A 72,089-nucleotide genomic window follows, 5' to 3' on the forward strand; every position below is an offset into this window, starting at 1 on the left:
CATATTCCATTGTGATTCTTTAGTCTCAAATGAGAGTTTAAACACCATGTTCAATTGTGAACAAAATACATCAAGTCATATGCATCTCAAGAAGAAATTCATGTATATACACCATAATCATATATACAATCAAATATAGCTAAACTACATATTGGATTCATGTATACTTTCATGTTTATGACATGTAACACTATACATTAACCGTAGGGCCTTCGTTTACTTGCGTTCTTCCTCTAATTTGTTGAATTCCTGAAGTCAACACACCTTAAATCACTTATACCAGTTCTTTTTTACACAAATCTAGTTTTCACAACATATATATATACGAGTCATTTTAACTCGTTACACCTTTAACCAACCTATATAATTTGTTATGATGTGTTTATCAACTTTTCAACACTTATGTTTGGCTTTGAATTCCATAACACTTTTATGACCCATTGACCCTTTTGTTATTTCAATCATCAAGGTTTCTACCAACAATGGTTATTATCCCTACCTTAATCGGTGAGAACCCAATTGATTGCATGATTGTCAACTTCTAAGGTTTTTATTATCGATTTATGTCCATGACAACACCAGTTTGCATTCTAAGTTTTATAAGTGACTTTCAAGTGTATTTCACAAAATATCATCAAATTTGTTCGTTAGCACCATTTCTTGTTTTACACATCACTCCATCACTTTGAATGGTTTACGACAAACTAGAAAATAACAGAATTCCAAAATTACATCATTGTTATTCATTTTCCCCCAATTCACATTACTAGTCATGAGTTTGACTGTCATTATCAATTATGATCATTTTAACACTTTATATTTACCGCAATAAATAGTTTTAACACATTAGTAGAGATTTTCATAATTTATTTCCAACTTATAGCATTACTTAACTATATTTCTCAAACCTCAAATATACGCACATAGCCCATTCTCATCAATCGAGTTTCCATGGATTCTAACTTGAATAAACAATCGGGCAATCATTTCTAACCTAAGAATAAAGTTCTAGATTTCATGATAACATAATCATGAATCCATAACTAAATACAAAAGCATGAGTTTAGGTCTATGGATTGCCTACCTAAGGTTCTTCTTCACTGAATACAAAAGCATGAGTTTAGGTCTATAGATTGCTTAACTAAGGTTCTTCTTCACTTATGGGTGACTACTTGACCTACAAATCTTAATTTATATCTTCAGTTGCATAAAAAGATATGATCTTTCTTCGTAAAGATTTCCACTTCTATCCATTTCCCTATAAAACACACACAAAACACTTTTATTTCTAACTCACAAAACACGGTTTCACCATAAATGGTTAGATATCCATTCAAGTTAGCTTATTGGCACTTATAGCCCTTGAACTTTCAATAAAAAAGCTTACTCACGTTATTTGAAGGAATTCATCAACACCACATATACTTATCAATGAATAAAGTTACATGGCTTCAGTTTTTTGATATGCAAAACCTAAACAAAATTATCATGTAGCACATGCAACTTTACATGGTAGAGTCAACTTAAGTAGATGTAATATACCTTTCTACCAAGAACCAAATCTTAAAGGCCTAGGAAATAAAAAAACTTGGAGGATGGTGGAGCACTAATTACTTAACTCTTGCAATCCAAACAAGATTGTGGTTGGAGATGTTACTCTTGTAAACCTACACATGAAGGTCGTGCACGGTCTCTGTTATATTCATCGTTCACACTCTTATAGACCTTAAACTAACGATTCAGGGGAAGACATCTTCACTCATGTTCAACGATTCTCGCTCATTTGGTTTTCCAACTAGTTATCGTGAATCTTCTTAGCTAATGGACAACCAATCGAAAATTTTGTTTTAGTTTGACAATTTTTAACTAGCCACACTCGGTAGGTTTGCCTACATCTCACTCTCCCCAAACTCTACCAATAGCCTTGCTATTTTGTTAGATTTTCTAGGTACGATTGTTGGTGTATTAAAAAAAACGTTTGGATCTCATTTGCTAACTTGTCTTTTGGGATTTCTTTTATATAGTATCATCAACTTTTTTAACAAATCTTTGAAATATAGTATACTTGTATGATTAACATGGGAAATTAAATTTGTGAGATCAGATAGAGGGAGTGGATATTAGGGGTGTTCAAAACCGGATATCCGAATTCCAGATATACCAAATTTTCAGATACCGGATTTCACTATCCGAGTCCGTATCCGAAATTTCGGATATCCGATCGGATAATGAATCAAATATCCGAATATCCATTTTTATTTAATTTTTATTATTTTTTTAAATTCGGAACCGGATATTTTTCAGGAAGTTTCGGATATCCAAATATAAGTTTTCGGATATTTCTGGATACTTCGGATATTTTCGGTAAATTTTCGGATATTTTGGTTTTCCGAAATATCCAAAAAATTTTAAAATCACTATCCGAATCCGAAAATTCGGATATCCGAATTTTGAATATTTGAATTTTCAGATATTTTAGATTCGGATATCGGATATTTCAGATCGGATTTTTGAATACAAATAGTTTTGAACACCTCTGGTGGATATTATGGTAGATAAACTGATGTGGGTCAGGCTCCTAATCCATTTGATGAGTTTTGTAAGGGGCAGGGGATCGTGAACAAGTAGACAATGCCCAGTACTCGACAGCAGAATCGTGTTGCTAAGCGTAGAAACATGACCCTAATGGACATTGACGTGAGTGAGAGTGTATATAAATAATGATAGTTTTAGCCGGTTTTTACACTCTTTCAAGTTTTAATTTCAGAAAACATGATAATACGATCACTCTTTACTTCACGTTGTGTCAAGTGCACCCAGAGTGTATATAACAGTGATAGTTTTAGCTGGTTTCTACACCGGTTCAAGTTTTAATTTTAGTAAACACGATAAGATACGATTACTCTTTACTTCACGTTGTGGCAAGTGCAACCATCTTAGACGTAATATAGTGTTGTTAAGATATCGAGGTCGTCCAAGGATATAAGAGTGGTTTTTGTAGTTTTTATAAAAGAAAACATAAAAATAAATAAATAAAAGAAAGTTATTTTGAAATCAGTTTTAAGAAAAAGGATGTTTGGGCTTTTACTCCCCCTTGATGCTTTGTTAACTAAGGTTAACCATGGATTAAAAGAGCTCATTTTAAATGACCACCATACATCTTTGGAGGGTTATTTCGAATACTTTGCAAGACTACCCACTAAACCCGTTCTTTTAAGACCTAATAAGTAGTTGTGTTAAGTCAATACATAAAGTCATAGGGGTTCGTGGTTAGTTGCTTCCCCACATCTCAAACATATTGGATAGAACAGCATGGAAACTCTCTTCAAGGTCGAAATCAAATGACAATGACGACACAAAATCAACAGGGAACCATACGCCATTGTGGTTTAGTATTAAGTAAAAAGTAATCATAAGGGGTTTATACTACCAATCACTATGTACGTCTTGCCTCTTGGCACTTTGATCTTATCTCCACGCTTTGGAAAGACTTTACCAAACTTGAGGTCCTGAACCAAAACCTCTAACCCTCTATTAAAGCAATTAACATGTTATTACTACATAAACATAGAAAACATAAATGTTTTGACTTAACAAAAACACAAGGTTATTAGTTTATTTTTAAAGATTTGGAAACCTCACTTTCAATGTGGTAATTAGTACTTAAAGTCATTAATACACACACACTTGTTAATCCATAGCTTGTTTAGTTAACTCCCCATCAAGGGATTGGTTTCCCGTAAACACCCACAAGAACCTTAACCACTCGTGGCTTGAAGGATAGATTTTAACAAACTTGGAAAGATTGTATTCTGCGATATTTACAAGGGGCAAGAGACTATAAACTGACTTATAGAAGAAGTGATAATTTGGGAGTGGTTGGTTATTCTGATTCTAACTTTGTTACAATATCCATTATGATGATAGAATATACTGTTGTTTATAACGTAACATGTCATGGAATGTTGCTAAAGAATCTTGTTGTTAGACTCAAAGTTGTTAATTCTATTTCTAGACTATCGAAGCTTTATTGTGATAACTCAGCTGCCGTTCATTTATGGAACGCTAGCAGTTCAACTAGAGCTGGATTATATCTTGATACAAAGTACTTATTCGTACATGAGCGAGTTGAGGAAAATAATGTTACGGTTCATCTGTATATTTAAAGGGACACCGTTCACCCTTCATAATTTTTAATATATTTTAAAAGTGGTTGTGAATGGAGGAGCGAGATTAAAGGGACACCGTTCACCCTTATTAATTTTTAATATATTTTAAATGTGGTTGTGAATTGAGGAGAGAGAAAATGTAACGATAAAGGTATAAAACAATATTAACTAATTGAAAGAAGAGATTAAATATAGTTGCTTTTAATATAATTATAGGGTAAACATGATGGAAGGGATGCGAATGCTCTTAGATGTATAAACAGAGATCATAGAGAGGATTAAAGACTAATCATAACATCATCAACACACATAATTCACCCTCTCTTTTTAGAATTCATGGGTTCTTCAACTCACCTAAAACCATTATAACCATACATCCTAAACGAGAACTCGATCAATCAATAACATGTCTACTAACGTCTCTGCACTTTTCAGATTATCATGCATGCATGCATGTTCTATATTCTTGTTTTTATTATATTGTTAAAGAATTGATCAACAATCTTCACTCATTTTCAATAATTCTCGCTCATTTAGATTTCCAACCAGTCATCGTTAATCTTTCCGAGTCATTTACAATCAATCAAAACTTTTGTTTTAGTTTGAAAATTTTTAATTACTCGTATCCTGTAAGGTTTGATTACACATCTCTAAAACCTTCCGTAACTTTGGATCTTGCTCGCTAACGTTGTCTTTTGGGATTTTTTTATATAATATCATCAACTTTTTTAACAAATCTTTTAACTATAGTGTACTTGTATTATTAACACATGGGAAAATAATTCAAACTTGTACGGAATCAAGAGTTGTAGATATTTTCAAGTAAGAAAAAAGGAAAATAAAAAATGAAGATTTAAGCCGAGTGAGTTAGCCAAGCGGAGCCGACATGAGCCGAGCAAAATGAGTTATAGTAACGGAACGGATGGAGGAGTGTAACGCAAAAAAGGACAAAAGGTAAAAAATGATGGTGTTTGGTTAACAGCAAGTAATGTCCGTTAGTTAACCTCTTCTGTGAGAAAGAGAGAATCTTTTTTTTATATATATAAATAATTTTTGTTTTTAATTTTAATTTTTCCTAAATATGAGATGCACGTGGGTCCCAATGCAAGTGAGAAGACATCATCACTCTCACACCTCTCATCATCATTATCTTTTTCCTCTATTTCGCCGCTTCTATGTTGTTAACATTTTCATATTTGGATCACATTAAGAACACTCGTAGTTAGGGCTGGAAACCTGACATAACGGGTCAACCTGATAAGACACGAAAACATTACTAATGTATCATATGATCTGTGTATGATACGAACATGATCTGTTTAAAACACGAACACGACCCAATTGTAGAAGCTGTGAACTGAATTGGGAATGGTGGGCTTTGTGAGAGAGATTTAAAAATTAGGGTTTGAATTGTGGAAAAGTAATCGCGTGTGTTTGTGTATAATTCATCTTAGGTCCCACGACTGATGACCCTATGTCCACACCAACATACAATATTTTTTAATTTTTAATTATTAACATGCACTTAACGGGTCTTAACAGGTTAACGAGTTTTAACCTGTTTAGACACGAAACCTGTTAAGGTCTTATCGCGTCGACCTGTTTTAGACACAAAACCTGTTAAGGTCAAACACGAAACATGATAACTTCGTGTAGGTTCATGTCGTGTTATCGTGTCCATGTCAGTATTGCCAGCCCTACTCGTAGTGGGGTTTTTGGCGCTTTTCCAAAAAAAAAAAACACCTAAACACACCTCGGAACCTCCCCCGGGGGGATTCTTTTTAAAAAAAAAAAATGGTGGGGTGTCCTTTTTTAAACGCCTTCACTTGTTTCTTTGGCCAATAACATTTTTTTGATGGTTTTTTATTTTTATTTAATTCTATTATAATATCTAATCATTGCAAGATTTCAAGCCCAACTACATTCCTTTTAACATAATGCCCCACAATGCCCACATGCTGACTGGACCGTCACATAATGCAAAATACACAAAGGTCTTCCCTCTTCCACTACACATGGTCTAACCCTAGCAATATACTCAACAAGTTAAAAAACCGAAGAAAGTCAGACCGGTCCTAAATTGATATGATTCAGTTTGATGGGTAGACTAACGATTAGGGTTGTAAACGAGCCGAGCTAGACCCAGCTCGAGCTCGGCTCGAACTCGATTCAAGCTGGCTCGGCTCGAGATCGAATTTGAAATTGAGATGAGATTTGAGGCTCGAGCTCGACTCGATTAGAATTCGAGCTAGCTCGGCTAGGCTCGATCTAGCTCGAACTAACAAAAAAACACAAAATTTATTACTTAAAAAGCCCTTAAAATGAATTTATTCATAGACTAAGGGCTATAATTGCCATTTAATTTAACCATACGGCTAAATATGCAAGTATAAATAGTTAATTCACTTTGTACATTGTCTTTACCTTCTTTTATAGGGGAAATACTCATTTAGTTTTTGTTTTCTAAGCGACGTAGGACAAAAAAAACGAAGGATGTAAACCTTACCGAGCCAGACCAAGCTCGAGCTCGGCTCGTTTACAAACCGAGCCGAGCCGAGCTGGCTCATTAACAACCGAGCCAATTTCGAGCCGAGCTTTATTCGAGTTTTTTTCGTGCGAGTTTCGAACGAGTTGCGAGACACGAGTTTTTTGAATACCCCTACTAACGATTTGGAATGACTGCTTGTGTAAACTGAACTGGTCATTTAGTATTTATTAATTATTTTAAATTGAGTTCATGAGTCATGTTATTATTATGTTTAGGAAAATCATAACTTGACGACTTAAAATAAATAAATTTAGAAAGTGGTTCAAAGTATCAAAACCGACTGGCCCACGCAAGCCGATCGGTTAGGTTTTCTATTTTTTTTTACCGTAGTTAATCTTTTGGTCCATGTTTTTTGTCAAAATCGATTGAACCAAATACTAAACACCTATATAGTTGTCAAACAATTTCACATTTGAATATCGTTAATCCTATAAAAAGGTAAAAACCCTTAAGAAATTGTTTTAGTTGGTAATTTAAGAAACAGACTCAGCCAATATGTTGTTTGACTTCCGGATCTATCAATTCAAGTTCAACTGACCGATTTGGTTCGTTTGGAAAACCATAACTTTGGGTTCTAACTAAGTCATTGCTACCGTCATTCTAGCGGTTGTCTCCATCATTGTCGCCTTCATCTCTATCACCACCACCATTGTCGTAGCTACCACCACATATCACCTACTCACCTCAATCATGCACATGGTTCCCTTTATCACCACACCGCTACCACTAGTGCTTTGTCCTGTCGTAGCCACTTGCCAGAATAAAAATATATAGCGGACACTTTCAATTTGAGCGCGTTTTGATAATAATCTAGTTTGACCTGAACACGTTTTGACCTATTACTTACTTGACCCACTCCTTTTTCCAAACTTACATTCAAGTTTATGGTCATTGAACCGTACACCACCTTTTTTAACTTTAATTCCTATATTTTTTTTTTAAGATAAATATACAACAATCTACATTCTGAAAATAAAAAATAAAAAAATAATAAAAAAAACCAACCTTTTGACCGTAAAACTCACACCTTAACCACCTAGATGTTCCCTTGAGGACACCCGTACGCCACCTACATATATCATATATGTATTTGACATTTTGACATACCCTTTTTTATATGAATCTTCTAAATTGTTAGCGGTGAAATAGATAAAACAATAGGAGCTTCCCTGAAAAAATAGATGTTATCAAACTAAATTCTAAAGCTTATTCCCTTCGTGGTTTATGGTTTGAGCGGTGTTGAAGTCGAATTTGATGCAATTTAAGTCGTTAAAAGATAAATTAAATATTTTTGTTGAACGGTCAAAGAATCCTTCAAATGAGCTATTGACGAAATTCACTACATCGGGATATACTCGCCTCTGAACTAGGGAAAACTCTGACCTAGGGCTGAAGCCCGTAAACACTCGCTCGAAGCAGGGCCGGCTCAAGGGGGAGTAAAATAAAGCAAGAGCTTTAGGCCTCCATTTTCCTAGGGCCTCAAATTCTAACAAAATATATTATATGTTGGTAATTTTGGCTTTGAGATTGTTAACATTGAAGTTTATGATCTATAATTATGCGTATACAAAGATGATATATGAATAATAGGATCCATAGCAATTTTTTTCGTTTACAAAAAGGGCCCCAATTTTACTATCCGCTTTGGGCCTAAAAAAATTTAGAAAATTTTGAGCCGGCCCTGGCTCGAAGGCACGATAGTGCGGTGATGTAAAACTCGTTCAGTTTAAGAATCGAACTAGTGATCGCCGTCTACCCGCCTAGTCTCCCATCATCACCCAGTGCCGTCGAAATTAATGAGGGGAAGCAGGAATCGAACCTAATTTTCTTGAAAACCCAGGTCTCTCCCTTACCACTCAACCACCAACTCATTGGCAAATAAATTAAATACTAAATTTACGTTCAAAATACAAGTATAAACTATTTAAAAAGTTATAAAAACTTTGTAATCCAAAAAGTTGGAATAAACTATTTAAAAAGTTATAAAAACTTTGTAATCCAAAAAGTTGGAATAAACTATTTAAAAAGTTATAAAAAGTTCGTAATCTAAAAAGTATGCATGGCTAGGAACATAAAAAGAAGCTAGTTCAATCAATCATCTAAACGACATGCTGGGTAATTTGTAAGGCTCGTAATGACGTTATCTTCGTTGGAAAACGAATAGCCACGGATAGAATATTTGAAGAACTACAATCGTTAGCTTTCACATGGATAAAGCATAGAGCAAAAGGGCTTGATCACGAATTAGGAGACCTGGGTGAATTTTAATTTTTAACCTGTAATGTTATATGTATGATTTTTTGATTTTGGGTGAATATCAAAGGTGATGGCAATATGTTGCTAAAACCTCACTGGTAACATCCGCGGTGTATAGATGAATGAACGAACTTTTGCCGATAAAAAAAAATCTAAAAAGTTGGTAATAAAATGCGTGGGGGGGGGGGGGTTGAGTGGTCAAAGTCAAAATCGCACATATGGTGTTTTCCTTAAATTGGGTGAAACTGGACTCTCACACCACATACAAGGGTCTATGTGGTTTCACGTTTATTCTTAGTGGTGTCATTTGACCAGCATGTCCTTGAATAGACTAATGTGATCTCATTCACTTCACTTGTAGAGTCAAATAAATACCTACTAAAATCACATCATAATACTCATAAATAGTATTTTTCCTATTTACTAAATATCTACTAAAATCACATCATATTACTCATAAATAGTATTTTTCCTATTTACTATGTTTTATTATTTAAATGTATAAATTCATTTAATAAACTATTCAAGAATTTAGGCTTGTATCATATGATGATGCTTCTATCATATGATGATATAAAAACGGTATTATAAACATTTGTAGTATTAACATTACTCTTTTCTTTATACTATAAAATTCTCTTGTGTGGTGCGAATGAAATTCGGTATATGCGCAAACCAGTCGGGTAACGGTAATGACAGTTATCGAAAAAAAACTAAATTGATTCGTATTGAAACAAAAAACAACAATAAATGAATACGGCACTAGTAACAATGTTGTTCGGTCAGAGTCAGTTTGGTACGTTCACGATACGATATTGGTACATCACTAGTAGTGGCATGGTATTGGTACGTTACCGGTACTTGGTATATAGTTTATGATACAAAAATATTTTTTTAATACAACTCTATGTTCAATAAAATTTATATGGAAATATAGACAATTTTTTTTATTTAATTGCATATTTATTTTTATTTTAAAAATTAACGAATACAAGTTATTACATAAAAAACAAATTAAATGATAAATGAATTATTATAAAAAACATAAATAATTAAAACCTAAGTGAAATGTCACAAGATTTTACAGGGCGAACACCATTCACCTCATTGTTTTTAATAGTAAAACAAACACTAATAACATTACTCTAGCTACTTAGGCTAGACGATGTGGGCTAACGCCCTCATAGCACCGACGTCAAGAGGGGGGGGGGATGTCCTCTGCCAAGCCCATAACGGGCGTAAAAAGGGAAGAAAAGGAGGACCCATCATCTCCGGTTTCTTGCTGCCATTACCCACAATCTTCATCACCCTCGTTGACCGGAAAAAGGGTCGGTCGGAGGTCATGGCCAGCTTCCATCTCCGGCGGTTGCTTGTTGCCACTCCTTGTGTTTTTTTTGGGGAATGGCCGCTACTTGTTGTGTGTTGTAGATAGGGTTTGCGTGGGGTTTTAGTGTACACAAAAAAGAAAAGTGATTGCGCTTATGTACCGATAGTAGTTTCTAAAAGATTTGGCCCACCAGAAATATTAAATTTGACATATTTGGGCTGATGCAAAAGGAGCACAAAACGAGTTTTGGCTATACCGGAACCGGGCAAGGCTCAATCAGGTATAATCAGACCCGAGTATTAGGAAGAACCGGGTAGGAACCGGAACCAGAACCAAATATAGGAATTTATATTAAAACCCAGTGGAACCGGTTCGGGTATGACCGGGTATGGGTGACCCAGAACCAGGTACAAATCGGGTATGGCTTGAAATTTAAAATTTTACAGTTAGAAATCAGTTCTTAACGGTAATATAGCCGTTTGGAACAGTTATTTACCTTTCTAACCATCTAACTTAGTGTAAACAGGCTTAGAATGTTTAGTTTTAACCAAACTACTTCTCTAACTCTCAAACACTCTCTAAAACACAAAACCGCTCAAGTTTTTTATATCTCCAAGACTCCAACGATAGCAAGCAACGAAAATGTTGTTTTGGTGCTTGAAACCAAACGAAACCCCGAGGTTTGGAAGCATTATGACCGGTGGCTAATGTCAGACAACACCGAGATGGCTCGGTGCAAATATTGTGAGAAGTTCTTAAAAGCCGTGGCAAACTCAACTCTCAAAAAACATAGGACAAACATTGCCGAGTGAAAAAAAAAAGAAAAAGGAGAGGGAGTCGTCTCGATCCACCAGCCAACAGTAGTGGTAGTGTTTAATTTCCACTTTATGTGTTATTTGTTTAAGTTTACTGTTAAGTTTTAATGTTTAAGAGTTTAGAATGTAATGTTTAATATTTAATGTTTAGTGTGTAACGTTTTATTGTTTTACTAGCCTATATCCCGTGTGACACACGGGTTTAAAAAATACAATTAATAACTTATTATTTAATATGATCTTTTATATCTTAACAATCAAAATAACATCTAAGAGCATTGACATTCGTGCCTTTATATTCATTTAGATAATTTAATATAAAATTTATTTTTCTCTAAATTATCTTTAGTTTTAAATAACGTATCACGTCCATCTCTATATCTATATCTTGATCTAACTCACAAACACTAATTTTATTATTTATTTCTCTTTCCTACAGACTCACAATCTAAAATATAGTTTATTATATACCCGTGAGCTTCACGGGTTATGGGTTGTGTTAAAAAAATTATATATACAAAAGAAATTTTTATATATGATTTCTTTTAAGTGGATAACCATTCATGTTTGGCAAACATTACCAACAAAAAAAGTACCATAACATAAACACATAGGATTAAATTAAATGGGGGCTTGTGAGATTGAATAACTTGCACACATTGACTATGTGGGTCATCCGAACTGAAGCAACTAATTCAACCCATAGAAGAAAAAATACACACATTACACCTACCGATGTACCCAAACAGTGATGAAACTATCATATATACACCATTTATTTATACGCAAACCAAGACTTACACCAGGAAACCCACCCCATTACTTATCCGAACACACACCCACCAAGTAGACATTCCCTTATATTTCTAGTTTTTCACACAAGCCCTGGTATCCACAGATACCTAACTGTATGTGCTTCAAACAGAGAACAAACGTGAAAGTTCACAGGCCGAACAAATATATTTGGTATAGAGTAATAGACCCAACAAATATATTTTTCCAAATTCCTTTATCAACACCAATGAAAAGTGTATACTCCAAATTAGTTATCAACCGGACCAGTTAAAAAAATAACCAAATAAAGTAATCATCGGTTAAAGTCAAAAGGTCAAATTAACCGGTTATTGAAATTAACCGGTTTATGCACCTCTAGCTGTAAGCCTGCAAATTATGCACAGCGGCCAGTGCAGCGAGAAAGGCAGACTCCATGACCGGAGCTCCTAACCTCCATTACGGAGAAGATAAAAGATACGTTCATACGATCGTACATCAACGTCTTCAAAATCACTTCCAAATTCATGGATTTCAGTAGACAAGTAACGGCCGATTGTGACACATTAAGATTCATTAATCTAGCATTATATCGATCTATCGTTTCTGGTAATTGACAACGTTTGTATAATGTGTAGTTCAAAAATATAACTTTTTGTCATTAAAGTAGTTAAGGATATAAGAGGAACACGAAAAATGGTATAAATAAAGTCTAAACAAATATCGGGACAAATTTTAAACCCGAATTCTAAGTTCTCACTGCCTATATATCATGGAAACTTGATTATAGAAACAAATATTCCACATCATTGTATCCGAACCCCTCTAAACGTATCTACACCTTATCTTGTGTATAATCAAAACGAACCTGACGGTGCGTGTGCATGACCATGTGTTCATGAACCTAAACCAAGTTCTTTTGTACTCCCACATTATTTTTTTCTTGCTTGGTTGTTCATGATCATTCTTCTTGTTCATCTTTGGTTGCGCTTTTGTTTTCTGTGGTACACGTGGCGGCTTTTTCCTGCCAAGTAGAATCGGCCCGTCGTTAGAAATCCGTATAAGCAAATATTTATTAGTTCATATGGTACAAAACTAAAACAAAAGCTGCAATAAAATGAACTTCACCACATGCAACATTTTGCAAAATTTAGTTGGTTTCAGACAAGAAAACGCCATGAATGGAGGTTACTTTTGAGTCTATATTTCTACAATGTGTGCAATAACTATCTTTTTTTTAAAACCACAACATTCCTATGGCAGTTACACAAGAATGCATGTTGAGTTTAATTAAAAATAACATAAGATGCTGGTTCCACTCGTTTGTCAAATAACTAAATAACCTTTAATTACACACATACCATCCTTGTCCAAATAAAGGTATAACACTATAACTCTATCGTTGTGACAACTCGAAATCTAGAACCTTTCATTGTAACTTGCTTGTACGATATGTGACTAGTTAAAATGATAACGTGAACCTTTTTATGTGATAAGTGCTTTGTTATGTGTGTATTGTATACATTTGTGTACGTGTTATATGTGAACCGAGAACCCGACACGAAACAACAAAGAACCCGAACTCGAGACCAAGAGGTCTCGAGTGACTAGTAATCGGTTTTGGGCTTTGGGCCGAGAACCTTTGGCCGGTTGGGCCTTTGGGCCGTAACCCCCACTCGAAACCCACTAAGGGTGCACACATTTGGAACTTGACTATAAATACACCACCCCTAGTTACTTGTTACCACTTTGTTGAACATTAGAACACACACACACTTTTATCTTCTCTCCCACTAGAACTCTAGCACACAAACACATCTCCAAGACTCTCGGATCCACTCGGTTGACACAAGAAACTCTCGGATTTGGACTTTGGATCAGCACACACACACACATCACCAACCGGTTAGTATTTTTATGGTTAATCTTGTTGTGCTTGTGATGTATGATAAAATGCATGAAATGATGTTTATTGTTAGTATTTCTTGATGATCATTGTTGAATGCTTAGTGATAGTATGTTCATATTATGCTTGTGCTTAAATAGATGCATGAATGAGATGATGTCTTATGTATGTTAAAAAGTTTAGTGTTGGAATGTGTTCATGTGCTAAATAGAGTTTAAACTACTAGATTTGATGATTCATGAAATCGGTTTACATATGTCATGAAATCGGCTAAGGAGTATGTTTGTCATGTTAGGATGCATGCTAGTAAATTGCATCTTGATGGTTGTTCATAGTTTTGATTGAATAAAGGTTGAATACTTGATGAATATGGGTTTGAATGTGTGAAGAACACTTTAAATGATAGTTGAAGATTGAAAACCCTTGTGATTTTGATCCATCTTTGACCAATAACCTGATTAGGAAAACTGTTAGTGGAATGCTATTGGTTATTTCCGGATTTGGGCCTGATTATATTGTACCACTAATCTGACTACATCTGCATCAACACGTGAACTTGAAAACGACTGCTACCGACTCGCAATCACCTGGTTGCGACTCGCAACCACAGCGTGATGACTCGAGACCACGCGGTTGCGACTCGCAACCATAGCAGGACAAGCCGAAACCACAGGTTACGAGTCCCGTTGCGACTCGAGACCTCAGCATGATGAACCGAAACCATGGTTGCGACACCGGTTGCGACTCGCAACCATCCATGATCAACACACAGCATGACTCGAGACCATGCTTGCGAGTCCGGTTGCGACTCGAGACCACACTTTGGGCCTAAGTTAGTGGGCCGGACTTATGAACTTCTGTGCTACTGTTGATGAGTTATTTGGGCCTGTTATCACGAGCCCAACTGTTTGGACTTTGAACTTGTGATTGACTATTACCTGTGAACTGTTACTGCTAAACGTGCTTGCCAAACGTGTCGAACATTTGTGCACTACTTGGTTCGAATCTGATTATACGTAATAACCGTGTTAGGACGTTATTGACTACTTGCGACTTGATTGACTTTCTGTGATTAACTGCCGAGCAAACCAAGGTGAGTTCACACCCCTTACAAAGCATGGGATTCCCTGGGTTGGGAACGGGATTCAGGAACGTGGGTTCCTCGTCTACCTTGGGTAGGACGTCAGTGGTTCAGGAATGTGATTCCTCGTCCGGATGGACGGATAAACGTACTAGACTAAAACTCTATCACGAAGTCCCTCCTTTTTGTATCGACTAATCGCCGGGCCAATGGCGAGCGGGTCATTAGTTAGATAGCGCTATTTAGGTCTGACAAGCCTCACACCGTGCCGCAGAGGGCGGGCGTGAACTAATGGATCTGGGGCACGTCAATGATGATAGACATTGATGTTTTTCAGGGCACATAAACATGACTACAGTCAGCAATCGATACGGTAACGAGTCTAGTATACACATGGGGTAGCCCCCACGGCTGGAGAGCCAGATGATGTACATGGGGTAGCCCCCACGGCCGAAATGCCTGATAACTACATGGGGTAGCCCCCACGGCCGGAGTGCCGGAGTAACTGGGAACGAACATGTCACGTTTTTTTAAATTATGGGGTAACCCCCACGGCAGGATGCCAGATAAAGTAAACTGTTTTCGAAACAACTAAAACGAACGCCCACCCGTGAACTCACTCAACTAGTTGTTGACTCGTTACTGCATGCTTTGCAGGACCATAGGTACTCATCTGGAGCTTGCATGGAGGAGGATCGTTGTGGGACAGTGATTGCTACAAGACTATGTTAAACTTGAAACTTTTGGAACTTATGTTATAACTTTAAACTTATGCTTCCGCTTGCAACTTAACTTGTTTATTTTGAAACACCAATCGTGATGGTTAAACTTTTATAACTACTTATATGCTTGTTCAGTATGATTGGTGGCTGGATCCTGGTCAGTCACGCCTCCAAGCGGTAGTACTCCGCAGGTGGGATTTTGGGGGTGTGACAGATTGGTATCAGAGCCATTGGTTATAGTGAACTTGGTTTTGATAAAGGAGAAACGTTTTTGTTAAAACCAGACTATAACCGGTTTAGTGCTCAACGGTCCACAACGACTCTTCGCTCCTCATGCAAGGCTCGACGTTCTAGGTAATATGATGTATGTATATTGCCTACTTGGTAGTTACGTAGTACATTGCTCACGGTATGCTTGATTAGTATAACAACTGTTATTTGAACACGTGCGTGCTTACTTTGTCCTACTATCGTACTTTCGCGAACCTCTCTCACACGTATTACTCTTGTTATGAAGAACCATGTCTGGACGCGTTAACATGACACAAGCCCAGTTGACGGCTTTGATCAACGAGCGAGTTGCCGCAGCGCTTGCAGCTGCACACGCAGGAGGTATATCCTGCAGTCCGAAATTGTTCTAGGATCATTTGGATCCTACTCTCGTGAACCAACCTTTGTGTTAAACTCTGTCTTTTCTTTCACCTACCTTAGGTCAGTATGCTCAGGCACCGGTGTGCACTTTTAAGACCTTTATGGACTGTCGACCCACTACTTTTAGCGGCACTGAAGGAGCAGTAGGTCTCCTACACTGGTTTGAGAAACTGGAGTCTGTGTTCGAAATGTGTGAATGCCCTGAAGCGCGCAGGGTGAAGTATGCTACTGGTACTCTTGAGGGTTTGGCTCTCACATGGTGGAATGCTCAAGTGCAGATGTTAGGGTTGGTTGCTGCCAACGCCACCCCATGGGAAAACTTCAAGGAAATGATCAGGGAGGAATACTGCAGTCGTGACGACATTCACAAACTGGAAGATGAGTTCTACAATCTTAAGATGTCGGGATCAGAAATTGAGGCATACACCAAGAGATCGCATGAGCTTGCCTTGTTGTGTCCTACTATGGTGGATCCTCCCTACAAGCGGATTGAACTCTATCTCAAGGGCTTAGTGCCAGAGATCCAAAGTCATGTGACTTCAGCAAGGTTGACTACTATCCAGCAGGTTGTACAGTTGGCTCACCGTCTCACTGACCAAGCGGTGGAGCAAAACAAGTTACCGAAGCGTATAGGTGCTGCAACTACTTCTGGTGCATCTAGTGGGGATAAACGGAAATGGGATGGAACTTCAAGCAGGGGTTCAACTTCAGTGCAAACTCAGTCTCAGCAGAGAAAGACGGATGATCACAAGAGCCCCGGTCAGCAGTCATCTAGTGGTCAAAGTCATGGTGGATACAAGGGGAATCACCCCAAGTGCAATCGTTGTAGCCTACACCACAGTGGGCCATGCACCAGGGGCAACTGTCATCGATGCAACAAGCCTGGTCATGTTGCAAAGGATTGCAGGAGCGCATATCCTGCCAATCAGAATCGTCAGCAACCTCAGCAAAACCAGCGACAGCAGCAGGGTAACAACAAAGGGTGCTTTCAGTGTGGAGCTGAAGGCCACTTCAAGAAAGATTGTCCCCAACTGAACCAGAACAACAACAATCAGGGGAATGGTAACAATGGGAACAACAACAACAATGGTGCTAGGGGACGAGTGTTCGTGATTGGTCAAGGTGAAGCAAGGAATGATCCCAACGTGGTGACGGGTAAGTTCCTTCTCGACGACTTTTATGTTACAGTCTTATTTGATTCGGGTGCCGATACTAGCTATGTGTCACTAGAAGTTAGTAAGATGCTTAAGCGTATTCCTACACCCCTGAGCGACAAGCACACTGTAGAGCTAGCTAATGGTAAGAGTTTGGAAGCCTCACACGTAGTCAAGGGTTGTCAGCTTATTCTCGCTAACCAGACCTTCTCTATCGATCTTATTCCTATTGTCTTGGGTAGTTTCGACGTTGTCATTGGGATGGATTGGTTATCCCAACACCGAGCAGAGATTCTTTGCAACGAGAAGATCGTTCGTATTCCTGGTTTAGGTAGTGAACCTCTCATGATTCGTGGCGACAAGAGAAGTGCTGTTGAGAACATCATCTCTCTTCTTAAGGCCCAGAAATGCTTACGAAAGGGCCACACTGCGATTTTGGCTCTAGTTACTGACACCACAGAGAAGGAGAAGAAGTTAGAAGATTTTCCGGTTGTGCGCGACTATCCTGAGGTATTCCCTGAGGAATTACCTGGTCTTCCGCCCCATCGCCAAGTCGAGTTTCAGATTGATCTAGCTCCTGGAGCCGCGCCTGTAGCCCGTGCACCTTATCGTTTAGCGCCATCAGAGTTGGAAGAACTCTCCACGCAACTACAAGAACTCTTGGATAAAGGTTTTATTCGTCCTAGCTCATCGCCTTGGGGAGCTCCAGTGTTATTTGTGAAGAAGAAGGATGGTACCTTCAGAATGTGTATCGACTATCGCGAACTCAACAAGGTGACTGTGAAGAATCGTTATCCTCTACCGCGTATTGACGACTTGTTCGACCAGTTGCAGGGATCGAACTACTATTCGAAGATCGATCTGAGATCGGGATATCACCAGCTGAGAATTCGGGAAGAGGATGTCTCTAAGACGGCCTTTAGGACTCGATATGGGCACTATGAGTTTTTGGTCATGCCGTTTGGGCTGACGAACGCACCGGCAGTTTTTATGGATTTGATGAATCGAGTGTGCAAACCGTACCTGGACAAGTTTGTTATAGTCTTCATCGACGACATCCTGATCTATTCTAAGAGTAAAGAAGAGCACGAACAACATCTACGACTTATTTTGGAACTCCTTCGGAAGGAACAGCTCTACGCAAAGTTCTCGAAGTGCGACTTCTGGCTTCGAGAGGTCCATTTCCTAGGGCATGTGGTGAACAAGGATGGGATTCATGTTGATCCATCCAAAGTGGACTCTATTAAGAACTGGCCTGCACCTCGTACACCAAAGGAAATTCGCCAATTTTTGGGATTGGCAGGTTACTACAGGAGATTCATTAAGGATTTTTCTAAGATCGCGCAGCCTCTCACCTTACTAACGCAGAAAGGCGTTGTTTATCATTGGGGAAATGCACAAGAGTTAGCTTTTCAGCATCTAAAGGATAGACTTTGTAGTGCACCTATCCTTTCACTGCCAGAGGGCACAGAAGATTTTGTGGTTTACTGTGATGCATCAATTCAAGGTCTTGGTTGTGTATTGATGCAACGAGATAAAGTCATAGCTTACGCCTCACGACAACTTAAAGTTCACGAGAAGAACTACACGACACATGATTTAGAGTTGGGAGCTGTTGTTTTCGCACTTAAGTTATGGCGGCATTACCTGTACGGAACCAAGTGCGCCATCTACACCGACCACAGAAGTTTAGAACACATATTCAAGCAGAAGGAACTGAATATGCGGCAACGACGATGGGTCGAGCTGCTGAATGATTACGAGTGCTCTATCAGGTATCACCCGGGCAAGGCCAATGTAGTGGCGGACGCCCTCAGTCGGAAGGACACTACGCCTAAGCGTGTAAGAGCTTTACAACTCACGATACATTCTAGTCTACCTTCGCAAATACGAGCTGCTCAGATAGAAGCACTGAAACCAGAGAACATTAGAGCTGAAGCTCTACGCGGGTCAAGGCAACGTTTAGAACAGAAGGAAGACGGTGCTTATTATGTAACAGGACGCATTTGGGTCCCGCACTATGGCGATTTACGAGAACTTGTGATGGATGAAGCACACAAATCTCGCTACTCGGTACACCCTGGTTCGGACAAGATGTACCACGATATTAAAACCACGTATTGGTGGCCTAGCATGAAGGCCCACATAGCAACTTACGTCAGCAAGTGTTTGACTTGTGCGCGAGTCAAGACAGAATATCAGAAACCTTCAGGCCTACTTCAGCAACCAGAGATACCACAATGGAAATGGGAGCAAATTTCCATGGATTTCGTTACTGGCCTACCTAGATCACAGCGCGGAAACGATACTATATGGGTGATCGTGGACCGACTCACGAAATCCGCGCATTTCTTGGCAATCAAGGAAACGGATAAGTTCTCCACTCTGGCAGAAATATACCTCAAGGAAGTTGTTTCGAGGCACGGGGTGCCCACTTCTATTATCTCTGATCGAGATGCACGTTTTACTTCGGAACTGTGGCAGGCAATGCACAAGTCTTTTGGCTCACGTCTAGATATGAGCACAGCGTATCACCCACAGACGGACGGGCAGTCCGAGCGCACTATCCAGACATTAGAAGACATGCTTCGCGCTTGTGTAATCGACTTTGGCAACAGCTGGGAAAGGCATCTGCCACTCGTGGAATTTTCGTATAATAACAGCTACCACACCAGCATTAAAGCTGCTCCGTTTGAGGCATTGTACGGACGTAAATGCCGGTCACCCCTCTGTTGGGCAGAGGTGGGGGATAGTCAGATCACTGGTCCAGAACACGTGGTAGACACTACTGAGCGGATTGCTCAAATACGACAACGCATGGCGGCCGCTCGTGACCGTCAGAAGGCATACGCCGATAAGGGCAGGAAACCACTTGAGCTCCAGGTTGGGGAGCGGGTATTACTCAAAGTTTCACCCTGGAAGGGTGTGGTTCGTTTTGGTAAACGCGGCAAACTCAACCCACGATACGTTGGACCTTTCGAAATTCTTGAGAAAATAGGCAAGGTGGCCTACAGACTGAAATTACCAGCAGAACTCGGTGCAGTTCACAACGTTTTCCATGTGTCAAATCTGAAGAAGTGTCTGTCAGATGAGACGCACGTAGTTCCTCTGAAGGAACTCACGATCGACGAACAGTTGAAATTCGTCGAAGAACCTGTCGAGATCACGGACCGGGATGTTAAGGTCCTCAAGAGCACTAGAATACCTCTTGTTCGAGTTCGTTGGAACTCACGTCGCGGCCCAGAGTTTACCTGGGAGCGCGAAGATCGGATGAAACAAAAGTATCCCCAACTGTTTGAGAACAGTACAAACGCTACTGAGGCTGAAGCTACGGAATTTCGGGACGAAATTCCAGATCAACGGGGGGTGGATGTGACACCCCAGGAAAACCGGGAAAACCTTGCAACTTGACTAGCTTCCTCAGTGAGTGCCATCAAATTTCGGGACGAAATTTCTTTCAACTTGGGGATGATGTGACAACTCGAAATCTAGAACCTTTCATTGTAACTTGCTTGTACGATATGTGACTAGTTAAAATGATAACGTGAACCTTTTTATGTGATAAGTGCTTTGTTATGTGTGTATTGTATACATTTGTGTACGTGTTATATGTGAACCGAGAACCCGACACGAAACAACAAAGAACCCGAACTCGAGACCAAGAGGTCTCGAGTGACTAGTAATCGGTTTTGGGCTTTGGGCCGAGAACCTTTGGCCGGTTGGGCCTTTGGGCCGTAACCCCCACTCGAAACCCACTAAGGGTGCACACATTTGGAACTTGACTATAAATACACCACCCCTAGTTACTTGTTACCACTTTGTTGAACATTAGAACACACACACACTTTTATCTTCTCTCCCACTAGAACTCTAGCACACAAACACATCTCCAAGACTCTCGGATCCACTCGGTTGACACAAGAAACTCTCGGATTTGGACTTTGGATCAGCACACACACACACATCACCAACCGGTTAGTATTTTTATGGTTAATCTTGTTGTGCTTGTGATGTATGATAAAATGCATGAAATGATGTTTATTGTTAGTATTTCTTGATGATCATTGTTGAATGCTTAGTGATAGTATGTTCATATTATGCTTGTGCTTAAATAGATGCATGAATGAGATGATGTCTTATGTATGTTAAAAAGTTTAGTGTTGGAATGTGTTCATGTGCTAAATAGAGTTTAAACTACTAGATTTGATGATTCATGAAATCGGTTTACATATGTCATGAAATCGGCTAAGGAGTATGTTTGTCATGTTAGGATGCATGCTAGTAAATTGCATCTTGATGGTTGTTCATAGTTTTGATTGAATAAAGGTTGAATACTTGATGAATATGGGTTTGAATGTGTGAAGAACACTTTAAATGATAGTTGAAGATTGAAAACCCTTGTGATTTTGATCCATCTTTGACCAATAACCTGATTAGGAAAACTGTTAGTGGAATGCTATTGGTTATTTCCGGATTTGGGCCTGATTATATTGTACCACTAATCTGACTACATCTGCATCAACACGTGAACTTGAAAACGACTGCTACCGACTCGCAATCACCTGGTTGCGACTCGCAACCACAGCGTGATGACTCGAGACCACGCGGTTGCGACTCGCAACCATAGCAGGACAAGCCGAAACCACAGGTTACGAGTCCCGTTGCGACTCGAGACCTCAGCATGATGAACCGAAACCATGGTTGCGACACCGGTTGCGACTCGCAACCATCCATGATCAACACACAGCATGACTCGAGACCATGCTTGCGAGTCCGGTTGCGACTCGAGACCACACTTTGGGCCTAAGTTAGTGGGCCGGACTTATGAACTTCTGTGCTACTGTTGATGAGTTATTTGGGCCTGTTATCACGAGCCCAACTGTTTGGACTTTGAACTTGTGATTGACTATTACCTGTGAACTGTTACTGCTAAACGTGCTTGCCAAACGTGTCGAACATTTGTGCACTACTTGGTTCGAATCTGATTATACGTAATAACCGTGTTAGGACGTTATTGACTACTTGCGACTTGATTGACTTTCTGTGATTAACTGCCGAGCAAACCAAGGTGAGTTCACACCCCTTACAAAGCATGGGATTCCCTGGGTTGGGAACGGGATTCAGGAACGTGGGTTCCTCGTCTACCTTGGGTAGGACGTCAGTGGTTCAGGAATGTGATTCCTCGTCCGGATGGACGGATAAACGTACTAGACTAAAACTCTATCACGAAGTCCCTCCTTTTTGTATCGACTAATCGCCGGGCCAATGGCGAGCGGGTCATTAGTTAGATAGCGCTATTTAGGTCTGACAAGCCTCACACCGTGCCGCAGAGGGCGGGCGTGAACTAATGGATCTGGGGCACGTCAATGATGATAGACATTGATGTTTTTCAGGGCACATAAACATGACTACAGTCAGCAATCGATACGGTAACGAGTCTAGTATACACATGGGGTAGCCCCCACGGCTGGAGAGCCAGATGATGTACATGGGGTAGCCCCCACGGCCGAAATGCCTGATAACTACATGGGGTAGCCCCCACGGCCGGAGTGCCGGAGTAACTGGGAACGAACATGTCACGTTTTTTTAAATTATGGGGTAACCCCCACGGCAGGATGCCAGATAAAGTAAACTGTTTTCGAAACAACTAAAACGAACGCCCACCCGTGAACTCACTCAACTAGTTGTTGACTCGTTACTGCATGCTTTGCAGGACCATAGGTACTCATCTGGAGCTTGCATGGAGGAGGATCGTTGTGGGACAGGGATTGCTACAAGACTATGTTAAACTTGAAACTTTTGGAACTTATGTTATAACTTTAAACTTATGCTTCCGCTTGCAACTTAACTTGTTTATTTTGAAACACCAATCGTGATGGTTAAACTTTTATAACTACTTATATGCTTGTTCAGTATGATTGGTGGCTGGATCCTGGTCAGTCACGCCTCCAAGCGGTAGTACTCCGCAGGTGGGATTTTGGGGGTGTGACAATCGTAAACACTTCGAAAAGGGACGCTGAAAACCCCGTAAATAAGGTATTGCAATTTTATGAGCATGGTGGCAATTTCAAACCCATTTACTTGTTAATGAGTTGATTTGGGCAATGTGTCGAAAAAGAAATGGGTCGAACAGATCATATAAAAAATTAGCTAAAAAACAAATAGGTCGAACAGGTCATTAGTCGCACAAAGTCTATTTTTCATGACATAAACTACATAAACCATGTTATCTAAAAAACTTACATTATTATTGCAGTGATGCTACTTTTTAATCATATTCGGCGCACTACTTATTTATTAAACTTTTTGAATAATGCAACTTTTGCAACTACATTGCACATTGATTATATATAAAAAAAACTTTTGAACAAAAACTGTTATGTTTCAACCAGAACCTACGTGTTCCAACCTGTACAAAAAAATACCCGTTATCCAACCCACTCATTTTTGCCACTTCTCAATAATCGAAAATTTAAGACAATGTTAAAAGGTTTCAAAAGCTACCTTTTCAAGATTTTCATCAAGATGCTGTCGATCTCTTCTGCTATTATAGAAAACCGAATCTTCGCCATTTTCCCTTTAGAAATCGAAGTTCTATCAACTTGACTGGAATCTGAAGATGAAGGACTTCCATTAGCAGAACTCATAGAATCGGCTTTAAGTTCATGGTCAACTTCATTTGTCAATGAAGCCTCTTTAGCTTTTTCTGCCTCTTTTTGTTGTTTCCTCCTTGCTTCTTGTTCTTTTAATTGTTTAAATCTGCAAGTCATCATCAAAATAATATAAGAAAAACACGAGACATTTGAACCATAATAATGTTCCAGCTGATATTTTGACCCTGACCCAGTTAATAATGAACCAGTCAATTCAAAATATGTTTTATCTCTGAAAAGTCAAAATGGTAAATAAAAATTAACATAAAAGAAAAACACGAGACATTTGAACCATAATAATGTTACAGCTGATATTTTTGACCCAGTTAATACTGGGACGAACGTGTTATGTGTGGATACATAAAACCTCCTAAATCATTTTATTCAAGAAATTATTTTAGTATTGAGATAAAAAAAGCCAGACCGCAATTAGGGTTTCGATTGGTAAAAAAAGAAGATATGCGCTAGCAACGACACCGATTATTTAAGTACCCTACCTCTGATTTCCAACAGTGTACCTTAGATATAGTATCTCCAAAGGGGTCACCCATTACCATTACTCTTAAAGCCTCTACAACCTACACAACTCAGTAGCAAAGGTTCCAATTTCCAAAAGACGCTAAAAAACACAGATAATGAAACTACATTGCTGAAACCGGAGAGGGCGACTCTTTGAGAAGTTCACAACCCAACCCACCAGCACCCACAACCAATATACACACTTAATCTTGAAGATCGTACCTCTGCTTCACAAAATCAGACCAAGTTAGCAGCAACTAAAATAATAATAATATTGGAACATAATATGTTATAGGAGTTACTTGGGTACCTGGTTCGAAAGCGGGTCCGACCAGATGCCCTGGCCTTAGGAGAAGCTTATGAAGGTCCCTTGTTCTTGATCATGACCTTGATCTGGCCCCTGCCATTCGATACCTCTTTCTGCCTCCCCTTCCCTTCCCTTCATCTCTTTCTGTATACTCTTTATTCTCTAACCCCTGTTCTTATATGAACACCACCCACAATACACTCCAAGGATCCAACATAACCACCTGCAACAAATACAAACATAGATCATAAGCACTATTAACAATAAAAAGATTAAATGATTAAAAAAAATATACACAAAACCAGAACAACAATGATAAAAATCATAACTTTACAACAGATCACATCAAGAACAGAACAACTTGCGGCAAAAACAAAGAATTTATGCATAAAGATCTAGTATATACTTGTATTTATTTTGATTCTTACTGGTGGAGAAAATGTGAAACAAAACCAAATCAAGATTACCGAATTCTGCTGAAAAAGCATCAGACATTCTTCTCTTGCCGGAGCCGGAGCTAAAAGTCATTGAACCATCTTCGTATATGTGTTAAGATGTGATACGCGTCACGCATTTCACTTTTCTCATTCATTCAATCAATCACTCTAAGCCAACACATAGGAAGTGTTCCTACTTTCACTTCAGATAGGTGGATCTTAATAAAAGCGTTCCCACTTTTACCAACTCTAATTTGGTAGAACTTACGGCTTACAACATTCTTAATAGCGTAACTTCACTATTATACTGCATATAGAACAGTAGCATTGGCCACAGGGGCATGTTTACTGGTAAGAACCTCATAGATACTTTGGTTCTATATAAAGCCACTAAGATGAATTCTCATTTGTCATTTCATAGAAAAATATGTTATCCAGTTGTTACATTAACTCCTAAGAAAGAGACGATAGTACATCACCCACACCATGTGTAAAAACTCCAACCAGTAATGGTTGCTTAAGTCTTCTATATCAAGTATTCAACTTGAATCACTATATCATTTTACTGCTAAAGAAATCTGTTGTACTATAAATCATAATCCATAGGTTCTCTATGTGTATTTGAGTACTTGTTTCATTCATGGTGGCAAGTGAAATATATAAGAATTTGCACGTATAAAAAACAGAGAAGGAGCAAGGTCCAAACCTGTTTCTTGGAAATCATAGGTCCATCACAAACACCAACAACAATTCGATCCCTAGCCAACTCTGCAGCTGCCTGTAACCAACAATCAAATCCACCACAACTCAAAAAATAACCAAAATCTCATCCTACGCTTATTATGTGTAGCACGAAATAACAAATACAGATCGTTGACAACAACCTTGAGGAAAAGTCGATGACCATCATGTAAGCGATCAAACGTGCCACCTAGAACAACAGATCCATATGAATTCGGCGGAGAAATAGTTGACAAATCAGACGAAAGCTCTGGAATCGGGTCCTCCACAATTGTCATTTTATCCCAGCTCTTTGATATCTGATTCCTGCTCTATCAAAAACGAAACTTTTCAACGTATTGTCATTCACAACCGTCCAGTCACATTCATCAAATAAGCTAGAAAACTAATATCCCGCGATAAAATCGCCTAAAAAATTCAATCACTCAGCTGAAATAACTAAAACGCAGCACTTTAGAAGTATCAATAATAATTTTACATTTATCACAAATCTCTTACACAGATACAACTTCATTAACACAAAATAACAACATAAATACATTATTGGACGCAAAATAAATGTCATTTAACTGCATGTTGAGTACGAATTTGAACAAAGTGAGTGCAGCTGGTATCTATCATATGGACCACTACCTCTTCACCCTCATCGTACGATAATTAAGTGAAATTAAAGTACAGCAAAAAAAACCACATGCTAAAACAGAGAAATTAAAGTATAGCAAAAATCCAAGAAAAAAAAAACCTTACCAATAACGTCTATCGAATCAACATCAATTTCAAAGGAACTTTAAACCCAAATTCTATGTCAGGTTAACAAAAATCAAAGAAAAAAAACTAACAAACAAAACCTTACCAATAACGTCTAGTAGATCTAGGATAGCAGATTTCAAGTAAACCCTTAAATTAGAGTTCGAGCGGTTGTCTTTGCAGCTCTGTTACTGTCGTCGGATGGTGGTGATTCGCCTGAATCCCCTTCAACTCTTGTCTCTCTCTCTCTCTCTCAATGGGTTTTCGAATTTGTTTTGTAGATCTGGCTTGGGAAACAATGAATTTGAATTTTGAAGAAGAAAGGGAAAGATGGGTATGAGCTGGGTTTTTGACGTTTTGTGTGTACAGGGTGAAAGAGATGTTACAGAGAGAGTTGGGGACTGTGCTTTAGTTAAACATAAAAAAGTAAAAAATCTCACAAAATTACACATAAGATTATACTAACGTGGAGGGGCTAGAATTTTGACAAGTGTGTTGGTTTAATGAGGTGATGCCAAGTGGCAGAACCTTGTTGTTTTATTAGGTATAGAGATGTTCATTTTTAATAACATAACATTAATATTATACATAGTTAACGTCTATTGAAACGAAAATACTAAAACAAAATTACCAATACTAAATACTAATACTAAAATGCTAATACTATCTACTATCTACAATTGAACATCTATTATAAGCTTTTAAATTTCAAGTTTGGTAAACGATCTTCCTTTAACTCGTTCATACTCGGATATTGATTCTTCAATAACTTGCTCATCGTCATTTGCGTCTTCAAACTCATCCATTCGTCAGCGGTAAATTTTATGAAATCTTCCTATTGGTTAGGCTATGCTTATGATCTTTGCTTTAAGACTATTACTTGTACGTTCAATTTGATAACCCATTTCCTCATCATACCTCTCCTTAACGTGAGACGAAAAACCACTCCCAAAATTATTACTTGGACCCTTCTCGCGTAAGTTTTCGGTCCTAATGTGTACAAAAGCTAGACCTAACGTGTACTCCTCAATGTCACTCCAAGCTTTAGACATTTTCGTAAATTTGTTTTACGGTTTTTTGGGTTATTTTATGTGTTTTCGAGTTGGGTAAACATCCAATACATCCCAAAACTATTTTCGATGACCAATAACTGGTTCCAATGGTAAAAAAAACTATTTTTAATGTTAAGAATTGGTTTTGAATTTTTTTCACCGTTGGAACCGGTTACTACCCGAGGAAATCCAAGTCAGATAGGAACCCATCTTCAAAAAAATTGGTGGAACTGGGCAGGACCAATAGCAGGGGCGGATCTAGCCCACATTTGTGGATTCCCAGGAACCCAGTGCGTTTGGAAAAAAACGGAAAAAATTAGTAAGAACTTTGCAGAATTTAGAAAAAAAAATTAGTGAGAATTAAAGATAATTTATCAAAAGAAACCCATTAGAATAAAATTCTGCATCCGCCACTTACCAATAGGTTATAAAAGGGTTGGGGCTAGTTTCTCCTACTACCAGAGTCCAGAACCAGTTCCGGGTTAGGTACCTCGAATCAGGTATGATATATAAATACACCAATCCAAACACGTGAACAAGTTGTATGCAATATAAAAAGAAATACTTTTTGAATTTTAGAAAGAGTAAACTGCTATTTTGGTCCCTGTGGTTTTGGCAGTTTTGCCATTTTAGTCCAAATCTCAAACTTTTTACATCTGGGTCCCTGTGGTTTGCATTTTGTTACCCTTTTAGTCAAAAACTCAAAATCTCTGATTTTTGACTGTTTTAATGTCCCTTTTTTGTCTTTATCTGAAGGGGTAGTTTGGTCATTTAATTTTCATTAAAGCAATTCATTTATTAAAAACCCCCAAATATAAAAACCCCCTGATCATCATCATCATCATCTTCAACCTCATCATCTTCAACCTCTGCACCTCAAAAAACTCAAACACCACCACCTCCTCCACCAAGCACCACCACCTGCCACCACCACCAACCCCCTCTCGCCGCCAAGCACCACCACCTGCCGCCAGATTTACTGATCTTCATCTACAAACCAATACAGAGTACATATCACTCAAGATCACAAACCATTTTTCCAAAATCAAATATTTCTCACTCCCCATGTAACAATTTATTACACTAACATGATCTAATCATTAAAATCTCACAATTCACAAACCGTTATTCAATCAAGCCATAAAACTAAAGACCTTAGATCAACAAAGATCCAATCTTTATGATTAACTAACCCTAAAACTTAAAATGCTAAAACACCCACTAATCAATTTCCCCAATACATCGCACCATCTAAACCACAAATCAAATAAAGCCCTCAAAATCTCCCACACCCATCACTTAGTTGACCCATTAAAGTCAAAGATTTGATCAAAGAACATCAAAGCTATAAAATTTAGCCAAACCCAGAAACCAAATTGAAAAAAGATGCAAACTTGAAACTTCAAGAACTCAAATGTAAACAAGCCTATCACTCAAATGACCCATCAAAATCCAAGATTTGATCAAAGAACATCAAAACTACAAAAATTAAGCAAACCCCAGAAACCAAATTGAATAAAAATGGAAACTTGAAACTTCAAGAACTCAAATGAAGAAAGCAAGATTGCAAGAAAAATGGTGGAAATTTAAATTCTGATGAGAGATCTGAAGCAGGAATCCATTGCTTGTTGTTAAGATCTGCTAGATCTGTGAGTAATTGCAGCCAGCTTTCTTGATGGAGTGTGTATGAGTGAGAGAGGAGGTGGCGGAGTATCGGAGACGTTGGCGAGGGGAGAGCGACGGGAGAGGGGAGAGGTACGGTGGTGGTGCGGTGGGGATGGTGGTGGTGCGTGGTGAGAAGGGGGAGAGAGAGAGAGAGAAATGGGCAGAGATCTAGGGGTGTTTGGCGGCGGTGGGATGGTGGTGGGGATGATGCGATGGTGGGGGTGGTAGTGTGGTGGTATTTTAGAGAGAGAGAGAGAGAGCAGAGTTGTATCACTTGTATGTTGAGAGAGGGAGATGTCTGTATGTTGAGGGAGAGAGATTTATTATAATTGAGTTATAATAAAGAGATAATAAATCTAAATGACCAAAATGCCCCTAAGGGTAAAGACAAAATAGCAGGTCATTAATGGGAAATCTGATCAAATTTGAAATTTGGACCAAAATGGCAACAAAAACCAAACCACGGGGCCCTGGATGTAAAAAGTTTGAAATTTGGACTAAAGTGGCAAAACTGGCCAAACCACAGGGACCAAAATGACAGTTTACTCTTTTAGAAATAAATAACGAACAAAAGTTATTATAGAAAAATCAAACAAACAAATGATAAATAAATATTATTACAAACAAACAAATGATAAATAAATACTAACCATGACAGTAGACATGTGCTTCGTTTTGTTTTTCATTATGTTATTATGTTATATGGTGGGTTATATTTTGTTAGTGATGATATTTTGCCTTTTTTTTATAGCCGCATACACCACACAGTAGAATCTGGTGGGTTATATTTGTTAGTGAAGAATGTTTGGCTTTTTCTTTTTATGGTGTATATGTTGTTTAGATGATTTTTAGGGTTATTTACATTATGATTTCTAAGGCTTGAATCATTGATATATTATGTAATATGTTATGGAGCCATGTTTTGGATAGATTTCAAAAAATGAAAACCCGTAGGGTGACATTTTAATTATGTTTGTAACAAGGTTTGACATATTTTTGATGATTATATAAATTTAGTTCGATAATCTTTTGTTTTACATGACCCAACCCGACCCGATACAAACCGATTTTTTACTTATATACCTTAGGGTCTAAAATTTTTAAAAATGTTCCGCACCCCCATGGAAAAATTCCTGGATCCGCCACTGAACGTAAGTACACATATTAAGCTTTAACTTGAAAGGTTAAAACTGTTAAAAAAATGTAAGCACACATTTATATAATATTAAAGAAGAAGGTCGGTGGCTGTCACATCACAACCACCGCCTTCTTTTATATATAATAATGTTTGGCGTTAGTTAAATCAAAACACTTAGGGGGTGTTTGTTTTTGCTTAAAACATCTACAAGGAGCCTATGTCTGCAGGCGGGCAGACATAAGGGCTTGAAGACTGTTTGTTTTTTTTTTAAAGAAGATCTGAAAATGGCTTATTTTATCTTAAAATAAAAGCTATGAACCCTTGCTTCAATTGTCTTCACATAACTCCTTCAACACATCTCCAGCTCCCTCTCCTTCCACCCCCTCTTCTTCTTCTCAATTCCCGTCACCCTACCCTGTCGTCGATAACCACCTTGGGCCGACAACCTATCATCACCATTGCCACCGTCGAGAACTGTTGATAGTCACCCACACCCGTCGCTCACCGCCGGCCGACCTCCGATTAACCTATCATCAGTCACCCACACCCTACCCACCACATCCATCTCCGACCACCGATTGTACCCACCGTTCATCACTCCCATCACCGACGTCCGACATTTACCACCGCTGTCAAATCTCCAAACGACCACCGTCGACTTCCGTGCACAAGCGAAGTCTCAGAATTTCTTTATTTTGTTTTCAGTTCAAGTGAATCCAGGTATGAAGTTTGCATTTTCATTGTTTGATGCAGAATATTGTCTTGTTTGATTGCAATTCTATAGGTTGTTATTTGGGTGTTGAGATTGATTATTAAAAGAATATGATTGAGTACAGATAGGGGTCAGGAATTTCAATTTAGAACAGAGTTTAGTTCAGATTAGGATGATGAATTGGGGCTGATTTGATTTTGTGAAAGAGGGGTAGTAAAAAAAAAGTTCGATTCTTGGTCGAGAGATGTTTTTAAATAAGTGTTCAGGCTGCCGTGAGTTGAAATTGTGATAAAAGGCGAGTTGGAATATGTGTGTTTGAATAGGTATTGTTTGGAATCACTCGGGGTGTCGGAGTGTGGGAGGGTGTTCGTGAGAAGGAGAGTTGTGAGGGTGTGGCCGGCCGATTAACCGGCTCCGATCAGTCATCGAGAGGAAGAAGCAGGGGTTGAGTTGATGTGAGTTGGATCATGGATATGTTGGATGTTGAATGTGTAGACATTATCAGGTTATAAAACAAACAGTCTTATATTTTCAGCTTGCAGATCTTCAAACCACATCTTCAGTTGCAGATATAAAAACAGATGAAATCAGCTTGCAGACAATTTATGTCTGCAAAAACAAACAGCACCTTACTTGGTATGGTGGTTGGTTGTGTTAAATATACGTTAAAGGTCAGTAGTTCGACCCTGTCTTTTTTGTTTAACCACATCTTTCCTTCTGTTTTTATCATTGTCCTTTCTTTTTTTTTCCCTTTTTCCTTTAATCATTTTTCTTTCCTTCTTTCTTTTACTATTCTTTTTTCTACTATTACGACTAACCTCTACTTACCACAAATACATTTTTTTTCATTCCGATATTTTAGTATGGATCATGACTTACATAATATATTTGATTTTTTTTTACAATTAACTACATTTTATTATCATTTAACTTGAAGTTTTATTTTATATTTAGGTTTTCTACTTTATATTTTCTTAATATTTAACCAATATTTTTTACATCAAAATTTCATCTAACTTTACACTTATAAGTATTTTAACTCACATTACTTTTATAGTGAGTCGAATACTATACCACTAGCCACTAAGTTATGAATGTTTTTTTAATTAGTTAACTAAATAATTTTGTAATTGATGAATATAATGTTCCTTGATATGAAGATACATCAAATTTTAAAAGCTAACGAACCGAACACGTGTTGATTCAGTTGTTGTAGCGATTGGTGGTACCGTACTGGTACCTTACCAGTCCCGTAACAAACCGAGTCAATATCGATTAAGTTCTCAATGCATCCTCCGTCGCAATGCGCCGGTTAAATAACTTATATAAACTTAAAAACCATTGTTGGTGAACCATGGTTAAGTTTTCTTTTGTGACCCTCAAGTTTATAGACGTTACATGTAAGTGACACATTGACCCATGATTTATTTCTACTTAAAAATTTCACACATCATCTTCTCAAACACTTCAATTCTTTTGTTTAAATTACTCTTACGACTTTACACCACAATGTGCGAGACATTCTATGCCAAACCACGTTAGTATCACTAACGTAATGTTTGTAACAAAGTTAAAAAACATGTTAAGTCACGCATGAGCACCGCACGTTAATGTCATCATCGTATCACATGTAACGAAGTCACAAACTGATGTTGCCGCCGCAACGCGCGGCACGGGTAAAAATCTAGTATTAAGCTTTAATTTGAAAGGTTAAAACTGTTATACATACACACATAGTATTTGGATCGTATACAAATAACTAATTTGGTGCGAAGCATACAAAGCAAAGAGGAAAAAACGTATGGTGGCAATATTGTGGATATTGTAACTATGCTACTTGGCAAAGTAATATTTTTTTTAACGACAAATTTGGATTACTGACGGACCACTGGAGTATCATCGTGCCACCAGCAGAACCACCCGATCATATCCATCTCCACAAGGCATGATGCATATACACAAATTCTAGAGAAAACTGTTGGAAAAATAGGTGAAAATAACATTTTCACAAATATAGGAAAATGATTTTTTCCTATTTTGGACTAGAAATAAATATAATAAAATGAGCGGGTTTTATGTATTTATTTGTAGGTTTGTGTTCTATGTTGGAAGAGCTTCGCAACGAACTAAACCACGTCCAAAACCGAGCTAAGATGAATGAGATATCGATGCTCAAAGTTGGGTGTTTGGAACATTCAATGCTGAAACTAAAGGGAAAGTAACACCTTGTCCCACATCGGAGGAGAGATGGAACTTAAATGGGTATTTAAGGTGGAACTCTCCATCCTTATTGTTTCATGTAAGCACACACTAGTGTCCTCGCGAAGCGTGCGGAGCACCTCTAACCCTTACTCGCACACGCGCGCGTGGCGTGGGCGATGAGGCGCAATGTGGCGCTTGAGAGCCGCCTTTGTATTTTTGACCGCGTGCGCGTGGTGGAGCACAAGGGTTGCAAGGACCAAGTGGTAGGTGATGCGGCGCATGACGTGGCAGTCATGCGCATGCGCGCGCGAGTACACATGGCACGGAGGCGCGCGGTTGCGCGCATGGTGCTTGGGTCCTGTTGTGTCGTGCGCGGCGGACCAGAGTGAGCCAATACGGCGCGACTGTGTGGCGCGCTCGTATGGGTTCACAGGTGACGTGGCGCACGCGCACATGGAATTGAGCCAGTGTGGCGCATGCTCGCATGGCAGTGAGCCAAGAGGACGTACCGCGCATGGCGTGCAGACCAAAACGAGTACCCTTGGGAGACTCGGAATTTGTTTTAAGGGAAGCGTGTGTACACGTGCCTCAGTCATTGTTTTCTTCTTCTACACCATTTCTTGTATTTTATTTCATTTCAGTTGTATTTTTACTAGTTGGATAGGCTTTCTTATTTCTGTCTTGTAATTATTTAATAAAATTTGTTTTATTTTATTTAAATTACGCGAACGGTTCCTACAAAAACCCAATAAATATGAGAAAACCCCCTTGTGAGAATCGAACCAGGACCTATTCATCCGAAAGCCTTATCTCAGCCCTAAAATGCCGCTAGACTATAAAGCATGGCAGCAAAGTAAAAACTTTAAAACAAATTTGTAATGTAACTATTATTTACGCTATATTATAGCATCTGTTTCAATATATCTTGTTCTGATTTGTACCCAACATTATCCGTCTCTTTTCTTAAGGTTTTCAATCTATATTTTGATTATTTTCTTTTTACTAACCAATATTTTCATAATTGGATTGGTTATTGAAGATGATTGTCTTATCGGTTCAAACCAGTTTTTAAAAAAAAGATAATCTAATGAATAATATAAAGTTTTGAAATGCATCTATACTATATTATAATGCATGAGGGAGGGGTATTTTAAGATACCCAAAAAATAAGAACTCCTTCTCCCCTTTATTTATAGAAAGACCCCTAAAATGAGGGTAATTTGGTCTTTTAAACACTATTTATTTTTTAACCCCTAAACTTAGTACACTTAAATCCCTGAGGTTTTAACAAAATTATAGATAATTAGTTACAATTCACCCTACACAACAAACTTATACTTTTTTTACGAATTCTTGACATATCTTATAAACTATATTGTTTAAAAAAAATCCAAAGATAGCATGACGACCTACACATTTTTGTCGACGTTTCGATAGTTGTCTTGTTCAATATCGATGCACGGATTAAAAGGTACAATTCGATAATGCTTTAATGTACAAGTAATTAATACTTGTGATCTAATGTGCCTAATCTACAAATGCAAACAAAAACAAAAAGAATTAAAAGTACCGTAACATAAAATGAAGATATTATGTGTCACATTTTATTTTATTAAAACTACATAATATCTATACTTAGATATATCTTATAAAAATTTACAACTAACCACAACAAACTTCCTAAATAAAGGGGTGGCAAATTAAAATTAAACCCTAATGCACTTCTATAGTTACTACTATAAATACATAGCAGGACATCCCTATATCTATTGCTAAACAAAGTTAAAAAAATGTATCCAGTTCTGAATTTAATTGTTGCGAAAAACCAAGCATAAGAGATTGAAAATTCTAAGGTCAGTTCTATTATATCGCAGCAGTGAATAATTGTTTTTCTTTTATTTACTTTTATGTGAATGTTAACTTATTTGATTTTTCAGATTCAGTTGCATGATGAACATGCCAATTTAAACAACCCAGTTGTCAAACGCGCTTCTAAGGTATTGATTTTGCTGGTTTTTAAGTATTAATTTTGCGTAAATGTAACACCCCATGTTTCGAAAGTCAAAGTCAAGATTAAAGTCAAAGGGAGACAAGATTTCTAATTGCGACCTGTCACTCCTTGCTCAATTCCTGTTTTGACTTCTTTGACTCGTAGATAGTCTATTTTTATGCTTTACGTTAGTTGTATTATGTGGAGTACTTATTAATAATCGAGGTTTATTCGATATTTATCGTATATTTGATCTCATTATCGCTTTATCGCAATCGCACTCGCAACTCGAATTACGCGTTCTGAATATTGTTTTACGTGTGTGTGTGCCTTTTATGTGTTACTTGTGCATGTTTATTTATGTTTATGTTATGGTGAATAATCGAAACGCAATCGAAACTCAATCGCAATCGAATCGCAAACGCTAAACGCAAGTTAAATAAGGATGATTGTATGTTGATATAGTAGTTGGGATTAAAAGTAATTTGAATAGGAAACTCTATCGCATCGCAACACTCAACACGCGAATCGAAATCGCAAAACTCGTCGCGCCGTTCACTCCAATCGAGTAGCCAGCCGATCGAGCTGCCACTCGATCGAGCTGCCACCCGACCAGGGTTGCCACTCGATTGACCAGCCCTTTTCCTTTTATGGAAAGCCTATAAATACACCTCATGTCAACATCTTTTGATGTTGACAGCTCTCTCTCCACCCTACTCGCTCCAGCCCGCTTTTCTTCAGATTTCTCGCTATTCTTGTAAGTTTTCCATCTAAATCTTGTACTTTCTTAATCTACACGCACTCCTACACCTTTCTATCTTTTGAATCTTAACTTTTAACCGTGAAATCCCTAGATTTGAGGTGTTCTAGGATGATGTCATTATGGTGTTCTTAGGAACTTCATGTTTTGGCTTCAATCCACCAAGAACAACTTAGATCTGAATGATTTCCACACAAATAAACAAAGATCTTTCATAGATCTGAACATATTCATGGTGAAAAGGATTGAAAGATGGTTTTCCAACTTTCTTTCAACTCTTTTACACTCAATGCACTCAAATCCGATGGAATCGGAGCTTATTCTAACCTTCTACTCCTTCTTGTTGATGTGTTGGTTCAAGATCTGTATTCTATCCGTGAGATTACCGATTTCGGGTTAAACATGGAACACCGTCTCGAACAGTTAACTGGTCGGATTTGGGTGATTCCTGTCCGATTGGGTTACTAAGTAAAAGACGAGGTTTCTGTTGTTCAGCACGTTATCAAAACATCTCGATAAAAAGACATACTATCAAAACAACCAAGGAAGAAGACGACCAGGTCATCTGGGACGGACTTCCATCCGATCGGATTGTCGTTCGATCGGATTGCCACCCGACCGGACTGCCACCCGATCGGATTGCACCTTGGGACCCATACTCAACTTTTATTTTCAAACTTTTGAGGTTGAACATTGAACGAAATGCTGCCCGATCGGATTACACTCGACCATGTGATGTTCTGACTTCAACACTTAAAGAATTTTCAACATGTTCAATGCACATGGGTTGCCACCCGATCGGATTGCCATCCGATCGAGTGACCGTCCTGCGGTGAACTTGTTCTCAACCTGAGAAGCCTCGCCAATCGGATTGTTGTCCGATCGGACTACCGTCCGATCGACCGACCTGAAAGGTAGAGATATTTTTCTGTTTTCAAAATGCTACAACGAAAACTTCAAAAGACAAGCCATCATACACAAACACATCCTTTCCAAACGAGGTAACAATCCAATCGCATGGTCACCCGATCGGATGACCGTCCGAACGGATTGTCACCCGATCGACCGGCCACCCGATCGGATTGCTGTCCGACCCACTGACACTTAGTATAGTTTTACGCGCCGCTTATCGTTTATGCTATCGTTCTGATCAGGCTAACTTACTCTCTAGCGCTCCCTTCAATCCATCGATCGCTGTGAGTATACTCGATCCCTTTTTGCTTTACTCACTTTTGGGTGTTACGTACATTACTTATTCTAAATCACATTGAACACACTACGCAATACTTTAAACGCTAACCGTTACCGCATGTTATACGTGATTTAATGAATGCTTGTTTGTTATGTTTACACATGGAATGCTGTCTACCTGCCTTAGCAACGATAGTAGTATAGTTTGGACTCATCACCTGTTCACTCAGGGGTTGTTAAGGACAATTTCTTACATGGCTCACAGTGATAAGTGTGTATTACGAACTGCCTTGGGCAGTCAACCCGCAGTCATTGGTATCGATAGGTTCATGTCGATAACTAACATGCCTCATTTTACACTGTGTACGCGCTGGTTATGCGTAACGATTTCGAACTCTATTATATATATTAAACTTATATGCTCACCTTTACACTATGTGTATTGACTTTTACTTTAACGTATGTGACAGGTGCTTAGGATGTTTATATGCTTGGCTTGCTGTGAAATCGAGGCTAGGAAAGGTCTAGAAACAAATAAACAATTGTCTGTAATTGAAATCTGAGTTGTCGAAACAGAACAATTTGACTAGATCTTGTCTGTAATAATTATGTTATCTTTTATGACATGATATGGGACATGTTGCTTTAAATAATTGGTAATTATAGTTGTTATGGAAACTTCTGGACAATCTGTTTCGCTCAGTGTCACGCCCCGATGTTTCCGCCATCGGTTGGGGTGTGACAGTATATCTTTCATATTAACATGTTCGTAATGTTATTATATGTGTGTTTTATTGCAAGATGATGGTGATAAAAGTGTTGATATTATTTCTTATGGTGCAATGTTTAGTCTATACAAGTTTAATCTTCAACATGAATTTAGTGAAGAGATAATTTTAATGTTTATTTAATCTTTTTTTAACTTTTGTATTCAATTTTTGTCCTTTTTAAGGATCAGAAGAGTTTTGAGACTCAAAGGAAGAGATCCAAGAGACTCTCTGAATGGAAATAGAGTGAGATTATTAATTTAGACGATTCTGAGGACAATGACAAAGAAGAGGAATTAGAAGATACTGATGATTCAAGTACAAACCAGAAAACCCAATTAAAAATACTTCGAGTGTCAATTCAGAAGCGGAATGGATTTCATGCTGTCTATATGAAATCCATAAAGTGTTTTCATGTTTTTTTTTTCATTTTCAGTTGTTGTGTTTATTCTAGACGTATGAATAAAGTTTATTTTATTTTTGAACTTTATTTTTGGTGTCAATATAGTGCAAGACCATATTAATAAAGTTAGTATTCTAAGTTTATAAGTCAACAGAACTTATATAAGTTAATATCCTAAAGTTGTAATAAATAGATATTACAGTTAAATATAGTCAAGCTGAAATTATAAAATATTGCAGTTATTCTTGGATATTAATCTAATAATTTGTATTTCTTAATTAAAATATAATAAAGTAATAAACTTTAAAGCTAAACTAAAAAACTGAACTTACTATGATATAAAGTTAATCAAGATATAAACTCTTAACATCTTATTCTTTTTATAAAAACTATTTTTAAAATTTTATAAAAATATAAATTTTTTAAATATATAAAAACAAAATTTAACAATTAAAGTTAGAGATGTAAAACGTACTTACGAGTCAACTACTATTTTTTATTTTTATAAAAACAAAAATTTTAAATTTTAAGTTTATTGGATGAGTATCATGTGAATATTTAAAAAAAATTATGAACTTTAAAAAATAAAATTATAACTTTATCATTTAACCAACAAAATAAACTTACTTTACAACTAGAACAATTTATCTTTTATTTTTTGTCATTTGATTATTATTTACATGTGTAAAACAGTTTTTTACTTTATTTATAAACAAAACATTTTGTTTTTATAAAAAAATAATTATTTTATAAACAATTTTAGTAATAAGTAATATAAATAAAATATCTCAGAAATTTATAATCATTACTAAATAAATACTAAACTGTGTTGCAAATTTTTAGGAATAATAAGTTCAACTATATTGTTATAGATAATATTAGTCAGTTTCAAAAGAATTCTTTACCAACTTGACTAGATACATAGTAGATTGTGTTGCGTATTTTTATGAATTATAAGTTAAAAGTAGACTCATATAAATAAGATTAGTTAGGAACTAAAAATCTGAACTTAGTATGATATAAATTTAATAAAGATATAAACTCTAAACATCCTATTTTTTATAAAAACGGTTCTTGAAATTTTATAAAAATATATTTTTTTTATAGAGTTAATTACATAGTTAGTCCCTGTGGTTTGCACAAAGTAACCTACTTAGGTACTAATAGATTAAAATCACATTCTAGGGTATTAACTTTTCATTTTGTAACGTTTGGAGGTATTAACGCTATTTGTAGGTTTAAAATCACATTTTAGTAGTACCTAAGTATGTTATTTTGTGCAAACCACAGGGACTAACTATGTTAATACCCAAGAAGTTAATACCTTCAAACGTTACAAAATGAAAAGTTAATACCCTAGAAGATGATTTTAAACTATTAGTACCTAAGTGTTATTTTGTGCAAACCACATGGACTAACTATGTAATTAACTCTTTTTTATATCTGTAAAAAAAAATGAAATTTAACAATTTAAATTAAAGGTCTAAAACGTACTTACGAGTAAAATACTATTTTTTATTTTTATAAAAACAAAAATTTTAAACTTAAAGTTTATTGGATAAGTATTATGTGGATATTTAAAAAAGGTTATGAACTTTAAAAAATAAAATTATACTTTATAGTTTAACCAATAAAATAAACATACTTAACAATTATAACAACTTATCTTTTATTTTTTGTCTTTTGATTATTAATTTTTATAAAAAAACAATATTTTTTTGTCTTTTGATTGTTAATTTTTGTAAAAAAACAAAACTTTACATATGTGTAACACTTATGACATATATCCACCACAATAGTGTTATCATAAATATTATATGAATAAGAAAACTACCAGAAACGAGTGCCGCAATGCAAAGTGTCGTCCCGCCGCATCGCGCGGGCATCGTACTAGTATTAATAATTTACAACAAAATATAAAACCACCTTATGTTTTGATTTACATCTAATCTTCTAATCTAATCTAACTTATAATAAAAGACTCCAAATAATGATACGGGTCATTCTTTCCTTCAACCTCATAAACTTTATTTATAATTATTTAATAAATTTATTTCAATATTAATATTAATATTAATAACTAATATATAGATATCATTTATTTTTATCCTTATCTTTATCTAAGATTAATAATAACTTTAATTTTGCAATTTAGGCCTTTTGTTTTTTTACTTTTAACCCAAAGTTTTTCATCTTTTGCAATTTAATTCCAACTCTTTTTTATTTTCAATTTTGGTCCATCATACTTATCATCTTTCCCAAGTTTTTCGTTTCGCTCTAAATTTTGTGAGTTAATGCACCGCAACGTGCGTGTGGAGTTCAACATTTTTTTCGTGTATTTTTCCCGTTTGACTGGCCCGTCGCAACACATCTATTTTTCTCCGTTTAACAAGTTCGACCAACGCACGGGTCCTGGATTAACTTACTTATTATTTTTCTATGTTTTACGTTTCGGTTTAATTTCTCTGCAACGAGCGTTCGTGATTCATAGATTTCATGTCTGCTTTTCGCTCGGCGTTATTTTTTTTCGTTTTTATTTAATTTGTTTTTACGAGCTTTTCCGGTGTTGGTGGTCGCTGACAGTGGTATAGCATTGGTACTACTTGACACAGTTTTACAACAACCGCTGTAACGCAGAGGCTTAATACTAGTTTGCAATATTGATGAACCGTGAAGCCTAGAATTAAAAAATTAAAACATTAAAAAATATATATATAGTTTGAACTTTGAAATGGTAATTGAATTGACAACCATGGTTCAATCACTGATTGGTTGACGTCACAGGCGGCTGGCCCAAATTAAGGTGTCTTAAAAGTACTTAATTGGGCCAGTTGTGTAAGCGATTCTCACCCTGAAGTAAATCATGCCAAGGTATTGTTCGCTTTGCCTTCGATGGGTTGCTCATTCAGAAACTTACAGTGTTGTTTTCAGGTGTTATGAGCTAACATTTTTTTTTGTTAAATTGTTGTAAATAATTTTTCATACAATGATCAATTGTAGGAAGGCATCCTACGTTATCCATGGGTTGTTTATTGGGGAGGAGTGGGTCTCCAAACCTACTCTTGTCAAGAAGGAGGTGTTCAATTTCTTCATGTCTAAGTTTCAGGAGGAATGCGTTAATCGGCCGATGCTGATTTGCCCAAACCTTAAGAAGATTTCTGATCTCAATGCTTCCTGGATTGATTCTCGGTTCAGTTTGGAAGAAATTAAAGCTGTGGTGTTCGAATGTGGGGATGACCGGGCTCCTGTTCCTGATGGGTTTAATTTTCGATTTTTAAGCTCTTTTGGAGTCTCTTCGAGGCGGATTTCTTGGATCTTATGTCGGGCTTTTTCGATTCGGGCAAGATTAATCCAGGTTGCGGCTCGTCGTTTGTTGCTCTAGTTCCGAAAAAGAGAGACCCCGCTGGTCAAGGCGATTATCGCCCGATTACTCTCGTCGGGGTTGTTTATAAGGTTGTGTCTAAAATCCTCGCCAACAGACTGAAGAAGGTTCTTGGCTCGGTTATCTCGGTCTCCCAGTCTGCGTTCTTAGGTGGCAGGTTTATTTTAGACGGTCCCCTTATAATCAACGAGGTTTTTTCATGGCTTAAGAGGACCAAAAAGAAGGCGTTCCTTTTTAAGATCGACTTTGAAAAAGCCTATGATAATATTAATTGGGGCTTGGTAGTGGACATCTTTAGCCAAATGGGTTTTGGTGCGAAGTGGTGCAGCTGGATTTGGGGCATCCTTTCTTCGGCTAGGGCTTCTGTCCTAGTCAACGGTTCTCCATCCTTCGAGTTTAATTGCGGGAAAGGGATGAGGCAAGGTGATCCTATCTCCCCATTCCTATTTGTGGTAGTGATGGAAGCCCTCTCGTGTATTTTTTATAAAGCTGTGGAGGCTGGTGTCTTTTCGGGGATTAAACTTCCGAACGATGGTCCGTCACTGTCGCATTTGTTCTTTGCGGATGACGCTCTGATCATTGGGGATTGGGGTGAGACGAACGCCTTGAATGTGGTGAGGATCTTACGGTGCTTCCATGCGTGTTCAAGGCTTAGGATTAATCTCAGCAAGTCTAATTTATTCGGAATAGGGGCCGATAGTGCGGAGGTGGTGGATTTGGCTAGAGTGGTGGGGTGTAATCATGATACTCTTCCATTTAAATACCTTGGATTGAAGGTTGGGGCGAATATGAATCGAATTAATAATTGGAAGCCTGTGTACGATATCTTTGAATCCAGACTAGCTCTTTGGAAATCAACATTTTTGTCTATAGGCGGGAGGATTACGCTCATTCGCTCCATTCTTCAAAGCCTTTCGGGTTATTATTTCTCGTTGTACAAAGCTCCGGTTAAAGTCGTTAAAGATTTGGAAGGTAAAATTAGGAAGTTTTTATGGGGAGGGTCTAACGTGGGAAAAAAAACTCATTGGGTCTCTTGGAACGTCGCGGCTTCGCCTATAAAGTGTGGTGGTTTGGGGCTTAGCAAACTTCATAATATCAACATCGCTCTTCTTAGCAAATGGGGATGGAGATATAAATGCGAGATTGATAACCTTTGGGTTAAGGTGATCGACTCGATATACGCTTGCGGGTCGGGCTGGTCGTTTCTTCCGGATAAAAAATCCTTTAGTGGGGTATGGCACAATATTGTTGCTATTTTCAACAAGCAGGTTTTAGAGGGGCTCGTTGCTTCGTAATCTCTTCAGAGGAGTTGTTGGCAGAGGTGATCGTATTCAGTTTTGGCTCAACAATTGGGTGACGGATATTCCTTTTAAAGATTTACTCCCTCATTTGTTTTCTCTTGAAGTGGTTAAGTCTTGCCGGGTTCAGGAGCGGCTTACAGGTAATTGGCTTTGGAGGCATGACCCGTTGCTTGACGAAGAGTTGATGGAAATGGATGCTATATTGAGGGCTGTTAATTCGGTCTCCTTGAACAACGACAATGATAAGTGGGTGTGGAAAGGTGATAGCTCGGGAATTTTCTCGGTTGGCTATGTCAAGAAGGTGCTGGAAGGTGATTATACTAATGTCAGCGGCTATTTTCTTGATTGGTGCAAATGGGTCCCTATAAAGTGCAACGTTTTTGTTTGGAGAGCGGCGATGGGGCGTATCCCGACTTCGGATGCGTTAAGGAGAAGTGGTATTTATGCCGGTGATGGGCTGTGCCCGCTATGCAGATCCAAGGACGAGACAGCCGATCATTTGTTCACATCGTGTCTGACGGCTACCATTCTTTGGCAGAAAATATCTCGTTGGTGCAGGTTACCTCCTATTTATGCTTTTTCCGTAAAAGACTTGTTAAAGATCCATAGTTCCGGGGGTCTAAGATCTGGAGAGGGGGCTGCTTTGCACGGAATCATGTTCACAGCTTGCTGGTGTCTTTGGTTGGCTCGGAACAAGGCGACGTTTTCCGGTGTCAATGTCAAGGTGGATAGTATCTTTAGTGAGGTTAGATCTTTGGGTTTCCTGTGGTATAAAAATAGATCCAAATGTAGTTCGATAGCTTGGATTGATTGGTGTAAATTTGTAATTATGTAAGGGTTTTGTTGTTGGTTGGGTCCCCGGTCCGGTTTTCGGGCGCGGGTGTGTGTTTTCTAATAAAGTTTTCCTTTAAAAAAAAAAAACAAAAGTATTTTGTAGAAAAATATGTTGGTAAGAATTCTGAAAGTGACCAATGTATTTAATTCCTCCTCATGTCACATCTTAAACTAAAAAAAATGATTAAGCTTTGATGAAATGACTCTCAAGGTAGGCTGGTTTTAGTCAATTAGTGTGCCTTACATTATAAAAAAAACAGGCCCAGTGGCCCACGTTTAAGTAACCAATAACATTGTCTACTTTAAATAAATTAACAAAAAAAAAAAAAAACAATTCTTCTAATTTTCAAACTACAGTTAGCCAATAATGCTATTATTATTATTTATATAAAAACAACATAATTTTTCAGAAAAAAAAAATATCTACTTTATTTGAAGAAAGTGTCACCTCCTCTTTTGCTATAAACATTTTAAAAAGTCGATATTCTATAATAAGGAAAAGGGCACATTATTACTGGGGTTGATATAACCATTTGCTACATCACAATACATTGCTTCTTTTGTGGGAACAACTTTGGTTAAGCTTTTTATTTAATGCCACCATTAAAGAATGCTCCAATAAATTCTAATAGGTGTAACCCTAAAGTCAAAGGCCTATTATAACAAATGCACCGTATACTAAATAAATTCTAATAGGCATCAAAGTCACCGATACATGAAACGTGTATTGTAGGACGAGAGGTATACAGGGGCGGAATTAGAGGGGGTTAAGAGGGTCCGTTAACCCTTTGATCATCGGAACTTTTTAAATTTTTATTTATAAATTTAGAATTTTTGAAGAACAAACTTAGAGATGTACCCCTAATTTGAACCGGTACAGAATATAAGCTTATGATAGCCCTCTAACTAAATCGTTCAGGTTCCGCCACTGGAGGTATATGTGTTCACATGGGTTAGTCGCATAGTTATATAGGTTATATGTATCGTGCACTGGGATGACTCTTTAAGAGAGACGAAGTGTTGTAGTCTTGTAGAAGATTTGGAAGTGTTATTGTACGAATATTGCAGAAGCTTCTTTAAAAAGTTGTATATATTTATGTTATATTCTAAATATAAATAATAAAATGCTCGATTTTTTGGTATAATAGTTTTAAAAGAATAATCGAGTATATATGGTTTAAAGGCCGGTTAATGTACAATACGGCTTAACGTACATCACGTACGACAGATAATTACGCACGTTCATTTGAAAATCGCGCACGTTATAAACTAAAAAACCCAAATCACGCATGTTGGAAAATATTAATCACGCATGATGAAAACATTAATCATAAACATAATCACGCACGTTGTTGTACGTGATGTACGTTAAGCCGTATTGTATTTTACACTTTTGCATATGGTTTATCTGAGTTTTAAAAGACTAATGAAACTAAATAAAGAAAAACCAACAATTACATATTTTTCTCTTTTTTTCCCTCACCGATATTATATAACCAACTTCCATTTAATCATGTCGTCAATTTCGTCATTGATTAAATTGATCCATGGTCATATTAGAGCATTCACATCTTTTCCATCAAATTTTACCCTATAATTACAATAAAAACAAATATATTTTCTATCCCTCTTCAGTTAAATAATATTTTTATATCTTTATAATTATTTTTTCTCTCTCTTCTACTCACAAACACTTTCAAAATATATTAAAAAATTATAGAGAGTGAACAGTGTTCCATTAAATATACAGATGATCAATAACATTTTAGTTCTCATCCACTCATAACCACTTTTATAATATAAAGACCACTCTCACGTGTTTTAGTATAAGGGATATGCTCTTACTCTCTATACTTTCTTAGACCACACGCTGTGGGCGTGGAAAAGTGGCGTGGTGGACTTTCCACGCTGGGAACACCACCCCTTGTGGTGGCGTGGACATGGTGTGGTGATGAGGGCGGGGAGTTTTTCACCAGCATGGGGGGCATTTGGATTGTGAGGTGGAGGCTCTTGATTGGTAGATGGATTTTGGGTGTGTTTTAATTGGTTGATGTTTATTTTTTTTATAAAAACGCCACTAACCACGCTGCGCACACACCTCACGTTTTTGCACCACACCCCGTTTCTGCCGCGTGCTTACATGTCATCCACATGTCACATAACGTCCCATTTTCAAACCCCTACGCACCGTATATTCTTTGAATATAACTTTTATTTGGTACTTCCACAATAATAAAAACCTATAGTACTGAACATACTCAATCAAGCATTCTTTTTTTCCTAACAAAAAATTATAACATGAGTAAAGTTTTAGTGATTTGGGACCACTGATCACATGCAGCTTAGGATGCCTCTTTCTATTACTATAGTTTTAAAGACCATTGTCTATCAATGATGTGTACATTTAAGGACATATTTTGGTTTCAAAAACAACCTAGTTGGTTGTGTGGGAATTGAATCTTTTCAAATCAAACTTGAGGTTGAAATTGTGGAAGTGTCATAAGACTCATAACCCAGTCAAAGAAGTATACAAGAAAACATGTCAAAATGAACCATTTACACACTAGATATAGGGTACATAATATCATGAAAGAAGCCATGCTTATAATATTAAGGTCATCAGTGGCGGATCTAGCCAAAAAATTCAAGGTATCCCAATTTTTTTTGGATTAGAGGTATCATTTGTATAAAACCGAAAATAAAATTACACTACATAGACGGAGTTGAGGGGCATTTTCAGTGGCGAAGCTTGACGTTTTCGACGGGGGGTCGAAAACGTACATATCCGAAAATTTCTTTAGAACCGGGGGGTCGAAAACGTATGTACCCAAAAATTTCTATACGAAAACTACATATATAACACTACTGAGCGAAAAATTCACCCCCCCGGGCCCCTTCAAAGTTGCGCCATTAGGCATTTTTACACTACGTAGACAGAGTTGAGAGATAGCACCGTGCTACCGCTGCTTCTACACTACCTCCAGCTTGAAGGTCATTGTATTAGTTGAAGGTGTGATTAGAAATTAAGTTAGGTTGATAGTTGCTCTTTTTTAGGAGATTTGATACTCAAAAATCTCACTCAACCTCCATTTCTATGTGTAAATAAGATGGACCGTGAACATAAAAACACAAAACAATTTAATCTTTGATATATTCCAACCCTTTGTTCTTGTGTTTAAGGTGATATCAAAGAATTCAAATTGTTTTAATAATGATGAGTTAAAGTGAAATAAGAAATGAATCTTCTTGAGAAATAAAGTATTTCGAATTCAAAATGTAAGTCTAATGGCAATGTTTTGTAAAGAAATAAAAGTTATACTTTCTCATGTATGAAAACATGTCTTTTATTTTATGAAATGTCACCACGAGGTAAAAAGGCACTTTCTTTATAGATTCTTTTTATTTTTATTTTTAAGGTATGTGAAACAGAATTAAAACATATCTTTCTCTATTTTTCACATCTATTTAAAGACCTTTTCTTTTAGCTACTTGACTCAATTTTGCACACTAAAAGCCCTAAAATACAAAAACATTATATAACTTGTTTATATATTGTAATCAAAGTCTGTAAGTATAAGATCAAGTAAAACTTTCTTTTTCATATTTTCACTTTATATAATAGATTAAAGGTGTTGACTCATGTTTGTGACAAGAACTTGATAGATAGGCTAGATTGATCGTTGTATTTTGTTTAGTGTGTGTAGGCCATTTTAAGTGTGTATGCGAGTTTGCCTACAGGCAACTTTAGTGGGATCAACGTCAGGCGACTTTGATCGTTTATATATGTTTTGTAAATCTTAGAGATTTGGTGAACTGTGACACAAAACTTTGACACGTTTTGTGATTGAGATATAAGGTGTGAGGGGTGCAAACGAGCCGAACCGAGCCCGAGCTCAACCAGGCTCGAGCTCAAGCTCGTTTAACATATGAAAGCTCGAGCTCGAGCTCGGCTCGATTCAAGCTTTATTTCTAAAGTTCGAGCTCGGCTCGAAGGTAATTTTTCAAGCTCGAGCTCGGCTCGGGCTCGACTCGTTTAGTATTTATTAATCAATTTATATTAATTATAAAAGTTGCAACTTTAGTCCCTTTAAAATGGCTTCTCTCTATTGTACATAATGCTTCAAAATTTATACGCAAATATAATTACTATCTTGTTCATCACTTCTCCATTTTATAGTATTATAGATAATTATTATTATACATATAATTAAGTTATTTTTTATATTTATATAAATGGTAATTATTATTATTATATAAATATATGTTTAATATATTAATAAAAAATATATAAAAAGAAAGCTCGTTTAGGCTCGCGAGCTGGCTCGAGCTCGATAAGCGAAGCTCGGGCTCGGGCTCGTTTACTAAACGAGCTTGTTTTTTAGGCTCGGGCTCGAGCTCGAGCAAGCTCGGCTCGTTCGAGCCGAGCTCGAGTAGCTCGCGAGTAGCTCGGCTCGTTTGCACCCCTAGGTGTGACTGTGAGTTTGTATTTGCATCGTTTGTTCGCTCATTTCAATTATGTTGTACACCATGTATCGCTCAAGGACGGATTTCGCACATTCCTAGAGTGTGTTCTCCTCGATGTTTGACCCCTACGGGACCTACAAAAGGCGAACGCTTTTCTAAAGGGATAAACTAGTAGTAATCCATTTCATACTCTAATAAAGAAAAATTAAGGTCGTGTATACCTCCTTAAAGACAAGAATCTCTACCTCATTGGAGAAAAGATTCACATATGGTGATCACTACTTGTCTTATGGAAAAATGAAAAGATGATCGGTGGCAGAACCATGAATTATCTTTACGCCTATAAAATACATTAAAAAAATTATTTCAAGGGGTGCGCCCGCCCACCCAAACTCTAACTTAGGTCTGCCCTTGCAAAGTTTTCATACAGTCGAGAACTCGTGCAAAACAAGATTCGCATATCACCTTTGGCTAGCATGATACATATTTTTGGTGATAAAAAAAAAAAAAAAATCTATATAGTTCATGTCAGGAGACTTAAACAACTGAGGTATTTTTATTAACATAATGATCAAACAATTGAAGTTAAATGTAGATTCTTTATCATGAGGGTATCCATTAATAGGATCCTTGATCGTGAGGGTATCCTTCAATAGTTCAATGCCGTTTAACGTTTTTATATAAAACTAGAAATACCCGAAAAACATTTTTCATAATTATGCAGCTGTAACATGAAGCCCGAGTTAGGAGCAGCTACACTTCGCTTACTTTTCACGAGGCTCAGTGCTTCAGACGCACTCATGCGATGTTTCTTCATCAAATATGCCACAACAATAGTCACACTAGATCAAAAAATATATATGTTAAAAACATACCTTTAATTCATAGATGTTCATAAAATCGTTATATGACATGAATATGAAATATGGATTTGGCACATGTGTTCTCTTTTTATGGCACACATCTACTTTTAATGTTAAAATAGCAAATCATGATGAATAAACATGCGTTTGACCATTGGACTCAACTTTGACTTAACAAAGTCAAACAACTGCACACTGCACTAAAATGGACCATAAAAGCATATCTAATTTTGAGAAGAGTAAAATGCCATTGTCGTCCCTGAGGTTTGGCTATTTTTGCGACTTTCGTCCAAAGGGTTTGTTTTTTTTTTTTTTTTTTTTTTTGCGCATCTGGATCCAAAAGGTTTGAAATCTTGCCATTTTCATCCAAGTATCCAACTCAATAAATCCATTCATTTTTTTACTTGTCAGGGTATTTTCGTCTTTTTAGACATTTCTTTGTGATAATTTAAGGCTTTGGGTGGGGAGAAAATCAACAAAGGTGGATCTTTATTTCTTATAGTGTTTTTTATTTTTATAAAAATGTCTAAAAAGGTGGAAACGCCCCTCATATAATGTTGAAAAAATAAATGGAGTTAACGAGTTGGATGAAAATGGCAAGATATTAAACCTTTTGGATACAGATGCGGAAAAACAAACCTTTGGATGAAAATCGAAAAAGTGGCCAAACCTCAAGGACGAAAATGACATTTACTCTTTTGAGAATAAAAAAACATTCTTAGAAAAATTATTTCTAAAACTAAATCACCTTCTGGATCTTCCCACAAAGCAATGCACCAACACAGCACCCGTTTTTGTCGCGTCATTAATAAAATTAAAACAGTCATCGAAGAATTGTGCGATATTTACTTCTTTTCTATCGGGTACTAAATCAAGAAAGTTATACGGTGAGACATATAAAAGGTTTGTTAGAAGTTAGAACATATTTGTACATTAAAGGAACTATAAATCATTAATCAATAAAAGAACTGTCTTACTGTCAACAATTTTGTAAGTGAAATCATTCGGGTGTGCAGGTGGAAGTGAAGAGGCGACAGTTAAAATGTGAGTAATGTTCAAACTTTTCAAAAGGGTCTTGTTATTCGCAGCGCCAACAGAACCCAAATAGAGACCCTATAATTTATAGACCAAAAAACAAAGTCGGAGACTGATTAAACGTTAATATAACCATAAGAGTTAATTGCTCGGATGGTCCCTGTGGTTTCAAGTTTTTTCACGTTTAGTCCCCACCTTTTGAAAATAGCAGGTATGCTCCCTATGGTTTGTCATTTTGTTACTCGGATAGTCCCAGAGTAGATGTCAGTTAGTTTGAAAATAGCAGGTATGCTCCCTATGTTTTGTCATTTTGTTACTCGGATAGTCCCCAGATTAAATGTTGGGGGACTATCCGAGTAACAAAATGACAAACCATAGGGAGCATACATACTATTTTCAAAAGGTGGGGACTAAACGTGAAAAAACGTGAAACCACAGGGACCATCCGAGCAATTAACTCTAACCATAATGTTAATAAAGTCCAATATTGTTAGTTTACCTCTTCTATTTGAGATGGAACGTTATCATCTTTAACATACTTCGTTGCATAAACTGCTTTCAAAAGTACAGCCATACGCTCCTTATACAGGTCATCGGAACGATCCATTGCAACAAAAGTGTGGCGGTTTCCTTCTAGTTTATTTAAGTCAATTTAAAAACTAGACGAGTGTTTTGAAATGTGAGTTTGTTATGTGGTAGATTCATGCACCCGATAAAATCAATCTGCACAAGTGAAAAATAGGCGTATGACGAGTGAGTTAAAAAGCAAACAAAACAGAGTCAAACAGAATTTTGTAAACTGGATTTGAATTTTTGAAAGTGTAAACACTTATAAAACATTCTTTTCCATATAAGTTTTCACCTTCTTTTAAATGTGATCACAAGTACAGAAAGTAAAACTGCTGGCACAAGAGGTTGATACAATTGTTTGTTTCTACTAGAGAAGTGTTATCAGATCAAATCGAATATTACAGCACCTTACTAAAGCTAAAGATTATATCGTTGGATTCTTGTTTAAACTGATTTGATATGACTTCAAAAGTCATATATCTTCATGTCATTCTTACCAATAACACAAGCATAGTTGTCAATAGGGAATAGCGGACCATAGCGACAGACTACCTATATGCTACGTAGTGATAGTGACGAAATAGTGCCCGCTATTTCATGTTTAACGATAAAGGGGTATAAAAATGAACAAACATATATATTTAACACACCAATTATGTATAAAAGTGCTAAAAATATGCTATCACTAATCATCTAAAAAATAAAATAAAATAAAAAAAAATCCGCTATTTATCGCTACAGGGTCTGTAGCGACCCTTCACCTATACGCTACGCTATTCGCTATAGCGGGCCCCATTACTAGCGCCATTGACAACTATGGACACGACATATGTTAGGAAGCCGAAAGCCCTTAATTGGTGGCGTTACTTTTCGATTTTCTGTACACATTTCTTTCATAATATAAACCGCGTAATGATAACAATAGAATTAGAACAAGTTAGGCAGGACTATTTTTGTTTGCAAGAGAAAAGTGAAACATTAATGACAAAGAAAAGAAGATAAAAAACTACCCATTCTTTCTGAGTAAGAAACCAAAAAATCAAATCTTTTGATGTAAAACAATTCACATGATTAATAAACCAAAATCAAGTTTACAATAGTGAATAGTGATTACAAAAGTCTATATTATTAAAAGTAAAAAAATCATGTTCTAATGTCTTAATAGTCACTGTTCTTCATCCAGAAACCCTAATTCTAACAATTCAGTGAAACTATAAATTAAGAAGCGAATGTGGTTAATCTGTTGAATTCGGATGTATTACATGATTTGTGTGTATGAATTATAGCAGCTAACATACGAATTTATGATGTTGTTCGTGATAGGTCAATTAATGATGTATATAGATAGGTAAATGTTAGTGAATACAGAGAATCGGATTACCTTATGCAGTGGTAAATAATCGCATCACCCTGATCGAAACGAAATTGACAGTATCGGAAGAAGATGCTTGTTTTGATCTTCAAAACGCAGAATTATGTGGAAATAGGTTTGGATTGGAATATCAAATACGAGAACACGAGTCGATAGGTAAAAGTTATCTTGAAAACGGTTTGATTTTTGTTAAATCGAAAATTTAAATACCCGAATTGAAGCACCGTTTTTATTGTTAGGAGCACGGTAAGTTTTACATCAATCGACTCGTATTCTTCAAAAACCTCAAAACATAACCAAGGTTTTTAACTGGGGACCGGTGGAGACAAAATATTTGAAAGGTGGGACTGCCGGTAGGAATAAAAAAAGCAGGACTGCGAATGACCAATGACATCTACTAGGAAGTTTTGCTCACCCGGGTTTTCGTCCTACCGTGTGTTATGCCAGAGAGTTTTGCTCTTGTGGTGGCACAACGAATGTTAAGTGACAGCCGTCGGTATGGTTTCCCGGGGTAACACGCTCAAACCAAGCTCTGAAGCCAACGTGGGCCTGTTAAGACAACATAGTCTGACCAGGCTGGGATAACATGGCTAGACAATTTAAGAAGTGCGGTAGCCTAATAAATAGAAAGTCGTCGTTTAAAAAAAAATTAATCCTTTTTAAACAAAGATACAATTCCACTTAAAAACTCATCACCAAGACAAGAAACTTTTTTTTTTCCATCTCAACCAAGCCATGTGGTTTTCCGGAGACAATTAGCGTATTGAATGATTCACAACTCCTTTGACTGAATATGATAAAGCCTATAAAACAGTTAGCTACTATCATTTCTTCATTATAGATTGAGATCTTCTTCGCACTTGATGCACAAATAGCAGCAAATAGCATCTTTCGGGCTTGCGTATTCGTGAAACACAATCTTATTTAGAAAGTCTTCTCTCCATCTTTTAGCCAACTGAACGGGAAGTGATTTAGGAAAGGATTTTTGAATCGGATGTGCTCGCCCATTGAAAAAGGCCCTAACCCTGTCAACCAAGAAAAAAAAAATAAGAGAACTTGGCGTTTTGGTAACTCTCTAGGAGTCAAGTCATAGAAGTAGAACAAGACATTTTGAAGTTTTCTAGGTGATGAAGTTTTCAAGTGGTTTTGTTTTTATGCTTATTAAAAATAAAAGAAGGATCATATTTTAACCCGAAACTAATGGCCCAAGATCAGATTGATTGTATAAATATCAAATAATGATGTCTCATACTTCTTTTGCAGTCGAGTATTTAGCAACCACACATCAAGATATCTTTAGACGATGTCTTAAAGATCATTGTTTTGGTCATATGTATTTTCTTACTATTGCCTTCTTGCTGACTTTCTTTCTATCTTGCTTGTTCTTGTGAATCATAATGGTACTTGATTTTCTTGCTCTTGCTTCCGATGATCAGATTCTTGCTTGCTTTAACTCGAAAATAAGCTTCTTACCTTTTTCTATTTCCCAAACTGGGTTTTCTGTTATAACAGTTGAACCATAAAGGTTCTACTTGCTAGTTTTTACAAGTTAAAACCCTCGGAACTTGCTCTTGCTATTTTCAGCAAACCAAGCAAACCACGAAGAGTTCGGAGCTTGTTGTTCTTAATGAACCAAAAAGATTATGGTTCGTTTTGATATGTTGGACTTAATCGTTTTGATATTTGTATGTATGTAGTGATATTGTATTTTATTATGCGAAACGATTAGAAAATTCAGACGTCAAGTTGATAGACATCCGAGTACCAAGAAAACAGGTTTTGAGTTTTGACATTTGCCGCAATTTGTCTTATTTAAAAAGTTGATACATAAGTGCTATGAACATTGCTCATGGTTTATGGCAGATTTAATTATAAAAGGTGTAAAAAGTCTTAAGGAATTTGGTAATTATAAGAGGTTACTTACTTACTCTACAAGAAAGATTACACACGAGCACTATATATAAACATATCTATAGTGCATATTAAGAAGAAAAGCTAGCTTCAAACTCCTGTAAAGTTGAAACTTGCACAAGAAGTTCCTTTATTCAACAGGGAAGAACTAAACCCCAAACTCGAATTAACCAAATCAAACAATAAAAAGTTATCCTCCATCTGGAACGTCCCCAACACGATAACATGTTCACTTGTCACACCACCATCAACAAATGCTAGACACCAAACATCTTGTGTCATCTGCTTCATCGAGTTAGCCGTTGAAACACTCCACTTCATCCCATTTCCAAGACCAAAATCTATATCCGGAACCTTCAAACCAGCCCGCGTACCATTTGTAAAGATCTTGAAACAAAGACCAAACGGTGCAACAAGTTTTGTCGGCTGAAGTCGTTTTGTAACCTTTGAAAACCTTCGAACAACTTGTTTATAAATGTCTGTTCTAAGAGTGGTGTAAGGGACAAGTGTACTTATCTTTGTGGTGGCATTTGGTGGAACATTGATGGATCTTTTTCTTATTACAATGGTATTGACACCAATGTAGTATCCAAAAGTGTCTTGAATATTGTTTAGTAAAGGGGTATAAGAAAGAAAACTTCTCACATCAACATCCGAATGCGAATCAAGATAATACGGACTACTTCCTAAGATTAACACCCCAGGAGAAGACGTGGAAGTAGGTAAACATAGAGCAAAGGATCTTCGAATTACTCCAAAAAGATTCGCGGGTAATGCATGAGGCGATGAGGACATTGCCAACACGCCGCTAACATTTTTGGGAAACGACTCAAAAGCCGAAGAAGGAGCACACGCGGAGTTAGGGTAAACACCCATAAAGTCAGGAAAAGCAATTCTACCATTAGTTCCATTAAACCAAAGTTCATCATAGTTGAGCAATGCTTCGCCACATGAGCCAGTGATAGGGTTCACAAAAGTGACTGGACATGAGCAAAATCCCCAACCAGGTAATGTGGAACTGTTGGTGACCGGAGGACAAGAAGAGTAATGGTCCAAAGTTGATGTTCGAACATCAGTGCATTGATATTCTTCGCAAGAAACGGGGGAGAGACAAACGGTGTTGCCAGGGCAACTGCCGGGATATATGTTCCACTGGACGACACAGTCGTACCATGTGAATGGAGCTTCCATGTCTATGAGGAAGTTGGTGTGGATGAATTGTGAGTTTACATATTTTGTCATGATTTGAGCACTATAAAGAGGGTTAGCGGAATCGGTATGTTTGGCAACAGGAGCAACTAAAGAAGTGAAAGGTGGTATGTATTGAGCAATGGATTCATGCCCATAATAAGATATGATGGCTAGAATAAGAAGAATTAGTTGTACATGGGAAATCATTTTTGAATGTTTGTAACTTTGTATTTGTCAAAACTTCTAGGGGGGGCTTATATAGTTATAATAGATAGTTTGTTAGGATTTAAAGCTATGGAGTAACATGGAATCATAGCAGTCAAGAACCTTTAAAAGGTAGCATCATAAGTTGACATTGGTATTCAAAAGTCAAAACCATGTTCAAGCATTATTAGTTATTACCTTTCTTTATTCTTCTGGTAAAGGCTTTATCTGGATTCAGGACCGGATCGATAGGCTTAGTATTCTAGGCGAAGGCCTAAGGCCCCAAAAAATAGGGGCCTCCAATTTTTTTTAATTTTTTTTTCATATGTTACATGTGTATGTGTATTTGGCCCAAATGAACAAACACATAATGACCCAAACAAATAAAATATATACACCCAAAGGATACCACTGAATTTTTGGGTTTTATACAAATGATACCTCTGATAAAAAAAGAAAAAGAAAAAGAAAATAGGATACCACTAAATTTTTGGGTTATATCCGTCACTGCTATATATAATATTTCAGGTTTTCCTGTGAAACGTGTAACAAGGTAACAACTTCAAACTAATAAATTCTCTATCAAGTCGATCATGATTATAGATTGCATCAGCTAATTAATTCTCCATATGCCATATTATGCCGCATAACAAAAAAAAGGTTGTTAGTATAGATTAATCATATTGAACAACCTTGTCTACATATGAAAATTTATTACTCCAATATAGTTAAACAATTAATATGGATAGAAAGAAGTCATGGTGATAAGTTTGGTGAAACGAGTCATGGTGTTAACTTCTAAATACAACTGAACATCTACTCCGACTGATTCTCATATTATATCATTCGTTAACGACAGTCATACCATGTGACATATTGGGTCCGTTTTTGTAACAAGTCATGGAAAAATTTAAGAACAGTTAGTTGTAGATGGAAACACATTTTCGAATGTTAATTTGTATGTTGATGTAAACAGCAAGTGTTCTTTAAAACTAGGCAGCCTTATAATAGATAGTTTGTAAGGATATGGGGGATGGAGTAACATGATGATGATGATGATCAAGAACCTTCAAAAAGCAGCATTGTAAAGTTTTATCTGGCATTGACTAGTCAAATGAGTTCAATACTGAAGATATATAACAACAATTGCATGGACAAAGTTGTTTTTGAAGGTAGAATGACTACATTAAAATTTGTTACATTAATAAAGTTTCTTGTAATTGATTGAGTGATGATTAGATTATCATTATTATTTATAAATTATTCTCTTTATACATTATTCTATAAGCCGTTTGATTAATAATACACAATACCTAACAATACCCTCCCGTATTTTCATTATTTTATAACCACAAATTATAAATATCACATAATGCCTTGTTTCTTGTATATATTGGAACTATAAACTAGCAAAAACATGTATACAAACTAAACTTGGATTAGAAATAATAGATTTGATCGTATCCTTGACTTCTTTTATGTGGAATATTTATGCATGCATGCATGTTTTAAAACTTCAATTTCAAGATTGTGAGTTGTTTGAGTCAATAACACTTGCTTCGAGTTAGATATATTCTTCTTTATGGGCCTTTTTTCCCTAGTTACCTATATATAAATAAAAAAAATATTGGAATTTTTTTAACGGAAAATTTCTTTTATTTACTGTTGTCGGTAGAGATGGGCATTTCGGGTTTATCTGTATGTTATATCGCTCTGATTCTTCTATGGGACAAAAACAAACTTGTGAGTTTCTGTTTTTAGTTGACTAGTAATCTTTTAAAGATGAATGGTTTAAAGATTTTTTTTATGAATTTAATGGTGAAGAGCTTAAATTCCATTAATGTCTTGAAAAAGAAAACATTTTTAAGAGAATTTCTACAAAACTTGTTGTGTCAACAAATTGGTGTATGAAGGGTTTTTAATTTGTATGTATGTAGTGATATTGTATTTTATTATGCGAAACGATTAGAAATTCAGACGTCAAGTTGATAGACATCCAAGTACCAAGAAAACCGGTTTTGACATTCGCCGCAATTTTTCTTATTTAAAAAGTTGATACATAAGTGCTATGAGCATTGCTCATGGTTTATGGCAGATTTAATTATAAAAGGAGTAAAAAGTCTTAAGGAATTTAGTAATTATAAGAGGTTACTTACTCTACAAGAAAGATTACACAAGAGCACCATCAACATATCTATAGTATATAAACATATCTATAGTGCATATTAAGAAAAGCTAGCTTCAAACTCCTGTAAAGATAAACATATCTATAGTGCATATTAAGAAGAAAAGCTAGCTTCAAACTCCTGTAAAGTTGAAACTTGCACAAGAAGTTCCTTTATTCAACAGGGAAGAACTAAACCCCAAACTCGAATTAACAACATCAAACAATAAAAAGTTATCCTCCATCTGGAACGTCCCCAACACGATAACATGTTCACTTGTCACACCACCATCAACAAACGCCAGACACCAAACATCTTGTCTCATCCGCTTCATCGAGTTAGCCGTCGAAACACTCCACTTCATCCCATTTCCTAGACCAAAATCTATATCCGGAACCTTCAAACCAGCCCGCGTACCATTTGTAAAGATCTTGAAACAAAGACCAAACGGTGCAACAGGTTTTGTAGGCTGAAGTCGTTTTGTAACCTTTGAAAACCTTCCAACAACTTGTTTATAAATGTCTGTTCTAAGAGTGGTGTAAGGGACAAGTGTACTTATCTTTGTGGTGGCATTTGGGGGAACATTGATAGATCTTTTTCTTATTACAATGGTATTGACACCAACGTAGTATCCAAAAGTGTCTTGAATATTGTTTAGTAAAGGGGTATAAGAAAGAAAACTTCTCACATCAACATCCGAATGCGAATCAAGATAATACGGACTGCTTCCTAAGATTAACACCCCAGGAGAAGACGCGGAAGTAGGTAAACATAGAGCAAAGGATCTTTGAATTACTCCATAAAGATTCATGGGTAATGCATGAGGCGATGAGGACATTGCCAACACGCCGCTAACATTTTTGGGAAACGACTCAAAAGCCGAAGAAGGAGCACACGCGATGGTAGGGTAAACACCCATAAAGTCAGGAAAAGCAATTCTACCATTAGTTCCATTAAACCAAAGTTCATCATTGTTGAGCAATGCTTCGCCACATGAGCCAGTGATAGGGTTCACAACAGTGACTGGACATGAGCAAAGTCCCCAACCAGGTAATGTCGAACCGTTGGTTACTGGAGGACAAGAAGAGTAACGATCCAAAGTTGATGTTCGAACATCGGTGCATTGATATTCTTCGCAAGAAACGGGGGAGAGACAAACGGCGGTGAAAGGGCAACTGCCGGGATATATGTCCCACTGACCGTCGCAGTCGTACCATGTGAATGGAGCTTCCATGTCTATGAGGAAGTTGGTGTGGATGAATTGTGAGTTTACATATTTTGTCATGATTTGAGCACTATAAAGAGGGTTAACGGAATCGGTATGTTTGGCAACAGGAGCAACTAAAGAAGTGAAAGGTGGTATGTATTGAGCAATGGATTCCTGCCCATAAGAAGATATGATGGCAAGAATAAGAAGAATTAGTTGTACATGGGAAATCATTTTTGAATGTTTGTAACTTTGTATTTTGTCAAAACTTCTAGGGGGGCTTATATAGTTATAATAGATGGTTTGTAAGGATCTGGAGCAATGGAGTAACATGGAATCAAAGCAGTCAAGAACCTTTAAAAGGTTGCATCATAAGTTGACATTGATATTCAAAAGTTAAAACCATGTTGAAGCATTATTAGTTATTACCTTTCTTTATTCTTCTGGTAAAGGCTTTACCTGGGATCAGGGTCGGATCGATAAGTTTAGCATTTTAGGCGGAGGTCTAAGAACCCCAAAAAATAGGGGCCTCCAATTTCTTTTTTTTTTTATTTCTTTTTTCATATGTTACATGAGTATGTGTATTTGGCCTAAATGAACAAACACATAATGACCCAAACAAATAAAATATCTACACCCAAAGAAATATTGGCCAAATCCCTTTTTTTGAAATCCATAAGTTGCTAGGTCCATTTTTTCTTGAACGCAATTATGCATCCTCTGCCGATGGTGGAGTTGGGGGAGAAACCATGGGTAACCGGTTGCTGCCGATGGTGTGATTTGCGATTGATCACTAACAATAAATAAAATTTGTGATTTGATGTTTGCGATTTTACGACGTGATATTGCATTTTTGCTATTTCCGTTTGATATTTTTTTAGGTTAAATTCTCACAGGGGGGCCGACTTTGTAAGGCCTTAAAAAACATTGGACCGGCCCAGTCTGGATTAGTCAAAACTAAAATGTTTATGAAGCTTCATTTTCCAATATGGCATTGACTAGTCAAATGCTGAAGATATATAACAACAATTGCATGGACAAAGTTGTTTTTGAAGGTAGAATGACTACATTAAAATTTGTTACATTGATAAAGTTTCTTGTAATTGATTGAGTGATGATTAGATTATTATAAATTATTCTCTTTATACATTATTCTATAAGCAGTTTGATTAATAATACACTGCACAATACCTAATAATACCCTCCCCTATTTTCATTATTTTATAACTACAAATTATAAATCACATAACGCCTTGCTTCTTGTATAAACTAGCAAAAACATGTATACAAATTAAACTTGGATTAGAAATAATAGATTTGATCGTATCTTTGACTTCTTTTATGTGGAATATTTATGCATGCATGCATGTTTTAAAACTTCAATTTCAAGATTGTGAGTTGTTTGAGTCAACAACACTTGCTTCAAGTTAGATTTATTCTCCTTTATGCCTTTTTCTCTAGTTGCCTATATATAAATAAAAAAAATATTGGAAATTTTTTTTTTGAAAGGCAAATTTCTTTGATTTATTGTTATCTGTGGGACTTGAACCCAATACCTCCCCTCCCAAAGTATTTTAAAGGCTTTGTTTTTGCAAATAGATCACCGTATCCCATTGGTAAAATATATTGGAATTAATTGTACGATTTTTGTTTACCATGGGTTGGCGCCCCACGCCCCCACTACACCTCAGCAATTTGGGGCGCCAAAAACCAAAACGCATGTGGTGCCAAAGGGCGTTAAGGGCGGAAGCATGAGTGTCTTGACGGTCGTTAAGCATGAAGGCTTGACACAATTTGAGATTTAGTATTTACTGGTAAGTTATCTTTCACATTACTAACACATATTCTTCTTCATAATGTGTAATGGGTTGGTGCCATACTACACATTCATTCCACATTCGAGCAAACCATATGCAACCTTTGTTCATGCTTAACGCCCGTCAAGCCACTCATGCTTCCTCTCCTAACGCCCTTTGGCACCCATCGTTTTGGTGTTTGGCGCCCCAAATTGCTGAGGTGTAGTGGGGTGCCAAACACCAAAACGTATGGGTGCCAAAGGGCGTTAGGTGCGAAAGCATGAGTGGCTTGATGGGCGTTAAGCATGAAGAAAGGCTGCATATGGTTTGCTCCAATGTGGAATGAATATGTAGTAAGACACCAACCCGGCAACCCACTACACGTTATGAAGAAGAATATGTGTCACTAATGTGAAAGATAACCTACCACTAAATAGCAAATCTCAAATTGCATTTCTTTCTTTGAAATTAATTCTTTTTGGATGCCTGGATACTCATTTCCTTGCTATACATCATTAATTCTCGATGATCTTAAAACACTATTTGCCATGGTGCGTCACTACGTCCATTATTTCAAGGCCCCAACATATTGAATTGTAAATTTGTAATTGGGCTTTCCATCCAACCAATCACCAATGGAAATATATAATTTTCAGCCCAATACCATATTAAGCCCAATATATTTATTACCACTACAGTTCTACAGGTATTTAAACCGATTTGACATGACCTGGTTTGAGAACCCCTCCCTTGAAACCGGTTAGCAACTGGAATTGATTTGGAACTGAACCGATCTTTTTCCACTTTGTAACCGGTTTAAGTAAAAACTGTTTATGAATTCTGTTGACCAAAACTGAACCGGCCTAGGCTTAAAAACCGGTTTGTGCACCTCTAGTCAGCTGGTTTTGGGACAAATTATGGTGGGATGGCGGATGGGTATTGGTGTCATTAGTTGGGTTAAAATTAAACATAAATTTAAATTATATTAGATTAGATTATTCAAGTGAGCCAACATGCGAACTCATCTTAGGTCGAGCTCGTCTCGAAACTAATCGAATTTTATACGAGATTGAGCAAGTTTTTATTTAAAGCGAGCTTTAAGCCACGAGCTATAGCTTTTTTCCTTTTAATAAGCCTGTGTGGGGGAACGTACTCCCAAATCTTCTTATTCTTATAACATACAAATTTAAAGGACTTGTACAGTAAATTCTGGTTTTAGCTTTCCTTTTTCTTTAATTGCTTTTTAAAGTGAAGTGTCCATCAAACGTTTTTTGGGTTTTCTATTTTTATAATTGTTTTTTAATATAATTGTTATAGTATTTTGTTGTTGTAATTCCTTTGGAGTAGATTTCGTTTTCGTTTGAGTATGCTATTGCGATTTGCTTATTTTTATCCACGTTTAGACATAAATTTTATTAAAAATTGAGTTGTACACAGTAATATAATATGACGTTTTTATAATCGTTTCCCCTATTCGTTATTTGAGGAATATAATGACGTTTAATAAAACTTTGAACATGCCATTGCGACATGTTTGCTTTTATCTACGATTTGCTAATATTTTTCTTCCAACAAACATTGATACCGGTGTTGTATTTGGTTTTATGTTTTTAACGACATGGTGATACAAAATTTATTTTGTGTTTTTTTTTTGTATATATATAGTTATAGTTTCCTTTTTTGTTATTTGAGTAACATAATATATAATTCTGAATACACCGTTGCAACATGTTTATTTTTATCTATAATTTAATAAAACTTTTTATCGACCCGGTAAATATAACTAATTTTTCTTTTCTTCTTTACCATGACCGCTCTAACCAATATTGTTCGAATTATATTGGTATAAAAGTGATTGAGAATAAAGTTGTATTGCCAATAGAGTATTTTTAGTATTGTATGCTATAGCTAGTGTTAGTGACCGAACTAATTCCCCGCCTGAACAACATCGGTATCACTGTATCAGTACTGGTATTTGTTTATGTAGTTTTTGATCATTATAAAACCTATGATGATATCATTTATAGTGTATATCTTTTAGTTGCTATATTGGGTGCAAGCATCATACCGATACTTTAATGAACTAAGTCGATACCGACCGAAAGCCCGCCACGAAGCGCGAGGATACCACTAGTTGATACTAACATCCAATTAGATATTAAATACTGGTAAAAGTTTGATCGAATTTTTGCTAAATATTATTCTAGATAATTAAGAGTATTTGTATTTTAATATGGAAACGGAAACCAAGTTCTTTTTTGGTTTTGCTTACATTCGTTTAACCTGAATTTAGAATTTAGATCCAGCCGACTAGTGTTTGACCTGAAAAATTAAAACAAGACGGAAGCACAAGCTAATGAATATACTATTTGAGGAAAAATAGAAAGATTTTTTAATGAAAAATCCGAGGTCGTAAAACATCTTTCTATAATTTTTGTTGCCACCAAATATTGAAAAATCAAAATCAGAATTTACATTATAAACATGTGAATTAATCAAATCCTCTATACATGTGTTTTTAATCGAAACTACTACAACAACAACAGCCTTACCCAGTATAATCCCATTTATAGTCAAGCTATTGATAGAGTCTGAGGAATGTGAGATATAGGCAAGTCTTACCTCAGAGACTGCTTCCAGTGAAACCCTCAACTCCAAAACCATAACCAAGACATCAGATTCTAGAAAACATGAATAAGCACACAACTATAAAAGGTAACAATAAAAATAAACACATAAATATATAGGTATTTCTTAGTAAAACTAGATACTGGGAATAAGTGAAAACCTATATAAAAGCTATATAATAGAATTGAAAATTAAGCTCCTAAGACAAACCAATTTTCCTCCTAAAAGTTCTTAACCTTAATCCTACGTCTCTACTAAGTTATGTCCTCGACCATGTCCTCAGAGAGGTACATATCTAACAAATATTGCCTAATTCGGTCATCTCAAGTCAATCAATCAAAATCATGAAATTTGAGTGCCAACTGTCAACCAAAATCGAAGTTCCATAAAATGGAGTTTTGGTCCGAGAGTGAGCAATTCGTCACAACATCGGCCTGTTCAACCATTCGCATCTATATTTTACGGTCTCTTTAACTCGAGACGGACCAAAAGTCAAAACGGACCAAAAGTCAAAACGGACCAAAAGTCACGCTCGTTTTAATATGGACCCATCTCTTGCTCACTTTATATCATATACTGAAATCAACTCACTATAAAAAAAAAATAAAAAAAAAATAACTAACTAAAACCGACTAAGATGTTTCATGGTACTCCCTCAATATTTGATTTAAGCACTAAGGTTATGTTGTTGGATCTCATAAGACACCATCAAATATAGCATGTACAATTCGTTTGAGACACAAAATAGAATCCTCATTGAACAAACAAAAAATGTATATCTATTTTATTCATATATTTTATTGATCTTTTATGTTTATAATTAACAAAGATGCTCAAACAATGAGCATCCATAACAAGTTAAATTTGTTTACAATCAAAGCATCTTATATTGTTGAGTACGAAAGAACATTCATGGGATTTCTCACCAATAAGGTGGTAGGTGGTAAATATGTGTGACAAAAGGAAGTCCATGCTAGTGTTCTAATCAAACCCGACAGCGGCTTACAATATTTTTATGTTACTTTGTATATTTTATTGAAAGTAAATTGACGTCAAATGTTAGGTCACTTAAGAAATAGACGTTTTGAATGATTCAAGAAGCTATAGCTCCCAAATAAAAGTTACAATACTTTATTCTAAGTATAAGTTCTACAAATAAGTGTTATGTGGATTACGTGTATTGATAATGATGTGAATCGATGCGAAGTTATTGCCTCCAATTGGGGCATTGTAATAGTTTTATATATCTTTTTTTAACGGCAAATTTTCTTTTAATCCATGTCGTATGTGTGACCCAAACTCAAGACATTCCCCTCACAAACTCATGTATTTAAAGGTTTTGTCTTTTGCCAATGGACCACCACTCTATTGGTAATCATTTTATATATCTACCAATGTATTTTATATATTAGTTTAGGTTTATTGTCAATTATTTTTATGATAATTTGGTTTTTGATAAAAACTAAAAACAAAATAGAGATAAACTGAATTATCATTTTTCATTCTATTCAACATTAAATATAGATAAACATAACTATAAACCTTAAAGCCCATAAGTAATGGGTTGGGCCTAAAATATCTGGTTTATAATACTCCCCCTCAGACATTTAGAATTATACACAGTTTAACAACATACTTCAGGATGATGTTAAATAGGTACTTCAGGACCTGAATAAATAAACTGCTACTACTGGATCAGTTGTACTGCCTCATTAAAAACCTTACTAAGAAAACTCATTGGGACAAAACTTAGTTAAGGGAAAAAGAGTACAGTGTGTATAATTCTCCCTCTGAATTCAACAAACATCTTTCAATCTGCGGAGACCGATCTTGTGTGACAGTTGTTCGAAACTGCTTCTTGGTAAAGATTTTGTGAACAGGTCTGCTAAATTTTCACTTGACTTGATCTGGCGAACATCAATTTCCCCTTCTTTCTGCAAGTCATATGTTGAGAAGAACTTTGGTGAGATGTGCTTTGTTCGATCACCCTTGATGTAACATTCTCTGATCTGAGCTTTGCAAGCAGCATTGTCTTCATAAATAATTGTCGGCCCCTTCTTGATCTGTTCTAATCCGCATGCTTCTTGTATGTGATTAATCATTGATCTTAACCACACACATTCTCGACCAGCATCATATAGTGCTATCAATTCAGCATGATTTGATGATGTTGCTGTAAGTGTTTGCTTGGTTGACTTCCAAGAAATTGTTGTGCCACCGTATGTGAATACATAACCTGTCTGAGAATTTGCTTTGGATCTGATAGATATCCGGCATCCGCATACCCAACAAGTTGGGACTTTTGATCTTTCTGATAGAAAAGACCTAAGTCTTGTGTCCCGCAAATATACCGGATTATATGTTTTACGCCATTCATGTGTCTACGTGTTGGATTCGAACTGTATCTCGCTAGTACATGTACTGCAAATGCAATATCAGGTCTTGTGTTATTTGCGAGATACATAAGTGCACCGATCGCGCTTAAGTACGATACTTCTGGACCAAGTACTTTTTCGCCTTCTTCTTGAGGGCGGTAAGGATCCTTATGTAGATCTAGCGGTCGGACAACCATGGGTATGCTAAATGGATGTGCTTTATCCATATTAAAACGTATTAACATCTTCTGGATGTAGTTTGATTGATGGACAAATGTGCCATTGCACAAATACTCAAATTGTAGTCCGATGCATAATTTCGTCATACTAAGATCTTTCATTTCAAATTCCTTCTTTAACAACTGAGCAGTTTTCTCTATCTCTTCAGGAGATCCAATGATGTTGATATCATCAACATAGACTGCTATTATAGTGAAATTTGAGAGTGTTCTTTTTTATAAAAACACATGGACTGATTACATCAGACTGGTATCCTTCTCTTTCGAGATATTCACTAAGTCGATTGTACCACATATGACTAGATTGTTTGAGACCATATAAAGATCTCTGGAGCTTTATAGAACACATATCTCGAGGTGTTGATTTTAATGCTTCAGGCAATTTTAATCCTTTAGGGATTTTCATGTAGATGTCATTTTCAAGTGTCCCGTATAAATATGTGGTGACGACATCCATTAGTCTCATATGAAGTCCTTCAAAGATTGTGAGGCCGATTAGGAACCTAAAGGTTATCACATCCACTACAGGGGAATATGTTTCCTCATAATCAACTCCTGGGATTTGGGAAAACCCTTGTGCTACAAGTCGAGCCTTATATCATACAATCTCATTCTTTTCATTTCTCTTTATTGCAAACACCCATTTATAACCTACTGGTTTGACGTCTATGGGCGTTCGGACTACAGGTCCGAAAACATGTCGCTTTTCGAGCGAATTCAATTCGGCGTTTGTGGCTTCTTACCATCTTGGCCAATCATTTATGTGCATGCACTCTTCTAAAGTTTTTGGTACGTAATCATTTTCATTGATTACATCCATTGCTATACCATATGCGAATATATCATCAACACGTGTTTTATTTCGGTTCCACATTATACTATCTTGTACATAATTAATAGAGATCTCATTTTCGTTCGGTACCGGTGTTTCTTCTGAAACTTCATTTTCCTTTGGATTCATAGTTGTCTCTTCTGGGACATTTACCTCTACCGGGGTTTCATTTATAATCTTTTGTGAGTTTTCACCAACTGCGTTACTTTACTCTTTTCGTTTCCGTGGGTTTTTGTCTTTGGAACTGATTGGTCTCCCACGCTTTCGTTGTATAGTAATTGCTTCTGGGATTACTTTAATTCGAGCAGGTGCATTTGATGCTGGTACATGTGACTTTGTCACTCTATTCGTGTCTGTGAATGCATCTGGTAATTCATTCGCTATTCTTTGCAAATGTATGATCTTTTGGACTTCATATTCACATTGACCACTTCGGGGGTCGAGATTTAATAGCGATCATGCATTCCATGTTATTTCTTGTGTTACAAGTCTTTCTTTGTCCTTATCTCCCCCTAAGACTGGGAACATTGTTTCATCAAAATGACAGTCAGCATACCGTGCTGTAAACATGTCTCCTGTCATTGGTTCTAAATATTTAATTATGGACGGGGAGTTATAACCAATATAGATACCCAGTCTTCTTTGGGGTCCCATTGTAGTAGGTTGAGGTGGCGGTATTGGTACATATACCGCACAACCAAAAATTCTAAGGGGGGACAAACTTGGTTCTCGTCAGAAGACCAGTTGTAATGGGGAGTATTCGTGATTAGCAGTTGGTCTCAATCTAATCAGTGCAGCGGCATGCAAAATAGCATGACCCCATGCAGAAGATGGTAATTTACATCTCATTAAAAGTGGTCTAGCGATTATTTGTAATCGTTTAATCAGAGATTCAGCTAAACCGTTTTGTGTGTGAACATGAGGTACTGAATGTTCAACATCGATCCCAATTGACATAGAATAGTCATTAAAAGCTTGAGATGTGAACTCTCCCGCATTATCCGTCCGAATGTTTTTATGTGATTATCGGGGAAATTGGCTCTCAATTGTATGATTTGAGCTAAAAGTCGGGCAAATGCTACATTTTGAGTAGCTAAAAGGCTCACATGTGACCACCTTGAGGATGCGTCTATTAAGACCAAGAAATAGCGAAATGGTCTACACGGAGGATGAATAGGCCCACAAATATCCCATTAGATTCTTTCTAAAAATGATGGGGTTTCATGTATCAATTTAGTTTATGAGGGCCGAGTTATAAGTTTGCCCAGAGAGCATGTTGCACATGATAAGTCTTGTGGTAGCAAAACTTTTAAGTTTTTGAGAGGGTGCCCGGTTGCACTTTTGATTATTCGTCTCATCATTATGCTACCAGGGTGACCTAGACGGCCATGCCATATATTGAATGTGTCTTTATCTAACAGCTTTTGGTTACTCACCATGTATGATATGATTGATATTAGTACAATATAATGCAGAGGATAAGGCTTCTAATTGTTCAATAATGGTTTCTTGGCTATTTTTGTTCGAAGTAATTTGAAGATATTCAATATTATTTTCAGATATTGTTTTTAGGTGGTAACCGTTTCTTCGAATATCTTTAAAGTGTCACACCCCGATTTCCACGTGTCTCACCGGTGGGCCCGGTGGGGGATTACCGTGACGATGTTGGCAACAATATAGTCAAACCACACAATTATATAATGCACAGCGGAAGCTTAAAGATAAATATATAAACTTCAACCTCTGGTTGTAATATCAAATGTATTACAGAAGTTGAATATATCCACAGCGGATCAAAAGTAATAAATATTGTTCATTCAGATGCAGCATCGAGTTTGCGAGACTATGTACGATGCTTAGGACGCCTATACCAGCCCATTACGTATAGTACCTGCATTTAATCTTTTTGGGGAAAATACGTCAGTTTACACTGGTAAATACATTCAACTGACACATTTGAAAATGTTTGTTTAAAATTGATTTGAATGCACAAGGCACAAACTCTTTTATAACTTGGGAAAATTATAATAAAATCTTGTGAACGTTTTACATGTTCTTTTATTGCGTTCAGTAGCCCGGGTCGTGCCGGGTTAAAGATTTATAGACACACCACATTGCGTAAAACCGTAGTATAAAAACCAACGGCTACGTCTTTTAATTTAATGTCGACAATATATACCGGGTGTACGCCTACACCGGGATGTCGATGGTCGTGGTCATTTCGTAAAATGATGCCAAGGATATCCGGGACAACGGTCATTAAACCCCCCAAAGGCTTATAAGAAACAAAACTGTTTAAATGAGCCGATCATATTATTTAATTAACCACCTAAGCGATGGAAGAATACAATGCTCAATCAAGCGGTATTAACATACCGTAACCCAAGCCCATATAGGGGAAATAAGTTAAAGTATTTACCTTTGCAAGTATATTTCCTTAATTTGGATTAAATCACCGATAGCTTTTACTGGGGCTCCTAATCTGGAACGAAGGTTTTTAATTAACCTCTTAGAATCCTAACGAGTCGTTATAATGGCCGTAGCCTAGACCGGTTGGTTCCGATATATATAGATATGGTTTAATCGCGCGAAAAGGCGAAAACCGAGAATGGAGTGCGATTCTGACCCAACAAGTTCAGAGACTTGTTTTATATGGGTTTATGGTTCACACTCTGGATTTTGGGGTCCAAATAATATAATTTGACCCGTATCGGCTAATTTACGAAAACTAGTTTCATAAGCCAAACCGTGCGCGCGATAGGCGAAACGGTTAACCATGAGAGTCGTACGCTTATTTCCTAAGTCAATATGCCTTAAATGGGTTGTGGTATCAGTAGGATACCATCCGTGATGCCCGTAACGAGTTTAAGTTAATATTATGCCCCGTAGGGGTTTTTCGGTCATTTTAAAGACTTTTAAAGAGCCTTTCGAGTTCTACAGGAAATCTGAGTTTCCCGAACAGCTTATAAAGCTTAAAATACTTTATTTATTATTTAAAACCAGTAGCAACTGGAATCGGGTCAAAAGACCTTGTAGAACTCATGTTTTGGCCGAAAAGGGCATATTCGGTATTTACCGAACCGTAGCCATAACCGCAGGTTATGAGCGAGGTAAAAATTATTAAAAATCTTTAAAATTCCCAAAATATTATTTTAATACAGTGGGTAAAAGTTTTGGTGACGAAATCTTGGTTTAGATAGGTGTTATGCTAATTGCGCCATTAATTACTAAAGTTTACTTTAAATGCGCCATTTAGCATAACTCTCATTCTAGACCTCGGATTGACGTGAAACTTTAAGGACATGCTTATAATTTAATAAGCAAGGTTCTGGTCCGTTCTCGTGTCCGAAATACTCGTTTTAATTTCAAAAGGCCGTTACGGTCAACTTTTAGGCGAATGACGGAAATGCGCAAAAGACTCGGATAACTCATGAACCGATCACAGAGGTTGATACCATCATGTAACCTGGTCCTGAGAGAGTCCTAAGGTATATCTATACCTCACTAAAACGGGTCAGAACTGAAGTCAAAGCAAAAGTCAAACTTTTGCGACATTCGGCTCCGAACCGGGTCAATATAGCAAATGATCGATTCAAACGAGCGCAAACAAGTTTATATACTTAATATCATGTTTTATAAGTGTCAAAACAGGTTTCATAACATATACATTACAGATTATGCATAAATTGCTAAAATAGCTTTCTGTTGACTTTTTAACCGCACGTTTGACTCGATATTTGACATAGTTAGAGTGGTGATCAGGGGGAACCCTTTTAGAGGTTTATTACCCTCATTGATACCAACTTATAACCACCTTTGATTCGTCATAAGACAGAACCATCATGTATTTAATTTAAAGTCAAACCGTATTTACGACGGTTTGTTTTCTAGCTATTTACTAAGCATAAACTGAATTACAAATGATCTGGGTAACTTACAGAAGTTGAGAGCTGATTATAGAGCAGAGAAGAGGACTTGAGGGCTCTTGCAATGACCAGAGATGTGTGTTTTTGGTGTTGTGAATGTTATGTGCATAATGTGGCTATTTATAGCCAATGCCAAGCATCTATGATCATTACAAACACCTACAACAGTCCAAAGATGATGGGTAGGTGTCCCAGAGGGCTATGGGTCGAGTAGGGGGCGCCCATGCCTCATTTATTGGAGATTGATCGTTCATAATGCTCAAAAGTCAAGAAAACACTAACTTTCTGCATCTGGGCGTCTCACGCGACCCGCATGGGAGTTCCCATGCACTTTTACGCGGGTCGCCTGAGTTTAAGAAATCAGACGCGTAATTGAGGTGGCTCGCGGCCCGCCTCAACTTAAGCTTAAACTTCACGCGGGTTGCGAGAGGTTTGTTTTTCAGATTTTTAAAATCTTTTGTCATGATTACGAAATCCTGGTAATTAATAACGAAATCTTTCGTAATGATTTACCTGACCTTTCGGGTTTGAAGGGGTAACTTTGCGGTTTGGCCCTCGGTTATTTACCGATAGTGGCCTCGTGTTATTTACCCGCATTATTAAGTCCCCGGTTAGTTTATTAATTATTTGGAAAGCCTTAACTTTCACTGTTGACGCTTTTAACCCTTCTCATACGAATTTGAGTATAACTCTTTCGTTTTAAGACGGAACTTCGCGGAATTTATACAGTATATTCTAGTGAGCGTATAATACTGTTACGAAGCCTTGGGAACGTTAAAGGGTCACTCAGAGGTATAATTAAACATGTTGACACAGTTAACCCCTGTAGCTCGTAATCTCTCACTTTCTTCCGCGTTTCGCTTCCGTACGATCTTTGATTTATTCGTTTGAAGGTTCAAGCATTATTTAGGGTTACTATACAGTATATTTACCCTTGTTGACATTTATAACCCTCGAATTTATATAATTTCAAGGTTTGTCAAAATTAGTCCTTTATTTATTATCAATGCCACGTGTAAACAAATGACACGTGTTAGCACATTATTGGACACAAAAATTCGAGGTGTTACATCCTCACCCCCTTAAAATAAATCTCGACCCGAGATTTAC

General features: G+C 36.9%; 3 protein-coding genes and 2 long non-coding RNA genes across 7 annotated transcripts; all 5 read right to left on the minus strand.

Annotated features, from left to right (window-relative positions):
* Positions 1-12,524: 12,524 nt before the first annotated feature.
* Positions 12,525-23,950, minus strand: LOC110896394. Its single transcript, XR_002567881.2, has 2 exons — positions 23,905-23,950; positions 12,525-12,910 (listed from the first exon to the last, which is right to left on the minus strand). It is a non-coding gene; the product is annotated as an uncharacterized LOC110896394 (long non-coding RNA).
* Positions 23,951-23,963: 13 nt separating this feature from the next.
* Positions 23,964-27,360, minus strand: LOC110896392. 3 transcript variants are annotated; one of them, XR_002567879.2, is made up of 5 exons: positions 26,911-27,360; positions 26,201-26,363; positions 26,023-26,094; positions 24,551-25,102; positions 23,964-24,159 (listed from the first exon to the last, which is right to left on the minus strand). It is a non-coding gene; the product is annotated as an uncharacterized LOC110896392 (long non-coding RNA). The 3 variants fall into 3 exon arrangements; XR_004874471.1 differs by having other exon boundaries at positions 24,572-25,102; positions 26,201-26,368; XR_004874470.1 differs by having other exon boundaries at positions 26,201-26,368.
* A 21,839-nt stretch (positions 27,361-49,199) lies between these two features.
* LOC110894090 (dual specificity protein phosphatase 1) lies at positions 49,200-52,672 on the minus strand. Its single transcript, XM_022141264.2, has 5 exons — positions 52,515-52,672; positions 51,063-51,286; positions 50,506-50,641; positions 50,277-50,394; positions 49,200-49,507 (listed from the first exon to the last, which is right to left on the minus strand). The coding sequence occupies exons 2-5, from the start codon at positions 51,168-51,170 to the stop codon at positions 49,342-49,344; spliced, it is 528 nt and encodes a 175-aa protein (XP_021996956.1). The 5' UTR covers positions 51,171-51,286; positions 52,515-52,672; the 3' UTR covers positions 49,200-49,341.
* Positions 52,673-54,435: 1,763 nt separating this feature from the next.
* LOC110896391 (probable aspartic proteinase GIP2) lies at positions 54,436-55,814 on the minus strand. Its single transcript, XM_022143769.2, has one exon. It carries the CDS (start codon positions 55,812-55,814, stop codon positions 54,507-54,509), a length of 1,308 nt encoding a protein of 435 aa, XP_021999461.1. The 3' UTR covers positions 54,436-54,506.
* Positions 55,815-58,109: 2,295 nt separating this feature from the next.
* Positions 58,110-66,209, minus strand: LOC110896390 (probable aspartic proteinase GIP2). The gene is made up of 3 exons (XM_022143767.2): positions 65,844-66,209; positions 63,602-63,685; positions 58,110-59,357 (listed from the first exon to the last, which is right to left on the minus strand). Exons 1-3 carry the CDS (start codon positions 66,207-66,209, stop codon positions 58,110-58,112), a joined length of 1,698 nt encoding a protein of 565 aa, XP_021999459.2.
* Between the last annotated feature and the right edge of the window lie 5,880 nt (positions 66,210-72,089).

This window comes from Helianthus annuus, chromosome 12, assembly GCF_002127325.2.
Source record: "Helianthus annuus cultivar XRQ/B chromosome 12, HanXRQr2.0-SUNRISE, whole genome shotgun sequence".
Lineage (NCBI taxonomy): Eukaryota > Viridiplantae > Streptophyta > Magnoliopsida > Asterales > Asteraceae > Helianthus > Helianthus annuus.

What these genes read in the sequence shown, in the direction of transcription:
- LOC110894090 (XM_022141264.2), bottom strand. Translation starts at nt 51,170, where the DNA reads ATGGATCGTTCCGATGACCTGTATAAGGAGCGTATGGCTGTACTTTTG. An exon ending in CACTTACAAAATTGTTGACA is followed by an intron (nt 50,395 to 50,505) that starts GTAAGACAGTTC and finishes TTCTTGATTTAG; the next exon opens with TACCCGATAGAAAAGAAGTA. An exon ending in TTTGTGGGAAGATCCAGAAG is followed by an intron (nt 49,508 to 50,276) that starts GTGATTTAGTTT and finishes TTTTTGATCTAG; the next exon opens with TGTGACTATTGTTGTGGCAT.
- LOC110896391 (XM_022143769.2), bottom strand. Translation starts at nt 55,814, where the DNA reads ATGATTTCCCATGTACAACTAATTCTTCTTATTCTAGCCATCATATCT.
- LOC110896390 (XM_022143767.2), bottom strand. Translation starts at nt 66,209, where the DNA reads ATGGATAAAGCACATCCATTTAGCATACCCATGGTTGTCCGACCGCTA. An exon ending in CAAAGCAAATTCTCAGACAG is followed by an intron (nt 63,686 to 65,843) that starts GTTATGTATTCA and finishes TACCTTTTATAG; the next exon opens with TTGTGTGCTTATTCATGTTT. An exon ending in CACTGGAAGCAGTCTCTGAG is followed by an intron (nt 59,358 to 63,601) that starts GTAAGACTTGCC and finishes TCTTATGGGCAG; the next exon opens with GAATCCATTGCTCAATACAT.